Consider the following 72,089-nt stretch of genomic DNA (forward strand, 5'->3'; position numbering starts at 1 on the left):
CCGAAGTTGTTTTCTCAGGTTCTCTTTCACGAAACCTCAGGTCTACACGATGGCAAAGAGAGATCAAATCTTCTAAAGAGGAGGGTAGTTCTTGTGAAGTCAGTGCGTTTTTAATTTTATCGGAAAGCCCCTGCCAGAAGGCGGCGATCAGTGCCTCAGTGTTCCACTGAAGTTCAGAGGCTAAGATCCTAAATTGAATGACGTACTGAGCCACAGTGCGAGATCCTTGGCGAAGACGGAGAATGCTGGATGCAGCGGAAATAACACGACCTGGTTCATCGAATACACTTCGGAACGTGGAAATAAATTCGGCACTATCCTGTAACAATGGATCGTTTCTTTCCCACAGAGGGGAAGCCCATGCGAGAGCTTGTCCAGAAAACAATGAAATAAGATAGGCCACTCTGGAACGATGGGTAGAAAAATTTTGAGGTTGGAGCTCAAAATGAACTGAGCATTGAGTAAGAAAACCCCTACAAGTTTTGGGGTCTCCATCGTATTTTGACGGAGTAGGCAGGTGAAGCGTGGAAGCCGTAAACACCTGGGATGGCACTGGGGAAACGGAGGAAGGCACAGGAGCATCAACAGTAGTTGTGGCATCTTGCACGGACGTTCTTTGGGAAGCTAACACCTGGTAACACCGCAGTAAATGCCGTTGGCGAACTTCCTGTTGCTCAATACGGGTAACCAGATGCCGCAGCATCTCTTTGGCTGTAGGTTCCGTATCTGGGTCTGTCATGGCCTGATCTTACTGTCACGGGCACTAGGAGTCTTTACCCAGGGATCACCAGGTGATAGGCTTACCAGAGCAGTATAGGTGGTAATATGGTACTCTGGTAGCAGGGTGATCATGGAACAGGAAATAGCAGATGATGAGATGCTCAGGAAAGTCTATGACTAGCAGCACTGGCAATATGGAGGTAGTAATACACGAGGAACTGTATGGACAAAGGACACGTGAAGGTAGTCAGTGGTCTGCGGTAGCAAGTTGTACCACTGCTATAGTGAGGAGGAATGTCCAACAGAAACGAGGAGGTGATGAGAGTCAGCGGTCTGCGGATAGCAAGTTGTACCGCTGTCTGAGTGAAGGAATGGAATCCAAGTGGAGGTATCCGGGGAGTCAGTGGTCTGCGTTAGCAAGTTGTACCACTGCTATGTGAGAGGATACTGGAACGGGTGAAACTGGAAACAGGGGTCAGTGGTCTGCCACTAGCAAGTTGTACCACTGAATATATATGTGAGGAGGTGCACGGGGAGAGACTGCAACACAATATATACACGGGCACCTTGACTTTGATCCACAGTAATATGCACAATATAAATGTATAAATGACTGAACAACACTGCCAATATAGAAAGTCTCTTGAAGTAATCCAGCATGAGATAACACAGTCAATGATGGCAATAGACTCAGTAGATAGTACACTCCAGAGGAGAACCCACACAGTCCAGCAAGGTATGCAATACACAGCACAGTCAATGGGAAGTATGCATACCGTGGTTCAGGAGAAGGCAGTCAGACAGAAGTGCAGAGATACCTGAACGGCAGGAGGCCGGCAGGATGCAAAGTCCCTGGATGGGTGAAGCGGTGGTCTAGCAGGTGCAGCGCACAGGTAGGTAGACCAGCAGGGAACCCAGGAAGGCGTGGAGAGCGGATCAGCAGCAGATGGATGCGTAGCGCTGAGAAACAACAGCAGCGGGTCTCTGCGGGAACACGGAGGTAGCCAATAGCAACCAGCAGGTGCAGTAACGATGGGACACCAGAGCAGAGTTGAACTGAAACAGTTGATCACGGAGAGTAGCGGGTAGGAATCAGCTAGCAGTCACGATGATGAAACACAGACGAGTTGCAGGTTGAAGACTGTAGTGCACGGAGGCAGCGGATAGGAATCAGCTAGCAGTCACGATGATGAAACACAGACGAGTTGCAGGTTGAAGCCTGTAGTGCACGGAGGCAGCGGATAGGAATCAGCGGGCAGTCACAATCATGAACAGGTGAGTGGATGTGAATGAAAGACTGTAGTGCACGGAGGCAGCGGATAGGCATCAGCTAACAGTCCCAATGATACAAGGTGGAGTTGAAGTGCTTAGAAGACTGTAGTGCACGGAGGCAGCGGATAGGAATCAGCTCACAGTCACGATGATGCAGTAGATGGTAGAAGTGGTATGGGAACCACAGTAGGAGAAGTGGTTTGGAAACCACAGAGGTAGAAGTGGTTTGGAAACCACAGGAATCAGCTGGGCTGAATAAACGAGGAAACACAGGAACACCTTCAGAGACTCATGGGGAATGAGACTCCAAGATCAGGCCACGTGGTGTTGACCACAGGTGCTTAATATAGGGAGGTTGCCTGATCTGCCAATTAAGTTAAAGGAACATACACTGGAGGAATAGAAAGGGCTGCGCATGCGCAGTCCCTCAGGATGGAGGACGACCACGGTTCCTAAATGTCCGGGAAGAAGCACTCACAGTCCGGTGAGTGACAGAAGATTTGTGAGCTTTTAGGCTATGGCAACTGCTCGTGGCTATTACAAAAATTAAATATAAATAGGAAAAGTGTTAAATAAAGGTGAGTGGAGTAGTGAAGGGGCAATGTGGAAAGAGGTGTGTGTTGCAGGAAGGGTGAATGATGATATTGTCCTAAAGATAATGCCATGAAAGGAAAGTAAAAAAAGCAAAATGGCAAACATTGGGATTTAAGTATAAAAGGCCAAAAATTGAGGGAAGTTAAAGAATTACATAATTGCAATGTCCTGTGCAATTATAGAAGACAGGCAGACCTAGGCTGCATCAGATAAAGATTATTTCTGGATGTCTACAGATGGTGTTCAATGTTTGTTCAAATGTGTTGTTTAACTTTATTTTCTAAACGCTCAGTGTAGATAACACACATCTAACCACCAATACGTCTGTGCTCAATCGGTCAGCCTATCAGAGAATACAAAAACCAACAGCTACTTCTCTTATTAAAAAACATCAATCAGGAGATGTGAAAATCTCTTATACCAAGTGATTTATACCACAAAAAATTAATCTTATACCATATAAAACAATTTACTATAAATAGAATTAATATAACACATTATATAGCAATATTTGCTCTTAAACATGTGGAAGAAGATTACAACATCTAAAATTGTTGAATTAATCACTTTAATTCTCATATTGGGAACAAAGCTGACTGTGAGTAAAAGAACAGCCGGGTAACCAGCAAACAAAGTACGTGTACATTGATATACGAGGAAATAGAGGATGCTGTAGCCGACTGGGAAACTAACCGCCGACACAGTCTGCCAGGTTCTACCTCTAATTCTCTTCCTATGAGGGGGATTGTATGTGTTTAAGTTCCAACAGTTGCTAGTTCCATTTGAAAATGGAGATGTCAAGCAGATCCTAATATTAACTTTATTGCTTTATAACTCTTGCTCACCTGACTGTGTGTTTAATATAGATTGGAGCCATTAACTTTTTAACACATATGTGAAATCATTTTCCTACAAGTGCACTGTAGGATATGACAGCAGACTATGAGTAAAAATCACATTGTGTACTTATTAATTGAATTGGACTTTTTATTTCATTGTATATTATATTTTTCATATTATTTAACTTTTTTTGAATTATGTAATTATGTGATATAATATGTTAAAGTAATTTTATTTTTAATAAATAATTTAATAAGGTACTAGTTTAAAGCCCGTCAAAATGACGGACAAAAATAAGAGTAAGATCATGTTGGACCCTTTTTTGGTCGGAGACGCAAAATGCTTAGCGTGGTGAAATTAACAAATACTGTGCATAGGACCACAGTTATGAGCATTAATATTTGTTTAATTAAAGTTACCGACATCAAGAATAGCGTGGCATCTTGTTCGCTGACTTTGTTGGTGTTGACATGATATTACTTCTGTCCTGTTCACTATTCGATTGTTTTCTCTGGGGCAATTTGCTGAGAGTCATATTTGCATGGCGATAACGATCACATTTGCGTTCTCTTTGATCATAAGTCATAGTTTGTCATCGGGCATTATCCCACTCCGCCCTTCGTCTTTTTGCTTCTTCTTGCTGTGCAGTTACTCTCACAGACATTTTCTTTTTAAGTGACTTCCCAGTTACACTTTGTTGCTTAAATAAATTAGTATATGCCTATTAATTTAACACTAAGTGCAAATAACATGAATGGATAGAAAATTGAGCAAAGGTCGTTATAAATGGTAACTGACACAAAAAAGTAAACCAACCAAAAAATGCCCAAGAAAAGAGAAAAATCTAGTCAGTTGGAATAGTTAAGTACACCAAAGAGTCATTTGCAAACATTTCACAAAATTTGTTTGTGTGTTTTGTGTGCATATTTATAATGCTGCTCCTCAATAATATTTATATATTGAGGAGCATCGTTAGTCTTTTATATATATCGATTAGATTAATTTGTGTTGGTATAAATCAATTGGTATAAGAGACTTGTGCTTCTCATGATTGCTGTTTTGTCTGTAAGTTACCTAGAGATTGATACACAACATTCCCACAGAGGAGCAGCAATTACTATTACCATGATTATTGATTTGTGGTTATTTTGAAGGTTATAGAATTGTTTTATTGATGTTGCCTTATTGGATTCATGGAAATTCTATATTGATTTCCATTTTGGGAATTCACAGAAGCCATTGGATAGGAATAAAAAAGTTTGTTTTTAATTTGTCTTATTAAGGTAGATATTGCCATAACCCTGTCACAAATTAGGCATCATGTTAATTTAAGTATTTTATTGGGGGGGGGGGGGGGGTGATTAAAATAGAAACTGTTTGGTCATTAATGACTATATTATCAACAGGTTACATTTATTGGGTTTTTTTTCCTGTGCATTCTTCTGGGACTTTATTCCACATATGTATTGGACATAACCTGTCTTGTATTGTCTGTTAGAGCAGAACGCACTTAGACCCATATTCACCAACAGACATATTTTGGCATTCTCTCCTTGTTGAATATGAACATGCCTATGCCCAATGTACGTGTGTTTTTATTTTGTTTTGTTTTTTGTAAAAATAAAAAGCACAATACATTCATTTTGCGCAGCTTAATGAATCAGGCTCAGTAACGTTTACAGCTCAATTTAAAAAAAAAAATCCTTTTTTATTAATTAAAATATTATTTAAATAGTGTTACTCTAAACATATGAGTATATGTGATATCTGACTCACATTGAAGTAAATATAAAAAGCTTCTTTAATCTGGCAACATCACATAGAAATGATTAAAGGGCCACTGATACCAGACACCAGAATTATAATGACGGCTCAAAGCCACTCCATCATGTATTCCATTAGTAAAAACGTGTTTCAGATCTAGACCATTCTCGACCAAGTTTATCATTATATATATCAATGACCTTTATTTAAACAGCACAAAGTGCAATCTAAGCACTATTAAGGTTCAAATGGCCCCAATTCCACATTATACAAATATTTGCACAATGTTTTACATAATATAAAAAAAAAATCTTTAAAATAGTAAAAGGAAAACTAGTTTGTATAAATAATTAAAATATTTTTTTTAAAAAAGAAGAAATTGACAAATTTATCTTCATTTTGAAAAATGTAATGATAAACTCAGGCCTGTACTGATAAAGAGTTGAGAGTTGTAATTTGAAAAATGTTTATGGAATAGATTTTAATGTTAACCTATATAAAATTCTTGCATTGGTGTCCATTGGAAGAGTGAGTTCAGAGGGCCACTCTTCTCAGCTACTCACATAGCACAGTTCCATATTGGAGGATGAAGACTAAGGGGCAGCACGGTGGCTCAGTGGTTAGCACTTCTGCCTCATAGCACTGGGGTCATGAGTTCAATTCCTGACCATGGCCTTATCTGTGTGGAGTTTGTATGTTCTCTCTGTGTTTGCGTGGGTTTCCTCTAGGTGCTCAGGTTTCTCCCACACGCCAAAAACATACTAGGAGGTTAATTGGCTGCTATTAAATTGACCCTAGTCTGTCTGTGTGTGTGTTAGGGAATTTACACTGTAAGCTCCAATGGGGCAGGGACTGATATGACTGTGTTCTGTGTACAGCGCTCCGGACTAGTGGTGCTATATAAATAGATGATGATGATGACTGTGCAGAGTTATTGGTGTGGACATAGTCTCCTTCCCCCCATATTGATGAAGCTGTAAGACATAGTGGAGCAGGGGGAAGCCTAATCTTCTGGGAATGCTCTGGAAACAACTCCAGACTGCTTAAGTTTCTCAGTGAGGGTATTTCAGTACATTACATGTATCGCTGTATCGCTGTGCTGACATCTTGGGGTGCTCCCAATAGATTATGATAGTTGTGTCCCTCTATGGCTGGAGGAAATGTTATACATTGCCTACCTTAATGACAATTTGGCCCCATCAACAACATGAAGCCATTTTTTGAATATTTTCCATGGCCACTTTAAGTGCCCAATGCTCCCCTGTGCATCAGTGTGCCTAATTTAACAGATCAGTGTAGTACTGAGATTTCCATTTGAGACGCAAAATTAATAATATGACATAAAGTGGCGGAGAGGGTGCATTTCGTTACAGCTTGTCCATGCAAACAGCTATTTCCACTCCTAGCATATTGCACCAGCCCAGAGCTGGCAGCCTATAGTTTTCCCCCAATACTTATGCTTTTTATTTCTAGGAGCACCCCGAGCAATGTAATAAAAATCAACACAAGCACAAAAGTGACATAAAGTATCACATTTCAAGACATTCCTGATGTACCTTTAATCTCATGACTAATTTAAGCCATAAAAGGCTAAACAGAGATATTTTAGGAAAAAAAACATTTTGCATTGAGAGGTGGTAATAGACTTTGATGGGATGCTCACACTTTTGCACGGTGTATCTCTTGATATGTTTGTTCAGTGGTTGGGCAAATGTAGGTGACTCAATTAATAAGTAGAACAAAATTGTCCAAGTTAAAATTGACATTATTAATTATTAATGACATTATTTATGGAGAAAAGGAACACTTTGCATGAATGTGACCTATATGGAAAACCCTGATCTTTTCAGTACCAGGCATAAATAGTTGACTTTTTTTTCTGTTTAGTTTGATAGGTATGGTATGGTGCCATAGACCTCCCAAATGTCAGACTTTGGAAAGGACAGTGCCTCTCTTTGGACCCATATAATAAATGTCAATTTCTAATGTGTAGATGTATATGGAAAAATCCATAATTAGCATCTTATTGGTTTCTGAATTCACTATACAATTATCCACCCTTTGTTTGCATGTGTTGGAGTTTTGTGGTATAGTAGCTATGTGTGCAAAGTGTGTCTGGTATGGGATGGTAGGTTAATTTGTACACAAAAGACTACTGACGAGCATGCACCTATAAACATTGAAGTATATGACAAAGTGTTATGCCACAAAGAAGCATGTGATACACAGAACATCACACAATAATGGGTAATGACTAGAGGATAACAGATAGCGTAATAAAGGATCGTTTCTGCATAATGTAGAAGTAATTCCTTCTGTAGTTTATATGGTGACGAGGCCAAGCTATCTGCAGCATTCTACTTTAGTCAAATACAAAATAATTTGGATAATGCCAACATTATCCATGTTTGTGTGTGCATATCATATATTCTAAAATACATGTTTTTCATACTAAAGAAATGAAGCAAGATTCTAAAAACAGGGTAGTAGGACAGTTATTTAGGAGCATAAGTTTTTATTTTGTCTCCATCGCCATTCTTTTGATAAGCCCTCAGCTAGAAAGACAGGTTGTTCTAATGTTTCTCACATTTGCTCGGATTCAAATACCTGATGACAGTTTGATTAAGGATGAAGCAGATGGCTCTTGACATCTATCATGGCATCAGTTACAGTCCAACTTCGAAAAGCTTGTTCACCCTTTTTTATCTGTCCCATAGAAGATACTCCAGCAGGCTGTTAAATTTTATTGATGTCTAAGGTATTCATTTTTAAAAATGTAGAACTCCTATGTATGATGGCTTTCACAAAACAGTCCAAGTTAACAGCACTGTGAATCTGTAATTTGGATGGAATATTTCCCCATAATCCAGTCTTCTGTATAGCAGTATTAGCTTGTTCTTGATGGATTTATGAAATGGATTTAATGGACTGAGATCATTTCAAGTTATATATATTTGTTTTTTTTGTTTGTCCTAAAACTGTGAGAAGCCTATCCAAACTCCAGTTTTTTTAATATATTTTTAAGCCAGATACAAGTTGTTACTTTTTCATCAAAATTATATATTATGTCATACTATTATACAGAATAATAGCAGCATAAAGTTGACTACTAACTCACAGTAAATCAAAATAAATCTACAAATAAAATAAGAAATTAAGATTAAATTCATCACAACAAAAGCATCTATTAAAGCATTACAGAAAAGGTAATTACAAAAAATATTAATGTCGCACCCATCATTAAAACCTTTCAGCATTAGGTTCTCCATGTTGTAGATCCAGAAGGTTTCCTTTAAGCTATGAAGGTTAAGATGATCTCCCTAATTACAATATGTCCTAAGCACACTACTTCAATTTCATAAGTAGAAAGATTAAAAGTTTGTGTTTGGAGAGATGCACTTCAACTCTCACGAGTAGTAGGAAATGTTAAGCACTGTACCATATTCAAGGTTATAAAACATAACTTTTATTGTCCAGATAAATAAAATGAAATAGCGAAATATAAAAGGGTGAATAATGTGTATAAAGTGTAAGTGATATAAAATGCTCTGGAAGCACTTTCTATCCAGAAAAAAATATATAATAAATAGGTAGAAATTCCCATATGATATTGGGTTCTATATACCGTATACATTCCTACAAATCCCCATATTCTCCAGTTATAGTCCTCTCAAAACAGTAACACAGTATAACTACCCTATATATCATAGGAGATAACGGGTCTAATAGTGATTGAGACCAATCAAGGATTGTAGGAGGTCAGAATCTGTGACACAATCTATCCAAATATAGTAACAGGTAAGTATCTTTTTATGGATTCTAAACATAACAAATGAACAGTGTCTGTGATGTATAACATATACAAAAAGTATACTGGAACTGTCTATTGTTCACACCTCTTCCTGAAATAAAAGAAGAAATAACTTCTGAATGACGGGTTGCCGTGAACGGGACCGGAACTACCGTCACAGACAAGGTCATGAATCCATAAAAGGATAACCATGCTTCCCAACTCAAAATTTCATAAGGTAACTGAGTTCACAGCATCTGCTTCTGTTTGAAAAATCTCCTTAACAACCTAATGAACGCAGCATGATGATTGCTGTTAATATTTAGAAAGTTACGGGGAGTGCATTGCTAGCTACCTGTTAGAGCTCCACTAATTTTGGGTATAAGGTGCCGATTCTAAGTGCCAAAAGATTCCACTCTGATAATCACTGGATAAAGTGCTAGCAGTGACAAGGCCAATGCGCGTTTCGCTATGTTTTTCAAGGCAAACTGACTGATACATCTGACAGGTTTTTTATACTCACCCGGGCACACGCCCTCTACATGACATGGCGATATTCCACCAATGATACAGAGTCCACTTCTACATAATGTAGTAATTTGATTGACACGTGGTTAAGCCTATTTAACCATAACTCAAAATAAGAACCGCCTATCATAAGGCGCGATTGATCCGACTCAATTTCATTCATACAGACCGATATCTAGTGGAATCCTATTATTAAATGACTACAACTATGTGTTTATATTGTAGGTTAAAATATGCTTTGTAACAGACGCGAGATTGATTCATTCATTTGTATGTATCACATAACATGAGATGGTCATTATATACAGTGTTATATAATATTAAATTATCTTATGTCTAGTAACTAAAAAATATATAGAGCGCTAGTGGTTTAACGGAATAAAATTATATAAAAGGCATGGTTACTTTTATAATACTTGAACAATCTCTTACAATGATCTCTCCCACAGATCCGATCATGGATTTTGGAATTTCTACCTATTTATTATATTTTTTTTTGGATAGAAAGTGCTCCAGCGCATTTTATATCACTTACACTTTATACACATTATTCACCTTTTTATATTTTGCTATTTCATTTAATTTTTGTGGACAATAAAAGTTAAGTTTTATAACCTTGAATATGGTACAGTGCTTAACATTTCCTACTACTCTTGAGAGTTGAAGTGCAAATTTTTAATATTTCTACTTATAGTCACCGTATTTTGTTGTCATTAGATAGCACCCCTCATATCTCTATCAAGAGGAGACTTTATGAGAGTTTTATAGAGGGAGACTCCCAGTAATCTGTGCGAATTGTAGGTCTGTATAGTGTACCTTAGTAAAGTGCCTATATAATTCATATGTTATACTTTTGGTCTCCATATTTTGTAAATGTTTTTAGATTCTGCATTTCAAAGCTCCAGAGGTCCTGACCATATATATAGCGATCCACATGTACTGCGTAATGGATATGCATCAACATTTGTGTTGCAATTAATGTCACCAATTACCTTGAAACTTCGTCCATCAGCAATTGTCCTAGCATAGTAACACTATTAATACATAATTGATCAATACTACATGCAGTGCAGATACTCCACTGACTAACCACTGTCTGTCTATCTGGAGGGTGCTATTCTGGTTTTTAGATTTTTATTTTGCCCAAGTATATACAAAACTAAGTTCCCTCAGTAAAATACATAAACAAATTTAGGGACAAGGTTTATTATTTGCCAGTGTTTTTTTCTATAATGGACTCAATTATCCAATAACTTTAGTGGCACTTACATATAAGAAAATTTTTGACCATCTCTTTATTCATATTCAAAATTACATTTCTAGGAACAAAATGCATTTTTGACTCATTACTGGTTCTAGCTTCAGTATTATATAGTAAACATTGTCTATCAATACCAGTCATCTCTAATTTGATAGAATTTTAAAATTTGGATTATACCCAACATCCTGAAATCTTTTAAAGGGGAATTATGCTTGGTCATACAAAAGAATAGTTTTTCAATCCTTATCTATATAATGTATAGAACAAGAGTCTACCATTCTTAGAGAAGACTATAATTCATCTATTAATAAACATAATAAAAATAAGATTTATAATTCTACTAACTTCTATCGCACTACTAACTTCTATCCCGCAGAGGGCATATATTGACACCTTTAGCATTCAGTATTAGATGATATAAATAAGTTAACCCCATCCAAAATAAAGTTAAAAGGTTATCTCCACATTTCGAATCCAAAGCTTTAATATAGTAAGAAATCATTTGTATGTCACTATTAAGGAAGCAGACAATACTCAGTGTTTTAAGATGTCAAGTCATAAAGATTATTATTCAACATAAAAAGCACTCTACTGATGAATATAATATAATATAATATTATAATATATATATTATTACCTGCAGTTGCGCTCAAAGGCTCAATGTCAATTTCTGTACATGTGCAGTGCTGAATCAAGTAAATATATATAAATATATATATATATATATATATATATATATATATATATATATATATATATATATATACATAACCACACACACAGAAACACACACATTTATGCACTGTGTATAAACAAAAAAGACATTGCACATTGCATCCGCTGCACTCTCCATGCACTAAACTGGGGTGCGAGAGGGGGTTGTCCACGTTGTGTAAATAAAGAAAGATGAATGCTATGCACTAATCAGATACACAATTAATGCTGTTCTAACTACTTTTCTATATTAAAAAGAGGGAATCTTAATTCCACATATTGCAATATATGTTAAACTGACCAACTCACACTAAAGTCTTCCCCTTCTGACCAGTGCTAACATGATCAAATGCTATGTTATTTTATCTGGGTAGCAGCTTACATGCACACAACTTTTAAAGGCAAGCATTAGCAGAAATCACCTGACACAAGTTGGAATTAATTAATGTAAAGAATTAAGGATGCGATGAACTTTAGCATGAGTTGGTCAGCTTAACATATATTGCAATATGCGGAAATAACATTCCCCCTTTTTCATATAAAAAAGTAATCAGAACAGCAATAATGGTGAGTGTATCGAGAGAGAGAGGGAGAGGGAGAGAGGGAGAGGGAGAGAGGGAGAGAGAGAGAGAGAGAGAGAGAGAGAGAGAGAGAGAGGGGGAGAGAGGGGAGAGAGGGGGAGAGGGAGAGGTAGAGAGGAACCAGAGAGAGACCGTATATCCCACACAAAATTTAAAGGGCTCTTGCTTTCAGATGTATATTCATTGTCAGGTAACTTATCTAGATTTTATTCAGACACTTTTAGGGCCTGATTCAAGTCCAAACGCAGCTTGAACATAGTTTATGTGGCTGAAAAGAAAACGCAACTTGTACTCATATAAATAAAGCATATCTTAAGATCAGCACCTATTTATATAGAACCACTAATTCCACAGCGTTGTACAGAAAACTCACCCACATCAGTCCCTTCTCCATTGGAGCTTACAGTCTAAATTCCCTAACATGCACACACACCAAGAGAGACTAAGGTCAATTTAATAGCAGCCAATTAACATACTTATATGTTTTTGGAGTGTGGGAGGAAACTGGAGCACCCAGATGAAGCCCATACAAACACGGGGAGAACATACAAACTCTGCACAGCTAAGGCCATAGTTAGGAATCAAACTCATGACCCCAGTGCTGTGAGGGAGAAGTGCTAGCCACTAAGCCGTGCATATATGTTGGAAATTTGCTCTGTATAGCCAGTGCTTGCTCACGCAGTCTCACACAATAGACTGAAGTATACGCTCAAATGTTTGTAATAATTTCACAGCAGAATACACAGAAAAAAAAAAAACTCACAATATAATAAAACGAATCATTAGTTTATATTTTATTTTATTTTCATTAATGATTTTATATTAAATAGCTAAATCATGATTGCTACAATGCATACATTGCATACAATATGATTTGAAAATAAATCTCACATGCATAGAGTTGTTCGGTGTTAGTTACTGAGATACATGTGTGTAATTTTAAATCAAAGACTATGCAGTGTTGGTCCTCACTTTCACCCAGCATTTACACCTGCCCTATGGAAGGTGTAAAAGAAACGACTGAAAACAAGCGTACTTATGAACAAACATCATCTGAATTGGCCTCAACTACATTAACATGTCCTTTCTGTACATGGTCTGTGTTAGGGCACCTGTACCAACCTTCATTCCGCCTCTCAAGTACTAAGGAGTCGTAAGTGTCAGATGTGCACGTAAATGAATTACCTGCAGTTGCGCTCAAAGGCTCAATGTCAATTTCTGTACATGTGCAGTGCTGAATCAAGTAAATTGACATGTCTGGATTTGAATCAGGCCCTTAGTGTTTAAATTAAATCTGGCTCCTGTCCTTATCCAACATACCCATTTCTTCTTATAAAAAAATCGCTCCTTAAACACCTGAACAATGCAGCAAAGTCCCTGATCCTGTTCCACTGGAAATTTAGCTCACCACCTACTGTTTCTGAATGGTTCAAATGCTTTAATTTCTATATGTCCATATAAGAGCTGTCCCTATAGGGTCAGTAACCAGACTTCCGAATCCACTGCCACTTGGTTAATTTGGCTGGTATTTAAAGAAATTGCAGACTACCGCACAAGGGGCCTGATTCATTAAGGATCTTAACTTGAGAAACTTCTTATTTCAGTCTACTGGACAAAACCATGTTACAATGCAAGGGGTGCAAATTAGCATTCTGTTTTGCACATAAGTTAAATACTGACTGTTTTTTTCATGTAGCACACACATACTTGATAGCTTATTTGTACACTCAAATTTAAAGTTGATATTTGTGTGCTACATGAAAAAACATGGTTTTGTCCAGGAGACTGAAATAAGAAGTTTCTCAAGTTAAGATCCTTAATGAATCAGGCCCAAGATTATTATCCTCTCTCACAGGACAGTAACAGCGATTATCCTGAGATATTGTTCTATTTTTCATCAGCTTATATTACAACTATTATTCCCTCCTATCATCCCCACTCCCCTTCATTTATTCCCACTCTCCCCTTGTCTGCAGTCACCCTACCAATGTATATATATGTTTTTATGTACAAGCAAAAATTCGCTAAGTTGCTAAAATGCTTTGCTGGTTCTTTTAGAACTGTTATCAATGACTATTGTTGATTATTCTGCAACCTATAAATAAAGAATGTGTAAAATTGTTCTTCAATAATTCCACAGATGTTATCAAAATATTTAAAGGAGTAGAGTGGAATGAAAATGTACTACTGATCATATTATTCAAAGGGGGACAGATATAATTTCATGTTACAAGTGCTGAATTTATCTTACAAAGAAATTACATTAAATACGATTCTGTGCTCTACCAGCAGCATATTAGGTTGGTGATGGGCAGTACTGCTAACCCAAGCCTGGCTATTTACTTGTGGCCTTGGAGAATGAAGTCCTTTGTGTGAGCCCATTTTCTAAATCACTATATCTCTAGCTTAAATAAATTGATATGTATTTATTATAAGCAAAGGAAATATGAATGAACAGGATTTATTTATAACATATTTAAATAATATTGTATACGGCTTAATCTTTAGATGTGCAGTAGGAATATAGAATGTATTATTGCCCTGGATCAGTCAGTGCATTATGAGAAACTGTACTAAAGTTCAGGATTATTATTAAAAGATTTGAGGATAATTCATACTGGGCAGATATTGATAGACAATACTTACTGAATAATATTGAAGATAGAACCATTAATGATTCTTCTAAGAAATAAAGTTTTATATCTAAAATCTTGTTGAATGAATTATGAATTATAGAAATTATATTGGCACACTGGTTGTTAAGCTTAAAAGTAAGAAATGTGAACACACAAATATCATAAAGCCACAATGCAACCAAATCTGCATGCAGACTTAAGTGTATGTACTTTTTATGGACATGCAAGGTAAGTAAAATACGCATATATTGAACTCCGTGCCTATACATGGACAAGTCTAAATGCTCGACCCATTGGCCAGATGGCAGGATCGGACAAACCTCCTAATGGATCAGATTGTTTAACAATTATGCATTGTGTATAGGCACCTTTTCTATTAATTTGATCAATATCTATAAAAGTTACTGTCATCTGATATCTAATCTCCCAAGTCTATCTTTTCCAAATTTACCTTTTGAAAATTCTTTTTCAAGAAGTTTTTTATTAGTACAGATCTAGTCAAGAGGTTTGTAGTTTGGGATAGCTTCAACTTTAGAAATGTTAAAACTTTTTGTTATGTAAATTTGTACAATGTCCTTTTCCCATTCATTGTAATGTCTGAGCCATAAACAAAGATTAAAGTTAAAGTTTAACTAAAAAGTATCTTGAGTAATGTTTAATAACACTGGTTAAACTAACGTATCTTCTTATTTTAATACCAATTGTTTTTTTTTATTTAGAGAAATGTGTTTTGGATTTTAATTAAATGAAATCAAACATTTGTTATGAGCATCGATAATAATATATCTTCAAAATGATCATTCTAAAATATCATCTGCCTCTCTTAGGTGCTAATATGGCCCGTTTTAAATTTAATTTTAATTTACACAATTCACTTGAAAGAATAACCGTCTTTATTTTACATAAGTCATTTTCAATATTTGTTCCCAAATAATTTTAACATCCATCCTGTTTCCTCTCTGTGTAGTGTAGCATCTAACTCTTCATTTTGCCTATGCAGCATATACCCTGGCTTAATCTTTCACTGTAGATGATAAAGCAATTAATTTTTTGAACACGCAACACAAACGTCTCCATGCCAACTTTGGAATTACAGAAACAGATTTTAAAATGTGTTCTTATTGCCATATTTACTGAAAGTCTTGGATCAGCTTATAGTGTTTATGGCCCTGTCATTATGATGCTGCCAGGACTGCAGGTGGAATCATTTAACAGCAAGTCTAGTACTTCAAATATTGATCTTCTTATTGCCAAACAGCTCTGCAGTATTGCATAAAGCAGTACTCTGCAGGTCATAGCAATAATAAAGATGTAAATAACTGGAACGTGGTATTATTTGTTTTGTCTTTTTCGTTAATGTATTTTGTTCTGTTTTTTTCCTAGTACAGTCAAATTCGCTAGATAACACGATGATACTAAATTGGTTGGTTACATTATATCTTGTCAAAAACAATAGCGTAACAATTCTCCAGTTAATAAAGGAAAAGAAGATGCTATTAAATGATTATGAACACTGCTTTCCTACAGAGGAACATAATAAAGATCACCCTTGTACAAATGTACTGTGGAGTCAGAATGAAGATAATGGATTGTATTTTACAAGGGAGCTCTTGTTTTGTGTTGTAGTTAGCTGTTGAAATGGAATTCACTATTGTTATTGTGGGTTCTGAAAAGAATTGCTGCAGTGAGAGGAAGCAGCAGCAACAACAGACTCAAATATTGATGTATTGTAAAACTACCGGTAGATTTTATATCTATTCCCTGAGCAATCCATCCGCATGATATAATTTTTTAACCAAATTACAGTATAGACTCCCCTATATAATTATATTATATACCACATCTAACCTGTGATTATATATTAGTATACTATTTGTAGACAGGATTTATTATCAGATAATAATTTCATATTTGCTATTATGCACAAAATTCCTTAATTTTCTGGGTTTGTGCCATACTGTACATAGCCATTTAAATTTTGTCCAAATGTCCTGGTTCAAGAGTCTTTTTGCACATTTCAATGTGCTATAACATTGTGCAGGGTTATCTAACTGGTCATTTAAATCATATCTATATATATAAGAAATACATAGGCTACATGATTTGATTGAAATTAGTTCAGGTGCAGGCTGCATTATTGCACCATGTCAACTGGAAGCAATTCTTGCACCTATTTACAATGCACACATACAGCATTTCTATTTCATGTATCACTTTTTAAATGATAACCATAAGTGCTCATTTATACCTATCTGCTGCTAATGCACGATGCACTTGCTAAATAATACTTGAAAACTACATTACAAATGAAATGAATGGTTTCCTATGGGCTCATTCACCCCATTGCATTCTAAAATTTTAAGTCCACATTTAAAGTTTTAGAATGTGCTACAACATATTTCTCATGCATTAACATTCACCATCAGTACAATAGATTGCCTTGGTAAAAGCGCAATACATTAGCAACATATTTGAACATATTAGAACAAAATCACTGAAACATGTCAAGAGCACGTATTAGTTTGCAGTCATTTTAACCCATTTTACCTTAAGTATGGCGAGCAAGCCCTAAATGTGGCCTTTAATAATGACTTACTTACTGTGTAGATGAAAAGGTAAATAGTTAAATACCTGTATATAAATTCATATAAAATAGCTATGTCATATTTATAGAAATATAAATTAACATATTTAACTGTACCAATTAAATAAATACAGATGGATAACTGCAACAGTTTTGTAACAAATTTTTCAATATAGCAACAAAACTACTTCCTGGGTACAATATAGTAGGTGATGCAGGGTCATAAGAAAGTGGGGATAAGGTCACTATACATACAATTCCAAAGTTAGTTTTTAAAGAGCAAGTGATGTCACAATTACCATAATTACAATATTTGTTTTTTTTTAAAAATGAAATGTTCGATTATTAGATGTTTAGATAAATTATTGATTTTTTTCCTGACAATTATTGTAATTTAGTTTTATTTTACAATCATTCAATCTTCTATTTCATCTCTCACACGAAGGGAGCATGTATCAATGTAAATTCGTAGATAGAGATAGGAAGAGCAGTGTGTTGAGATGAGCGCTCTACTTTGACATACCAATGTAATTCAAATACTTCAGACACAAAAAAATGAAACCAAACCATTAGGGATTGGCCATGTAATTTAATTAAAAATACTGTTTATGAATTAAAGAAATGATGCAATTGTCTCCCTTAACCACTCAAATCAAGAGATCTACATAGACGCAGAAAAAAAAAAAAGTTGATGTGATAGAGTCACATTAAATTTAACAATGAGCTAAGGCACTAACCTCATCGGATCATATAATTTAATGTCATCAGCAGGGCGAGTGAAGCAGTATCACCCAACATCCAACTGCTTCAGTCTCTTAGGGCAGGTGGCTTTGCATAATAAAATGATTTTGTGAGAGTCCATATACTGGCTGATCATAAGTTAGTGAGCGCTTGCAACTCATTCATAGTGAATTGTTTTTAAAACCAGTGGTCGAACTACTGATACTGTAGGTGGTGCAGCCACTATGAGGACTGGTGGTGGGGGAGTCTGGAAAAAACAGCCTTCCCCCCATTCATCAGTCCCCACTCTCTTTTCTTGAGCATGCACAGGGGCTGGCACACACACACACATACACACACACACACACACACACACAATAAAAGCTCTCTCATTTCATCCTCCCCCCCACTACCTGTCCCCTGGATCCCATCCCCTCCCACCTTCTTCGCTCCCTTTCCCCCACCATCTGCTCCCACCTCGCTCACCTCTTTAATCTCTCCCTCTCCACTGGCATCTTCCCCTCCTCCTTCAAACATGCTCTCGTATCCCCCATTCTTAAGAAACCTAATCTCGACCCCACTTCTCTCTCGAACTATCGCCCCATATCTCTTCTCCCTTTTGCCTCCAAAATTCTCGAGAGGCTCGTCTGCAGCCGTCTCACCTCCTACCTTTCTGAATACTCCCTCCTTGATCCTCTCCAGTCTGGTTTCCGCCCCCTCCACTCCACTGAAACTGCCCTGGCTAAAGTCACCAATGACCTCCTCTCTGCTAAAGCCAGGGGCCACTTCTCCCTTCTCATCCTCCTTGACCTCTCTGCAGCCTTTGACACCGTTGACCAACCCCTCCTCCTTCACACCCTCCAGTCTTTCGGCCTCTCCGGCCCAGTCCTGTCCTGGTTCACCTCTTACCTTACTCACCGTTCCTTCTCTGTCACCACCTCTGGGTCTCTATCCCCCCCATCCACCCTTCCAGTCGGGGTCCCTCAGGGCTCTGTTCTGGGACCCTTACTCTTCTCTCTATACACCTCCTCCCTGGGTGAACTCATCAGCTCCTTTGGCTTCAGCTACCACCTTTACGCTGACGACACTCAACTATACCTCTCCTCTCCTGATCTCTCTCCCTCCCTCCTCTCTAGGGTGTCCGCTTGCCTCTCTGCCATCTCCTCCTGGATGTCCTCTCGATTCCTCAAACTTAACCTTGCCAAAACTGAGCTCATAGTTTTTCCTCCCTTTCATACCCCATCCCCTTCTGAACTCTCCATCACTGTCGACAACACCTCTATCTCCCCTGTCCCCCAACTTCGCTGCCTTGGTGTCATCCTCGACTCCTCTCTCTCCTTTGGCCCCCACATCCTCTCTATTGCTAAATCCTGCCGCTTCCAGCTGCGCAACATCGCTCGCATCCGGCCCTTCCTCTCCCAAGATGCCACCAAATGCCTTATCCACTCTCTGATCATCTCCCGCCTGGACTACTGCAACCTCCTCCTCACTGGCCTCCCCCACTCTCATCTCGATCCCCTTCGTTCCGTCCTTAACGCTGCAGCTAGGCTTATTTTCCTCTCTCGCCACTCCTCTTTTGTCTCCCCCCTCTACTTAGCCCTTTACTGGCTCCCATTCCCCTTCAGAATCCTCTTTAAGCTCCTCACACTCACCTACAAGGCCCTCGCCAACTCCACTGCGCCCTACATCTCCACCCTCCTCTCTATTCATGCTCCATCCCGCCCTCTCCATTCTGCCTTTGACCGTCGCCTCTCTTTCCCCCTTATAACCTCCTCCCACGCGCGTATCCAAGACTTCGCCCGCGCTGCCCCCCTCCACTGGAACAAGCTCCCTCCCTCCATCAGAACTTCCCCTAATCTGTCCAGTTTCAAACGGGCCCTAAAAACCACCTTTTTCTTAAAGCCTTTCTGTCTCCCACTTAACTTCCTACCTTATCTTCTGCCTCCATCCCTCTACTCTCCCTCTCTCCCCTGCGTCTCTCTGTCTATCCACCCCTCCCCTTAGATTGTACGCTCCTCTGAGCAGGGCCATCTCTCCTCCTGTTTCTACCACTTCTAACTCTGCTCTCCAGCTACTTAGCCCTCCTCCTCGAGGGTCCTCCTCCCCACGTCCACTCTCGCTCCATCCTCCCCCCTGGGGGTCTCCCTGTCTTCCGCGCCCTCCTTCTTGGGCCCCGTCATTTGCGGATCCTCCCTCCCCCTTCCCCGCCCTCTCTAGCTGTGCATTGAGCTTACTGAGTTGCTGTGTTTACTGTACTGTGCTGTCTCCCATTGTATTGTGATTTTGTTTGTCTCTGTACGTCGCTGCGGATGCCTTGTGGCGCCTTATAAATAAATATTAATAATAATAATAATATTTGGGACATGACTGGACATACATTCATTCAATTTCAGAAGAGCAGAGAAAGGCTTGAGTAGGGCTGAAATCCCATTTGGCGATTCGCTGCTCTGCATGGCCCTAACACATGCTCATAAGAGCAGAGTGAGGGTCTCAGATGAGTGGGCTAGCAAACCTGGGCACTCTCCTAAATAATTCCTATGTTCTACCCTGGTTTAAACAAATAATTCCTTTATACATATTGTTGACCATGCAGCAATTTGTCTGACCCTATGCTACTGTGCTTCAAACTCAAGTCAATTAATTATTTTAATACTCCCAGTAGAGCTGCCTTACGTTCCATAATAGCAATTTTCACTTAGTACTTTATGCTTTCACAGTTAAACCACTAGCTCATCATATTAGATAAACCTGTTGATGGGCAAACACTGTCTCACAGGTGTATGCTAACAGGGCAGTAGTAGAAGACTTTTAAGAAAAATTGCTATAAGATATTTGTTTTGGATGAAGAACGATTGCGACAGAGCTGTAACTATAAATGCTAGTACTGGGGCAAGAAAAATAGGTGATGCCCCTCAAACCCTCAAATGTAACCAAATTAATGTAAATTGTTAATTCCCTGCACCCCTCTTCATGTTTGCACCCTCTCGCACAGTTTGAACCCTGCATTGCGGTCCTTGCAATTGGCCAATTTCAGTAAACAGGTGCTGAATTATTTTTAGTTTATTCTTCAAAGCGCAGGTATTATTCATACATTTTATTAATGAAATTAGGGATCAGAAACTAAAGGAATGTGCCCTCATAAAATAGGAAGGATAACAAAGTGAAAAGGATTTATCGCCCAATAACTTTCTGCTCTCACAAATTCATGTTTTCAAAAGACACAAACCTGCCAATCATTACTTGCTACTGTCTCTTAAAAATTATCAAAACTCAAAAGCCTTGTCTTGTGGATTTTGAAGGAATGTCTACAAACTTTCAGTAAACTGTCTGATCTCCAAGGTTACACAGAACATCTTGCAGAAAAACAACAACAGCAGCATTAGGTAAACCAAATCTCTTGTAATAAACCAAATATTTCACAGTTCATTAAATCTGAGCTATTGAAAAGAACTAGCTGTTCTCATGTGCGTGACCTGAAAAATAGATATCTGTTGCCTTCACCACAAGGGATTAGAGATGTTTGGAGTGATACAGATGCTTCTAGGCAGGGTATCTGTTAACCAATATTTTTCATCCCAGGACTAGAGATCGTGTTTTCAAGCTGCCTGATCAAAGCAGTTAGAATTCTAATACATTTATGTATAAGCCTTTTATCCTTAAAAAAAAGTAACTCAAGGTTGATAGAAAATTCTGGATAAATGAACATTTCACCAGGATTTAACTCTTATCAGTTAAGGAAATAAATAAACGAATATAACTAAATATACAATGTTTTATAGATATGTTTTTCTCCTGTGTTATAAAATTATATCCATTATTGTAAATGAGGGTGAGGTTTGAACCATGTACTGCAAGTTATTTAATGCCCATGTTAACATTCAAAAATAAAGCTGCATACCTTCCTTGCCATTAAATACAAGATGTTGTAAACTAATGAACTTAGCCGATTATAGAGTAAAGGGAAAAAATTGAATTGTTGTCTAATATTGTGTATCTCCTTTGTTGTAAGATTCAATCATGTGTCATAAGTTACGTAGTACCTGTGGTGTCCTTGCTGTCCTGCTAAATAGGCCGATTCTAGGTAAATTTTCAGGCCACACCTGACCCTTTTTCACTCTCTGCTCCACTCTAACAAACTGTACGGTTGGGTACACACTACAGAAAATGTCTCCCAATGCGATATAGTTAATAATTTTAGCAACTAATGAAAAAATCAGCATGTGGATTCATGTGTACACACTAAACACATTTACAAGATTTACCTTCAGATCTGTGATCTTCATCTGTCATAACCATCCACTGAAAAGATCGTGACTCTACACGCCAAAGAGAACTTTGGACACTGCTGGTCATGAGTGTATACACACTGCAGGATTGGAAAAACATCGTTCCATCGTTGAACAAGATTTTTAGTCCAGTTTAGAAATCAAATCAAACAATACGATATGCCTTTGAACGACAATAGATCATCGTTGGAACATATACACTAATGTGATATCGGACAGTACAATAAAAAGTGCAAAGGACAAGGTATTCTAATGATCTTGGAGATAACATTTTGGAAAGCACTGATACTTAAGTGGTGTCTGCAGATCCTTTTTAGCCCTGTAGACGTACCTAATCTGTACACAAACTCTGAGGTGGCGGTGGTGTCTCCACCACCACTTCCAATGGAACCATCTAAGCACATCAAAATGTCAACATTCAGAAATGTAAGGAAAAAATCAAAATGTGCAAATGTGACATCATTAAATAAAGACATCTCCAGGATCTCCTTACTGTCGTGACTTGTTTAAGACATAAATGATGCTCCTATAAACAGTATTATAGGCAGGGGAAAGAAAAATGTTTTTTGTTTGTATCAAACGATGGCACAAAAATGCTGTACTCTGAAATTATGTTTTTATTTCTGTACATTTCTTTTAAAGATGAACATAAAAATTGTTAAGAGACATCATATCATCTTTACCTATGTATGCACAGGCGATAAAATGAGGCATTCAATATGCATTCCTAAAGTCTGCTAAACATTTTTTAATGTAATTTACCTGTAAACACACATTTTTTTGACAAATGTTTTTTTTAGCATCAATTGCAATGTTGGCTATAATGTTCACAAATGTATATATCAAGGAACAAAGTACAGTGTGGTTTTACACCATTCTGTGGGGGGGGGGGGGGATTGAATCCCCCCGCCAAATAGCTCCATGCTAAATGTATTACCGTTAATACGGTAATTTTAACACTGATTTCTGCTCACAGCTAAGGGAGCCGTGAGTATAAAGCTGGCATTAAAATTACCGTATTAATGGTAATTATGTGCACTATTACCGTAATAACGTAATAGTGCGCAGGCCGCATTACTTTTTACAGTGACGAGGCCAATTGAATTCCCCACTGTGTGCACAAGGCTTAAGAGTTTCTTCATCCATCCATAGACCTAAAGAGAAGAAGTCTGCTGAGCATAGGGAATTACAGTTCACTCTCATATATATTCATACCTTTTAGGAATAAATGAGGAAACGTATTTCAGACTTTTTGGTCTTTTAACATCATTGATACATCACCATTTCTGCATTGGGAAATCCTTTCTGATGTCCTCATTGAGGACTCCTGACTAGGTGTTTGATTTAACCCAAACTGACTATCTACGGGTAACATCATATGAATAATGTTGAATGCTGCATTATTAAAAGAAAAATGCAGTGTTTTACAGCTGAGTAGTGAGAATGTTCACACCGGGGATGGAATTACTGTCAGCCCAGACACTCCAGGACATACTGTAGGCTGTGAGAAGGAGAGCAGAATTAATTCTAAACAGAGTAAGTCACGGATTTGCCTTATTTGCCTTCTCACTTGAGCCAAGTATTTAAAAGTCAAGTCATTTCCTGTAGGTCAGTCTGGTAAAGGGTGCATTACAACATTAGGGAGTTTCTCAAAAAGAGTTATATAAGGTAGAGATGAGCGGGCTCGGATTATCGTAATCCGAGCCCACCCGAACAGTACGGATTCTCGCGAGACTCGGATAGTATAAATTTCCCGCTTGCCGCCACCATCTTCAGTCGGGCTAAGAACAGGGAAGAGGGAGGTTGGTTTTTTTAGTGGTGCTGTGTCCTGTCACTCTGTCCTGCTGAATCCAGTGGTTACTTTGTCCTGTGCTCTGTCCTGCTGATCAGTCCAGTGGTGCTTTGTCCTTTGCTCTGTCCTGCTGAGTCCAGTGGTGCTTTGTCCAGTGCTCTGTCCTGCTGAGTCCAGTGGTGCTGTGTCCTGTGCTCTGTCCTGCTAATTCCATTGTAATTAAAAACTTCTTAAAAAATTATTAAAAAATTTAAAAAAAATTATAAAAAAATTATACAAAAATAATTTAACAAAATTATAAAAAAAGTTAAAAAAAAATTCTACTGCAATATATAAATACGTCCACTGTTCCTGCAGTCCAGAAATATATTACTGCAATATTTAACTACGTTCACTGTTTCTGCAGTCCAGAAATATTAGTACTGCAATATATAAATACGTTCACTGTTCCTGCAGTCCAGAAATATTAGTACTGCAATATATAAATACGTTCACTGTTCCTGCAGTCCAGAAATATTAGTACTGCAATATATAAATACGTTCACTGTTCCTGCAGTCCAGAAATATTAATACTGCAATATATAAACACGTTCACTGTTCCTGCAGCCCAGAAATATTAATACTGCAATATATAAATACGTTCACTGTTCCTGCAGTCCAGAAATATTAGTACCAGAGATTAAACTACGTTCACTGTTCCTGCAGTCTAGAAATATTAGTACCAGAGATTAAACTACGTTCACTGTTCCTGCAGTCCAGAAATATTAGTACCAGAGATTAAACTACGTTCACTGTTCCTGATTGGTTTGTTAAAATGCGAATGTCCTATTTCAACAACATCAGGGTAGGTAAGAGGGCCCAAGGACAATTCCATCTTGCACCTCTAGCAAACTCTTGTAAACTGCCATCCTGTCTGCCACTGCAGTGCCACTCCTAGATAGACCACGTGTTTGTGCCGCCCACTTGTGTCGCTTAGCTTAGACATCCAGCTACCTCGGTGCAACCTTTTGGACTAAAAACAATATTGTGAGGTGTGAGGTATTCAGAATAGACTGGAAATTAGTGGAAATGAATGTTATTGAGGTTAATAATAGTGTAGGAGTGAAAAAAAAACAAAAATATGGATTTTAGCACTTTTTATGCTTATTTAAAAAAAAATCAGAACCCAAAACCAAAAATCAGAACCAAAACCTTTAGTGGGTTGTTTTGGCAAAACCAATCAGAACTCAAAACCTCAAGCTAATCAGAACCCAAAACACGAAAAGTGGCCGGTGCACACCCCTAATATAAGGCAATATATGCCAAAGTCCTCTGGGTGTGATCCTCATACTGTGTAACTATAGTTTTATACCCATCAAATCACACATTACTTTAAACACTTTATCTGTGAGATATGTACCTTGGTCTAAGGGTATTACTTGTTGTAATCCGTGCTGTATACAAATTTCTGAACTATCTTTTTTCAGTTATGTTCCATATCTGCTCCTTTCTTCAAAAACATACCTTCTGACTTTCTACGACATCAGAATAACCACATAGCTAATGCTCATGCATTTTCAAAGTGAATAGCCCATAAAGTCTAAAGTCTCTTTCCAAAACACAGTAATTATTACTCAGCAGAGTCTACAACACTAGTGTCTACTTATGTTGGCTGTGGCTGTGGCCATGGGCCATATTTCCACCCGCCAAGAAAACTAAATCCACGCAAACCAATATATATTACAACTTTCTTACCATTGGGAGTTGAATAAAATCAGTCTGAATTACCTGAAAGGGTCCCTCTGTCACTGGGAGGTGTGCTGGTTCTGTGGGAACAGTGTGTTCAGGATTTGCCTGTAAACAGGTTAAACAGCTGTAAACAAGAGCATACCTATAGGTCTTAATCAACTGAGCCATAGCACTCTTTGATAAGTGTGTTAAACTGAGACTAAGCTGTGCCAAAATAGGATATAAACTTTTTGGTGCCAAAGGCTAACCATCATTTACTGTGCAACAAAACTGTGTTGTCTCCGTTTACATACTTCCTGCTGCTAGCTGGAGCCCTCCTGTGGAGAACAAACGTTTTGCATAGAGATTAACATTTACACATCAGAGATTACATTAACAGTCATTAATTTGCATTTTTGTTCTTTTAACGCTTTTCCTGCTGCTGACTTTCTGCTTTGTCAGTTCTGTCATTACCTTTGGACACCACATTCATGTTTGTGCTTGGCATTTCATATTTCATGATGTCTATTGCTTTTGGTAGCATTAGTGCATTCAATAGTTCTTGTACCACCTTAGCATGTGCAATGGGTGTGCCATTTGATGTGAGGAAGTTCCTCATTTTCAACCCAAAATCATAGGGTACACCAAATGCTTTGTTCCTGGTAGATAGATGTTGTGGAACAGTATTAGAGGGTAAAAGTCCATTTGCAGACAGGACACACAAAGACTAGTACACATGCCTTAGCCGAGGAAAGGGAGTGTTACCTATTTATTTACAGAAGAAAACAAAGTCTTACCTTGTGGCATCCGCCAGTATTGCCATCAGTAGCAAGTTTCTCCCTGCCAGCTCCCAGACACCCAGAAGATGTTACTTGATGCCCACATCCGCAACCAAAACTATTATTGCTGTTAAAAGGAAGTAGTCAGAGGATCTGATATTTTTAATAGTCAGTGTGCTGAATGTACCCCTCCCTTTTTGGTGTGAAAATGTCAGCGTGTTACAAGGGGGAGAGCAGCAGTAGCAGTGGGGGGATGGTGCTGCAAAATCTCTCCTTAACCAATATCATACACTGTAAAATACATCTTGGGAAAAACTATGTTTTGTTTATCTGACAGTGCAGTCTCAGCGGCTGCATTGCTAATAGTTGCATTTTTTCGAGTATGCTTCAACAATTCAGGAGTAATTAAAATGTCTCAATGGTCAGCGGTGTAGGAACACATTGAAGCGGATTTGATTATTTTTTTTTTGCTGGGACTCAGAGTTCCAAAATTGTAGGCTGTAAGATATCAGTATTTTTTTTTTCCTCTTTTAGTGGGGGGGGGGGGGTGGGTGTCTTAGCTTTTATTTTATGATGGATTACTACAACCTTTGTTATCGGCTTTTACATTTTATATATGTATAGGTAGGAAGATTTTTACCTTGTAAACTTGTATGAGTATAATTTTACCACTTTTCTGAAGGGATTATTGTTAGTAATTTAACTTGGGATACAGTGACGGGATTCCAGCTAGGTCATTTAGTTCTATCGCAGGTGTGTATAAGTGATTTCATTTTTGGTGATACACTGCGTGGGTATGTTGCTGTATCCCAATCACGGAATACTGTAGTTCCAAGCCGCTATATATTGCATATACAACTTGATAGTGTATTATTGTCTGTTTTTAATTTATACATTATTAGATAAAGGGAGTCAAGACAAGGGAGCTTAACTTTACAGGCGTGTGCAATTTGTTTAAGCCAAACTTGGATCGCTGGATTCATCAATAGTTCAGCATTTTTTAATCACAATGTAACCGATTTAACTGTGTTAACTTGTCTCTCAAAGGTGGTTCAATCTTGATTCTGTATGTTGATAACCTTATTTGTTCACCTAATTTTGAAACTTCTTTTACAGATACTCAAGAACTGCCCACATACTGTGTACAGAATAGTCACAAGGTCTCTAAAGACAAAAGCAGTTATGATTGGGAAAAAAAGTTAAATACATTGGTCACTGTCTATCACCAGGTTCACAGATAGCAGCCCATATGTGTCCTTCAAACATAATTTTGCAGTCATTAATCCTGCAACACTCCTGCCCATCCCTAGGGATAATGAGAGTTTTCACTCTCAGATGACGGAGGTAGGGAGAATACATCATGATTGTTTACAAATTGTTGAACAAAATGTTTCTCCAAGGCCAGATCCTGTTGACAGCCCGCTTGATAACACTGATCTAATCTGTATGTTGGTAGACTTGCAACAGATCTGAGCAAGGTTTTTTACAGTCAGGATATGCAGTAGTCACTGGCAATGAGGTAATGGAAGCTAAGGCATTATCAATCAGCACAGATGGCAGAACTTATAGCACTCACTAGAGCCTGCCAACTTGCTAAAAATGAAACTGTTTCCCCATCATCTCCACCAAAACTCTTCTAGCTGTTAAAATGAAGTGGTCAGAGGATCTGATTATTTTTTAATAGAGTAAAGTTTATTAAGTTATGTTTAGCCAGTATGTCACACAAGATGGTTTATGTCCAGTATTTTCTTTTAAATCGTTTTATTCACAACATGGAATACAGAGTGGAAACAATGGAAACATAAGTGAAGGTCATAGATATAATAAATATAAGACTTCTATTGAGAACCTTTTAGCCATGTAAACATCAAACCAACAAATTCTTATATCAAGATGGAAACCAATCACAGTAGAAAAATAAGAAAATGGCAGGTTTAAAATATTTTCCTGTTGTTGGGTATTTTTCATTGTTTTTTAACAGGAGAGAAGGATATGGGGGAATCTAACTTTTTTAACGGCCTGCCGGGTGAGAAAATGGAATTCAGGGAAATGGGGAGGGGTAGTTGTGTCAGCACACACACCTTTAAGAGACAAGAATACATGCAGCATTTTAAGAGGTACAGGGTTCTTGTATGATAAGGGGAATATGCTTTCAATTTTCTATTCTAGGTTTACTGTTTACTTAAGTCTATTAACAATAGCTAGAAATAATATTACAATTATTACTTAAGGACTTAAGTGTTTTACAGCCAAATCTTCTGATTTGCCTTGTATAAGGATGGGATTGTCATACATTAGCTTAGTTAAGGGGCTCTCTTAATAATGGGGTACTTAGTATAAATTAATACATTTTAGTTGGTACATGACACATTTTTATCATCGCAGGGACGTACGTGTTTAATTGAAATGTAGGTAAACCCTGGTTTACGCTTGGTTACTACTTGCTTGGGCTGCAAAATGCTGCTTTTGTCTATAAGTAAAATGTAGCATTCAGACATTTTTCCTCTGACATAACCATTTTTTCTTTGATAAGTCAGTAAAAAACAGCTTGATAAAAATATAAATATAACCTGTCTTGAGCTGTCTTTAGCATATTAACATACTTATATTCAGTTAGGTGCATCTCAAGGTGTATCCAACTTGGCACTGTAGCATTTGCACCAAGCATACATCAGGCATATGTCAGGCGTACCTACATGAAACTTTAGCTGTAACATACAGATGCAGCTAGTGTAAAATACTTTACAGCTGCACATATGCCACATTTCTCTATAAAGAAAGCCCACAGTAAATTCTCTATTCTCTCTTCCTTACTTTATTTTGTGTATGGATAGGGTAATGCTATATTAACAGCATGTATCATTTGTGTACTACAGCTGCTCCAAACCAACACTTGTAAATCTCAGTATGTTACTGCCCAATCAATAACTGACACTGAATTGAAACTGCCCCATTATTATCTAATACTGTAAACACAGTGGGCCTAATTCCTTAAAGCAAAAATGAGTACATTTTCTCCTGGACAAAACCATGTTACATTGCAAAGATTGCAAATTATTTTTTTTATTTTGCACATAAATGAAATACTGTCTCCTTTTTCATGTAGTGCACAAATACTTGATAGCTTATTTATACACTGAAATTTAAAGTTGATCTAGGACATGCCCTATCCCAACTATAAATCTTCCATCACATTTTAAATTGACATCCTCCTCCAATGCAACATGGTTTTGCCAGGGGGCAAAGTTACTAATTTGTCTTATTTTCCTTTCCTTATTGAATTAGGCACAGTGTAAACATCTATTTTTATTCTGTTCACTTTGTTAAATTAATATAATATCAGTGTAATAAAACTAGCATATTTAAATAGCAATAATAATTTATTTTAACAATAACATAAATATAACTTAACACAATTTAATTTAAAAAAATATGACCTGTGCAAAATAACTTTACATAAAATTTGAATACAATCCACAATTTGGCCCAGGGTAAACCAGATGACACTCATTTGATGATAAATGCCTTCCAGGTACATGCTGATGAATTTCTGATATTGTTTGGGATCCAGAGTATCTTCCATGTCTGCAGCAAAGAGAAAATAAAAGAAATGCAATATTTTTAGAATGATGGTATACTTTGTTTACAAAAAGTTCTTCACACACCGATTCAAAATTGTCTGTGTATTTAAATTCTTAAGCAACAATTTGGGCAATATAGAATTGGGCAATATGCATCTTGCAGAATGCCATTGCTTGGGAAGCACTTCCAGAAACAGTTTGCAGGTGATTTGGATTTTGACACAAATGCAGTAACTGGGTTGATTTTTTTTCTCAAAAGTCCAAAGCGTTTGCAATTATATTTAAGAAATTATAAAATGCTAGCTACTTTCTGTTTCTTGCCATTGTATCTTATTTATTTGTATCATGATTCCTTCAATGTATAGTGCTACATAATATGTTGTCACTTTATAAATAGAGATAAAATTAGAGATGCAAATCACAATATTATGCATTTGTGTTTTAAACTCTGGAATATTGTAATTTCATTTTGTTTTAAAAACATGCGATTATTAGTGCCCATTTGACTATGCATAGAAATGGTTACCTACCCTGATGATTCAAATAAGAGACAAGATTCTTGTTATATTTATTTGCATTCACCTTGTCGCTGTAGTTGTGCAGTCACAGTTGCCTTAAGGGTATATTTGCTAAATTGCAGGTTGAAAAAGTGGAGGTTTTGCCTATAGCAACAAATCAGATTCTTGCTGTTATTTTGTAGAATGTACTAAATAAATGTTAACTAGAATCTGATTGGTTGCTATAGGCAACATCTCCACTTTTTTTAACCAGCACTTTAGTAAATATACCCCTTAGGGTCAAAAGTGTGCTACTACATTTTATATGTTTTATAACAGCAGTGATGATCATTGATGTACATTTGTCAACGTTGTGTGTGTAAGTTATAACTAAACATGTAATATTATTTGTTTACTATATTCAGTATATTGCAGATTAACTTTCAAAATGTCAATGAAAACTTTTTATAATGACACACAATTTTACAATAGGTATGCAAATATGTGCACATTCTGATTTAATAATAACAAGAGTATTTATGAAATAAACAACCACATTTTACCAAAATCCTATACAGTTATATGTTTTCCTTTTATTTTCCTAAACTGAAAAAATTGCATTTTAGGACAAATAATTCTTTAAAACGTATTGCATTGGCAATCCTGGTTTTGCTAAATTATGTTTTTTTTATTCATGATATTAAACATACAGTCTTTGTCATTTTACACTAAGAAGTCACATGTGTATCTTCAAGGAATGTATTAAAACATGCAAAAAGGAAATTAGACTAACTAAATTTGAAAATGAAAAACAAGTTGCATAAGAATAGAAGACAAACCCTAAAAAAAAAAAATTAGGTATATAAATGGCAAAAGGATTAAAAAATACAATATTGGACTCTTAAGAAGTGAGATGGATGGATTGATTGATGTCAAAAAGGAAAAAGGATAGCTTTTAAATACTTTCTTTTCTTCAGTATATACTAGAGAGGAACAAATGGCAGGAATAATACATAAAAATGAAAATGCAACCATACCATTCATGAATACTTGGCTGATTATTGAAGAAGTCCAAATGCGGCTGAATAAAATTAAGAAAAATAATGCTCCAGGTCCAGACGGCATATACCCAAGTGTTCTTATGAAGCTATTGGCGAATAGCACATGTGGTGTCATTGTTTAAAAAGGGAATGAGATCACAACCAGGGAAATATAGACCTGTAAGGCTGAAATCCATAGTGGGGAAACTACTGGAAGGTATATATTAAGGGATAGTGTTCAGGCTTACTTGGTGCGCAATAAGATTATTAGTGGGAATCAACATGGTTTTGTGAGTGATAGGTTATGCCAAACTAATCTAATTAGTCATTAGGAAGTCATTGGGAATTTAGACCATGCTAGTGCAGTAGATGCAGTGATTTTGCAAAGGCTTTTTATACGGTGCCACACAAGAGGTTGGTTTAAGGAACGGAGTATAGGAAACAACATTTTTACTTGGGTCAAAAACTGGCTGGAGAAAAGGGAATAGAGAGTTGTGATAAATGGAACATTATCTAATTGGTCAAAAGATTTAAGTAGTGTACCTGAATGTTCTATGCTGGGAACACTCCTTTTTAATTTATTTATTAATGACCCTTGTGATTGTTGAGAGAGAGCAAAGTTTCCATTTTTGCAGATAACACAAAACTTTGTAATGTTATAAATTCAGGGCAAGATGCTGTTTCTCCACAGTGGGACTTGAATAACCTGGAGATTTGGGCAACCAAATGGAAGATGAAGTTTAACATAAATAAATGTAAGGTTATGTATTTAGAGATCTAAAACCAGCACGCAAATTATAAATGAAATGGCATAAATTTAGGGGAATCTATAAGGAAGAAGGATTTGGGAGTGCTCGTAGACTTGGCAATAGCCCCCAATGTCAAGCAGCAGCTGCAAGGGCCAATAAAGCATTGGCATGCATAAAAAAGGGCATATGTGCAAAGGAAGACAGTGAAATTTTGCCACTTTATAAATCATTGGTAAGAACTCATCTTGAATATGGAGTACAGTTCTGGACACCACACGATAAAAAAATACTTTTTGTAACTAGAAAGGGTTCAGAGAAGGGTGACAAATTTGATAAAGGGTATGGAGTCATTAAATTCTGAAAAAAGGTTAGCCAGTTTCGGCACGTTTACTTTAGAAACGAAGCGTCTAAGAGGGGATATGATTACTATGTACAAATATATGAAGGGTCAATACAAAAAACTTTCATGGGAACTTTTTACCCCACTGACTGTAAACAGAACATGCGGTCACCCCTTAAGGTTCAAAAAGAAGAAGCTTCACAACTTGCAAAGGAAGGAGTTCTTTACAGTAAGGGCAGTCAAGATATGTAATTCACTGCCAGGAAAGGGTCAATTGATATGTTTAAAAAAGGGTTAGACAAATGTTTATCAATAAAGGGAATCCAGGGTTACGACCATTAATTAAAATGACGGATAGTAGTGAATCCAGAGAGAAATAAGAGTGCAATATTAGATCAGGAAGGATTCCCCACCCCTTTCCCAATTTAAACAGATTGGCCATTCCAAAATAGGTTGAACTTGATAGACTGGTGTCTTTTTTCAACTTCATCAACTGTTACATTTTTTTGAGCAAATGTTTAAAAATAGTTTGATTCAGGAATTGTGCAACTCATCACTCATGACTGCTGCCTGTTCATGTCTCTCCACTGTAATCGATTGATAGGGCAACTAATTTCTAAGGTTGTGCAGATCTTACACTGAACAACTCTGCATGTCCCATGCTTCACACTACCCCCTGCTAAACAATTGCCAAATATCTGCATGAAAACCAGTTGAGATTGGCTTCACCCCATCCCGTGTTAAAAAAACTAATTAAAGCCTGCAATCATTGAGGTGAAAATATTAACAGTTTATATGGGGACTGAGATTGACCATTTCAAAATGAAAAAAAAGCAAGAAGAATGCCAATCCAGGCCATACCAGCCACCAAAAACATAGCAGCCAACCAGACTCTGGCAGCCTGGACCAGGTGCTAGAAGTCACCCAGACTCTAGCAGCCAACCAGGCCCTAACAGCCATTTAGATTTAAAAACAAGAAGAAAAGGATTACTAAAATCATAATCTTCCAAATAGAGTGTGTATATCAAGGTGAAATGGTCAACAGCCAAGGGCAAATGATGGGATGTAAATCCAGCTTAATTAACCAAATGTTGTGTGTGGATTAGTCACAAAGATCTGGAAATACTTGTATAAAAAGTCCAATTAAGACGTTGGTTGCTTAACCTTCGTCTGCTTCTCTGATCTCTGTGGTTTGTTAAGATTCAAATTAAGGGTTTTCTATCTTGTGACACCAGAAATGTAAAATACTTAATGGAATGTCATTGGAAATTGGAATACATAGGTATAATAGGTACAAGGAAAGTAAAGGTAAGAATTAGTGAACATCTACATGATATCCACAAGGGTTGTGATCTCAACATCTCCAAGCATCTTAGCACCACAAACAAAGGCGACCCCAGTGGCCTTAAATTTATTACCATTCAAAAAGTAAGGAGAAATTGGAGAAGAGGCAATTTTATCCAAAGAAAAAACAGACAGTAGTCTAGATGGATTTTTGACCTGAATACCATGGTCCTGAATGGTCTGCACATAGATTTTGAACCCCAATCTATAATTTAATAATCAAAACCTATCATCATCATGTCCCTATATCTTTCACTCCCCATCCAATGTAAATGTACTTTATTGTGTAATTTTGAGACAGTGACAGTAGTCAAAGTGGGCTGGTATATGGTGATAGGCCATAACAACCCTTCTTCTACAGCCTTAATTGTAAAACTGTCAAATTCCATTCACTTGCATCTTCCATAGCGCACTTCTAAATTTCCATATCGCCAATTCTAAATTTCCTCTTTGACCACTGGATATAGATGGTTATTTGCAATTGTATTATATTATTACATTACTATCTGTTATCCTGTTCAAAATTTAAATTTCTTAAATTATGTGAATTATAATCGACAAGAGTACAAACCACAGTTTGAGTAGCCACTGACCCACCATCACCAATATTATTGTTTAAAATATATTATAATTTTTATTCATCACAAGTGACTAATAATTTATATTTATCTCTCTTAATTGTAGAGCTTTATATATCATAAATAATTAGGTGATACTAATACTATTAGTGTATAATCTTGACACCTTTTTGTGGATAATGTTTTCTATAAAGTTTATAATTTTATATATATTTAGTTTACACCTAATTTGCCCCTTTCAGCAACCATACCTAATAGCAATATTAGGACCATTTCTACTTGTCCCTTTTAAGTGTTTATTGTTTAACTATTGTTCTTTGATTTGTAAATAAGCAATAAGCACAATCTGTACAACCAATTCATGATTTAATTGATAATTAATAAATTGATTTTTACGACATTTCAACTTAACTTACTCAAAACCAATCTCCTTAAGAGACATTATGACACATGCATGTTACAATATGGGTATTGCCCAATCAAAACTAGGCCCAGAAAATGGATGATCTTATTATACATATTTTACTGTTATAAGTTCAACATTCATCCAGAGATCAATCTTGTCTGTGATAAAACATGTTGATCAATTCAAGAGGTCTGTAAACAGAAGTCTTTTGCATTCCATTCTATTTTAAAAACATAAAAAATCTATTTCTTATTGTTGCGAAAGTTACTTTTTTAAAAAAATTACCATAATAATCCACTTTCTTTTATTCATCCATGGTTGGCCTCTCTGAGATGGGTCCCACAAAAAAAGCAGATCCCCCCCTAGGGGTACCCAGCCCCGTACTGAAAGCACTAGGGCTCTTCCCACACCCATGGGCTGTGGTGTGGGGTAATAAAAAATATTTTTTGTCAAAAACACCATTGTGGCCCCGGTGCCCTACAGGTCTGTGCGAGCCCAGGCTGACATTATCAGTTTGAGTATGTTGGCATTTGTGAAACCACAAGTGCCAGCATGCATGGCACCCAGGGCCTGTTGGTACCTGTAGTGCATCAAGACAAACTTTTAATATTCCACACACCTAATTTCTAAAATAATTTTATTGGGGAAAAAACATGTAAAATCTCAGTAATACTCACAAAATTCCTGGTTCTTAATATGTAATCCATTGCAATGGTTCATGGTTGTCCCCCAAAAAAGTACCTAATAAAATGATTTCAATGGTCCAAGGTTGTCTCAATAAAAAGTACAAATTAAAATAATTTCAATGACTGTAATTCCTCTGGGTCATTGCCCATTGAATATTGACATTGTCAATATTCAATGGGCAATCCTCTTGTTTGAGCTGTATTCTCTTCCATTTAGAATGTATGCTCTCTAATGAGCAGGGCCCTTCACACCCTTGGTTTTCATGTCTGCATTTATTTTGTCTACCTTGTATGTCCTTGTTTTATGTTTGTCCTGTTTTCCCTACTGTATGTATTGCGGAACACTGTGGTGCCTTACAAATCTATGATGATAATAATAATAATCATAGTAACAATACAGAATAAAAATCTTTTCTCCAGTTTTAGTTGCGAATGCATCATTTGCATTACTAGTCTGGCAGTAATATTACAATGTAAAGAAGTTTCAACTCCAGAAGATACCAAAGAGAATTTACAGCGTCTCATGTCCTGTGCTCATGCATTCCCTGACTTGCCCTGTTCTTGACACCCAGTGTTTACCCATTAATGTCATGCCTTTTCTGGCATGGTATTGCTGCTCTATTGTACCAGTCGAGTCTGGTGATACCCTGGACTTGAACTGTGACCTCTGGGTTGAAGCAATGCAGTCTCTACACAATGAGTCACAGACTCAATTGCAGTTTGCTGATTTGTCGATCTTGTTATATTTAAGAAAACATGGTTCTGGTAGGCTCTTAATGACCAGCTGTTGGCGATGGCCTATAAACATGTGATGCTCATTACCTCAACTGCAGGCTTAAATAAATAGCTTCCTGGGAGCAACTAATAAACCAGCAGGAGCTGGTTTATTAAACTTGTCTCTATGAACCAGTGTGTCACACGCCGGGCTCCCGCTGTGTCCCCCCGGAAGCCGGCGGGTGCACCCTCTGCTCTCCCGCTCTGTTCCCGCCAAGCCTGTCTTATCTGATTCCTCGTCGCTTCTGTCTGTCCAGCGCTGTCTCTCTCTCCTCGGCTCTCAGCCTTTTTCTTTCCTTCTGCTGCCCCCTATTGGCTGCCTAATTGAAACTACACTATATCTTGCCTTCTAATCTAAACTTTCGGCTGGCTCTTTCAGTCAGTTCCTGACTACTGTGCCGGGAGCAGCTCCTGTGCTATTTCATCATAGTGTTCCTGCTTCTCCGGGCTTCAATGCTGCAGATCATCTCGGCTAACCACTTCCAAGTGGCAACGCTACAGAACATTGCAGCTAAAACCACACCCAAGTGGCAACGCTGCAGATCATCTCTGCTTAATCACTCCCAAGTGACGACGCTGCAGAATATTTCCTCTAACCACTACCAAGTGGCAACGCTACAGAACATTGCGTCTAAAACCACTCCTAAGTGGTAATGCTGCAGATCATCTCTCCTAAACACTCCCAATTGACGATGCTGCAGAACATTTCCTCTAACCACTTCCAGGTGGCAACGCTGCAGAACATCCCTACAAACCACTCCCTAGTGGCAATACTGCAGACCATCCTTAGTATCACTCCCTAGTGGCATTTTTCGGTGCAACTCTAGTTCTCAGTAGCAATGGTTTCAGATCTCCAGTGCCTCTACACTTTCTATACCTCCCGTGGGTTACTACCTACCAAATACTACGCTCACTCTCTTGTGGTTCATTGGGAACTTCCCTAGGGGGCCGCGACCTGCAAGTGGAAGCCGCAAAGTCCATATTCCCTTGCGGCAATCACTGGCAAACACCTTTCACTTGTTAGACTCTGAGCCTCTAGCAGAAGTCACGCCAATCCTGGCTGAACTACCAGGATCCACCTGTCCCTTGTTGGTTCGTGACACGGTGTCTCTAAACTAATGCTCCAGCTACTCTTGAATTGTTTACCTGTGTTTTGACCTTTGGCTTGTACAATTACCCTTCTGGCTCTTGACTGTCTGGCTGTGGACACCTGACTACAATCTCTTGGTTATCTGGATTATTCAATGGGCCGAGTTCCACTCTCCACTATGAATAAAAAGGTTTAAATCTAAAAGGTACTAAGAATGTTTTTATTATCCTGCAAATTGGAATTCATTTGATTAAACTCTGTATGGTCAATAGGTCTTTCTGAACTTACACAGTATTAGTTGTGAATATGAATGTTGCAGTGGCAATTTAACTTGTTATTAAAGCCAAAAAAAAAACACCTACATCATTCAATGTTTAAAAATTCCAATGGAGATCTTCTTGCGTAAATTTGCCGAAACAGAAATGAAAAGTTAGAAATGCAAATAGAGTGGCTTGCTAAAGTATTCAACTCATAATTCATTACTTGTTAGCATATTTTTTTAAAAAAAGGAAAAATGCTGCTTGCATAAGTATTACACCTTGTACTGTGGAAGCTCCAAGTTTGCAAAGATTAAAGATATTACCTTAACAACTGACTTTCAATTAGCCTCTGCCTGTGGATCATTAAAAAAGGTCAGCTTTTATGGGTAAAAAAAAACCTAATTCAAATAACATTGGTGGTCGTACTGTGAATTTAGAGGAAAGCTGTGAAATTAAGATCAAATAACATGCTAAGAAAATTAAAGCTAGCGTTATTGACATACACATGATAGGAAAAGGCTACAAAATATTACTCAAGTGCTTGAATATCTGAGTGAACACTGTTGGATCAATTGGGAGGAAATGGAAAGTGAATAATGTCACCAAGGTACTGCCAAGACAAGACCATCCCTCAAAATTCAGCATTAGAGCAAGGAGGAGACTTGTGAAGGAAGCAACAGAGAAACCACCTATCAGTTTAAAGGAAATACAGAGTTCAGTGGCTGAGACTGAAGTGAAGGTGCACCAGTCAACCATGTCAAGTTTGCATACAACTGGCCTGTATGGAATGGTGCCTAGTATAGAGGCGATTACTGAATAATGCCACATAAAAGCATGCCTGAAATTTGGCAAAACAGTGACCCAGCTACAATGTAGGATAAGGCTTTGTGATCAGATGAGAAAAACATGTAGCTTTTTGGCACCAATTCAAAACACTATGTGTAGTGCAAATCTAACACTGTCCATCCCTCAGGAACCACCATCCCAACAGTGAAGTGAACATCATGTTGTTGGCATTCTTTTCCACAGCAGGAAATATGCATCTTATTAAAATTAGAGGGCTGATGGATGGTGCAAGATACAGGGAGATACTGCAGGACAACCTGCTTCAGTCTGCTAGTGTCCTGATTCCTAGCATGAACTCCAGAGAGATTGATAATATAATATAAGAGTAAAGTGTCTTTATTAGGCAGAGCTTCAGGCAGTGAATAGTGCAGCAAGTGATAATGGCAACACAATTCAATGCAGCAGATACAACAGCAGAATTGGAAATATTGCTGAATAAGTCAGGAAGGCACAATAGGTAAAACAGTTCATAGAGGCAGTACTGATGCTGGGGAATCAGAGAAGACTGAAGACACAGGATGTACCACAGTGTCAGGATACCCAGTAGACTCAAGAGGCACAAGATAATGCGTGAATCATAGATGGCAGGTGTGACTGGATCACTGATAAATAACTTTTGGTATAAATTTATTTAAAGGACATAGCGCAGGGCGCTTATTTATATAATTGCACGTCCACTTATTTTTGATATTGCGTGTATTGTGAGATAGGAAATCATAATTTCTGAGACCAGCTTAGAAACTTTGGTTTTACTGTTTTAACCTTTCAAAAGCAAATACCTTATTTCTTAAGTATACCTGATACAATAAGTATTTGTTTTGAAAGCTTTTTGCACATCTTGGTGCAAGGAAATGCATTCATGTCTAAGGTATATGTTTGATTTCTGATAAGCATTTGTAAGTCTGTTGTGTAATCTAATGGATATGTCCTCGTTAAGGCTAATTACGTCTATTCAATGTGAGTGACCAACACTTGAATGTACACCAGGGGGCTGTTACCTGAATGCAGGTCCTTTTAGACAGACAGGAACTCTAAACAAAGGAGACAGAACATCTGAAGGGGGGATGTGGAAGCTAAATTGTGTTAGATGCAAAATTAGATTACATCCTGAGATCTGAGGGAATATTCTAGACGGGTTGGAGCCAGCTAGATCCCAGAATCTGGCTTACCTCTGCTAGCAGTTATGTCAGAACTGTATAAAAGGTGAGCTGTGTGAGCATGTAATGTATTCTTCGGATTTTCATCTGACCTGATCACACTGGTACCTTCCACCAGTGTGAGAGGAAATAAACATCTTGCTTCAAGACCTGCTTGAAAGCACCTTCAATGGTGCTGTAATCCTGTGACCTGCAGATTAGACTCTGAATCTAATTCGTTCTCCGGCTGTTTGAGGTTTGGACCCAAGTTTTCCAGTACCACCGCTCTGCCTGCTACCTGCAGCTCTGGTCAATGTGATAGGCCAGGGGGGGATCAATCTACAGCAACCTGAATCTATAGTATCAGCCCAGGTACACCAGCAATGAGGAACGCTAGCAACTTCAGTTACCAAGAGGGAACGTGGTTCTGAGTGCCATAGAAGGAGCTCAGTGGTGGCAGCAAGCCGCTCCCACTGCGGCAGGAGGGGCGTATTTGGAATAACGAAAGGGGATGGTGGCAAAGTAAGCCCAGCCGGTTCCCAGCATCAACAGAAAGGGTGGCATTGGCGGTCACAGCAGGATTTCTGGTTTACTCAGGAGGCATGAGGTACTGGATAACCACAGATGGCAGGATACCTGGTTTACTCAGGAGGCAAGAGGTATCAGATGAACTATGGTAGACAGGACTCAAGGTCTTTCAGATCGTGACAGCTAGAAAACTAAAGCTTGGAAGAAAGTTCACCTTTCAGCAGGACAATGATCCCAAAGATAAGAGCAGAGAACAAGGAAGAGGGATGCCGGCGCCGCTGTCATGGGATGTGAGTATTAGTTTTTTTTGTTTGTTTCTTAAATAGCCTGCTCCCCCCACCAACGAAGGGGGTGGAGCCATCACTCCCCCCCACCCTCCCTCCACGGCAAAAAAAAGAAAAGAATGTAAGTTTTTTTAAAAAAAAAAAAAATCCGGCAGTGAGGGGTGAGCGCCCGGGCCGGGCCCCCTGGCATGTCCGGGCCCAGGTAATTAGTACCCGCTCCCCTCTCGGCGGCCCTGCTAGCAAGTACTAGATTGCAGGGGTTGAATATATATGCAAGCAACATTTTTCAATATTATTTATTTATTTATTTTTTAAATCTGCAGTCAAATAGTGAATTGTGAGTTTGGAGATATACTTTAAAAGCCTACTTGATCAGAACAAAAATACTGTCTGGGACAAATCTGTTTAAGCATCATTTGTAATAAAGACAAAAATGCTGACGTTTGATGAATACTTTTGCAATCTACTCTATATGGCCATGACTCTACATAGCTAATGAATACAGTAGTATCAATTGCAGATGTATACCCACAAACATCCAATCAGAAGCATCTTGTGTCTAGACCTATGCTTGTCCGCTTCTTCATAACTGTAAGATACTAAAACATCTACATATTCTAACATGTTTTGGTACACATGCTCAGAACAGAAATGCATATCTTACACACAAAAAAACACTTGAGTTCAAATCTACATAAGCAACTCTGCTTTTGTACCTATGAAATGAGTCCATCTGCAATGGAATTAATGCAAAATAGATGAGGATTGCCTAATATACGCAAAGATCACCGGAATAATATACTGTCCGCAATAAAATACTGTCGCTTACTGACCATCATCAGTATTTTAAATCTAAATGCTCATTTCATTAAAAAGAAAATTCAATTTTTTTTTCTCAAAAATATTGCCCCTTTGAAGAAAAACATTTTTGTCATACTGAGTAGGGAAAATATTTGTTATCAGATGAATGATATACATCCCTTGCAGTAATAACAGTTATTGTTTGTTTGTTTGTTTATTTTGTAGTCCTTGGCAGCAATTGATATGGTCTATATCTGAACACAAATGTCCTGTTACATGCCATGTTTTATTATCTTGGAAGTGTGAAGCTAGCCACATTACCACATCAGCTCACTAACAAAACAACTCACTGAAAGTATTCACCCTAATCTTTCATTCTTGAAATCATTAAAAGTTAAATAACACATTCACACACAACATGGTGCCTTGTTACACTTTCAAAACTCTAAATATTTAATATGTTTCTTATCAAGATGGTATTTCTTAAACATTTCTGGGATAGCATTTAAATCTAACATAATGCTTAATAGTACCCTTCAGAAAATCCAAAAGATCACAGAATATCTGCCTAGAGAAGTTGATTCTTTAAAATGTTATCTATGAAAACAGCTGTGAGGAGGCTCAAATGTTTAGAATATTACAATATTAGCTGGGAAGGAACAGAATGATATCTGAATACGCCTGCAAGGCTTGCATTGTGCATTAACAATGCTTGCCTTCAATAGATGTACTTGTGTAAAGGTACAACAGGAAAATTTATTGGAAGAGAGTGATAGGTAAAAGGAAAAAAAAAATTCACAATATAGAAAATTTAAATTGCAGTGTACATATTTTCTGAGCTGTGTTAACATATGTAAATTTCTAGAAGGCAGCTGTAGGAATTTACATAGGATGGCATAAAAATTGATGTTCTCTGGCTTGCTCATGCCGTTAATTATTTTAAAAACATAAAGACAAATACAGAGTCATCTATTAAATAAACAGGTGGAAAAGTATAGTAAAAATGTATAAGTTGTAGTATTGCACAGTTTCACCTTCATCTTCACTTGGTTGTCTGAAAATGTTTTTAGGCTCTGGGAATTATTTTAGTTTTATCATCTTTCTCAGGGCATCCATTCAAGTCATCAAAGCGCATTATCTAGCTGCTTTTGAATTGCTGTTTGTATCATAACCCCTACTCTATGCTTAAATAACTAACAGAGCGATTATGGTGTTTCAAGTTGCATCCTTCTATTCATATTACTAATTTGTCATATCCTTTTGGACTAGTGAAGGAAAGAAGATTTCCAGTTGATTTTTAAATGAGTTAACAATGGAAGCGGAGGTGTTTGTAATGTTCAACTATTATTATAATAGTGTCAAGACAGTATTATATCTTGTGTATTTGACACTTAATAACATTCTACTGTATACAAATAGCAATAAATTATAAATGTTGTATTATCCTAACACCATCAAGGTACATCTCTACGCTATTGTTGGGTGGGGAAGTATAAACACTTGGACGCCTGACGCTTTCCATATGTGCCTTTTTCTAGGTCTTTTTAGTGTGCAAGTCCATCCAACTCTAAATGAACCTGCAAAGTACCAGTTAGAGCAGATTTGAACTTTAAGGTGTTTACATGCTCTTGGGAGAAGTCTCCATGAACTAGAAAAATCTCCAGCGATTTACTGTGTATATGTGCAAATGTCATGTCCAAGTCCAACCTCCTACAACTTTCATGCCACCCAGTTGTGGAACTACTTACCTCACTATTGGTGCGGAAGGTGCAGTGCACCGGGGCCCATGGAGATAATGGGGCCTGCTACATGGCAAATGCAGAGGGTCGGGGGCCCCGGTTCCCTCCTCCTGGCCTTCCTGCACCGGGGCCCACAGCTCGCTAGTTTCACCTCTGAAAACACCCCTTATCTTTCTAAAACAATGGTCAGTTTAGCCTCATTTATGGCATAACAGTGAAGGGATAGGACAACATTGTTATTATTATTATTATTGCTGTCAAGTGAGCCTTACGTCAGTAGTAGGGAAACTGATGAAAACACTCTTAAAAAAAAGAATTGTATAATATCTCAAATCCAGCAAATTTGAAGGTTTGGGATTGGATTCTAAGATGGTTGAATGAATAAGATCTTAGTTGCAGGATAGAAAACAGAGAGTTATAGTAAATATAGTGCCTTCACAGGAGGGAAATGTTACCATTGGAGTACCAAAGAGATCTGTACTTGGACCAGTGCTTTTGAATACCTTTATTGGTGACATCGCAAATGGTATTGAAAGGAAAATATGCCTTTTTGCAGATTACAAAAAAGAGATGTGCAACAGGATGGGCACACATGGAGGGGGTAAACAAATGATTGCCGTTATAGTGCTATAGGTAGACTAGAGGAATGGTCAAGGGCATGACAACTACAGTTTAGTGCCAAAACATGCAAAATCATGCACTTGGGTCTCAAAAACCCAAAGGATAAATATAGTATTACTGGCACTATAATGGAAACTACTGAAGAGGAAAGGGATCTAGGAGTCACTATTTCAGCTGATTTAAAGGCAGTCAAGCAATATAAAAAAAGCAATGAGAAAGGCAAGTCAGATGCTTGGTTGCATAGGGAGAGGAATCAGTAGTAGAAAGCAAGAAGTAATAATGCCACTGTATAGGTCATTGGTACGGCCTCATCTAAAATACTGTGTTCAGTTCTGGAGGCCATGGGCCTAAGTCATTAAGGAACATATCTCTGTTTTTTGAGCGTATTGAACTGGGCATATCGATCTAGGCACGCGCATCTCTGCGCATGCCCAGAATGAGAACACTCAGTCGTCAAGCAAGTCCGCAAATGACAGTTACGAAGGTCTATGATTTCGGGGAGTGAATGGGGCATTGAAGGGGCGTATGCCCGTACTCAATGCACAATGTGGACGTGCCAAACTCAAGCGAATGCAGCCACGTCGGAATGAAGTTCTGTGTGTGTGAAAATTTCTTGTTTTTCTGCCGTGTTTCTTGCACCAGCTAAAGGGCTAGTCTAAGTCCTGGGTCAGTATCCTATGCATGCTATAACATGTGTCTGCAATCAGGATTAAAATGTATTTTATGTACATTAGACATTAAGGACAGCCTAACCCTAATGTTTTTCAACGGAAAAATAAATTCAAATTTATATACAATTTTTTTATATACAATTTCCATTTCTAATCATAAATGACTATATTATTGACAGGTAACATTAATTGATTTTTTTTCTGTGCGTTCTTTTGAGATTTCATATTCCACATACGTGTTGTACGTATCCTTCTGTGTCTGGTCTAGTACAGCAGAGTGAACCTACACTCATAGTCAACACCACACATATCTTAAGATCCGTTCTTTGCTGACTCTGGGAGTATGCAGAGTTGATTTATGAGTCGTTGAGAACAACTGCACAACGTGCTCAGTATGCGTTCTTTAATGACTCAGGCTCCATATCTCTGGAAGCACATAAATACATTAGAAACTTACAAAGAAGAGCAATTAAATGGTGCATGGCCATCAAAAATCCTAATATGTATAGTTTGGAGCAGAGAAAGGAAATGGGGGACATGATAGAAACTTTCACTATCAAGGGTTTTATCAAGATACAGGAGAGAAATATTCTTCAAAAGGAAGAGAAGTATTAGAACACGAGGACATGCACTGAAACTGGATTCAAGTAGGCTCATCGGAAATTTGAGGAAAAGTAATTTCACTCAAAGGGTATTGGATAAGTGGAATAGCCTCCCATCAGAGGTGGTAGAGGCTAATACAGTAGAGCAATTTAAACATGATTGGGATAGACATAAGGATATCCTTACAAAGAAATAAGGATCAAATAAGGTTTGAGGATACCATAGGTTAAAAAAATCGGAAGACTAGATGGGCCAAGTAGTTCTTATCTGCTGTCAAATTCTATGCTTCTATGTAACCTTGTGTATGTGCAGCTTTTTATTACACTGCTCAGAGAACATATGAAAATGGACTTCTCTGCTAAAAAGTGTAACATGGAGGCACCTAAGACGTCCCATTAAAAAATATATAATGAGACCCACAAACCACCAGCTTTGGTGTAAAACTCAAGTTTTTTGTGGCGTACAATAGCAAGAAACACCTCTGAAAATATACTCTCTCCACACCTTTGTCTCGCTTCACACTCTGCAAAGAGAAATCTAATTTATGTATTGCTGTGCAAAATGAGGTGCCTGCTCCATACTTCACCTAAAAATACCTTCACTCTGTGCAATCTACTAGCTTCTTCCTGTGCAAAAGATTGCTCTTGCACTGACTCCATGTTGCTCTGTGAACCCCTGTGCCTCGAGGCAAGTGTTATAGATTGGTCACTAGAATGCTTTCTGTGTTGTATATTTGACATTAGAATGCTCTATATATTAAAGGCAGTTACTAGAATTCTCTCTGTATTATTATATAAAATGACTCTGCAATAAATACTTGTCAGACAGGTATATCTTGTATTTGGTTAGGTCTAAGAATTCTGTTTTTCTGTATTAACCAAAAAAATCCCATCTTACACAAAATGAGAAAGCCCGAGGTCTGATTGCTGTGAACGTCAACATGCAGCATTTGTAGTCTTTCCACATTCTCCACTGGTACTTTTCCAATATTCCCTCTCCAATTACTATTGCTTAACTCTAACATAGAAACCAGTTGTGCCTCTCCAGTATAGGAGCAGTGCATTTACTTCCTATTGCATCATCACACTAGGCATACTGTAATTAGTGGTGATGATGTAACACTAGGGGGGAAACGAGAAGCTAATCAAGTAATTGTGGAGTGCCAGAAAAGAGTGTTGATGGTCCAACAATTAGGAACCATTAGCTTTGCAAACAAATTAATATGAATGTGCCCACCATACCAATGTGTTTATTATATATATATATATATATATATATATATATATATATATATATATATATATATATATATATATATATATATACACACACATATACATACACATACATACACGCACTCCCCTATCCCTGGTATCTTGTTTCCTCTATCTCCTGAAATCCTATGTGTATGAAGGGCGGTCGTTAGGTACCACCCCCTGATGACATGAGTGGCCGCATCATTGGGGCGTGGCCAGTGGTCGATGGGGCATGGCCAACGACTATTGGGGCGTGGCTAACAGGGATAAGCGCCAAGAGAGGGGAGCCATTTTCTACCCGGGACCTGGGAGGGAGTAGATAGTCCAAGGTCCCCAGCAAGTGGAAGGGGTGGGGGCACGGCGGTTGCCACGAGACACCATGAGTCACCAATGGACATCCTGGAAAGCCTACTAGGGGCAGGAAGCAGCCCAATAGCAGTAGAGTCCCACATCTTGAACCTGGGGACTTTGCCCCAACAGTAAGAGCCCAGAGAGGGCAAGTAAAGAGCCACAAAGTTAATGGCCCGACGAGGGCATTAAAGAATCCCAGATAAAGGGGCAGTTTCAGGGGGGGATCCACACCTTCAGGGGTTCCCCCAGGAGAGGCACCAGTGCAAGGGAGAGCATGAGAGGGTGAAAGTTACCCCTGGGTGACAGTGGACAAGAGGGGGAGAGTACCCCTCAACAAAGGACAGCAGAAGCCTTTGGATGTGAAGTGGCTTGAAAAGTGCCTGGAAGAGAGAGGCATGGATGATTTGCAGCCAGAGACTCTGGATATGGTTGAGTGAGTGGCAGCTGCCACGTAAGCAAATTTGTATGGCAGCAGGGGTTTGGGAGGGAGAGCCCCTGGAGCCCCGATGGGTGTCAGCAATCGGGGAGAGAGTTCATGGTCAGATGTCCTGTGAGACTGAGTTATGTGTCCCTAAGCAGGAGGGAGAGTGTCATGTGAAGTAGTACGGTTGCATCCTGCAGTCAAGGGATTACTGGGAGCCAGCGTGTGACTACAAGTATATGATGGAGAAGTCCCTCACAACTGGGATATGTAACAAGTATAAAATAATCTGGAAGTGTTCCCCCAAATAATTAAATGCAGCTTCAACAGAGGGATGAAGGGAGGTCCCTGTATAGTGGGGAATTACTCCATACAGTAGCAGCAGGAGCCCCCTTGGAACATATCGCCATAACTTGAGGGGGGGGCAGTGTGGCTAAAAGCTGGAGAAGAGAGTCCCTGATAGTGGGGATGGTGTGCACGAGCATAGTTCAAGAACTTCTGAACGATGCATACTGTCTGACTGTGAAGATTATTGGCTCTGCTGATGCTGTGTTATGACTGTTCCTACAACATAGGGTGCGTGAACTGTCAGAAATATTTTATTGCTGCAAAGTGTGTCCTGGAGGAGTTGAAGGGGTCATACAACCATTATCTGCAACTGTTATGCTCTTTTGTGCTGCAGGAGAAGGAGTTGAAATAAAGTTTTATTCTGTTTTGAACTAAGATGGCCTGGCACCCAATACTTCATTTTCACTGCACCAGACCACTGCACTAGAGTCTGCCCACATGTGACTGTGTTAAACATCTGTGTATTTGGGGGGGTTCCCGGGGTTGTATTTGCAACATGGTCTACAGAGCGACCCTCCACATGCTGTCCCCTCCATTGCAGGTGTACTCTTAGAAGCAGGGGCAGGTGGGCTAGGGGGCAGGTTGTCTGTGCTCCCCGAACTGGTCAAATAGTGGGCTACCTTTGACTGGGTCAGTGAGCATTTTAACCCTTTAAAATGTTCCTAATAGGCAGCGAGTTGGGTCTTGCCCCACAGGCTAAAATTCGCCAGCCCTCCCCTGTTTAGAGGGGGTTTCCAGTTGCTCAGAACCCCCCTTCCCCATACACACACACACACAATGCTCGAATTGCCACCTTCATTAATTGGAGATTTTCATTTAGTCCGTCTGCCTCATGGAGCCTCAAGGAAAGCAGCATTTTGTATTTACAAAAATGTGGAAAGACCCTCTTTTCTCTCTGTGTGAAGCAAGAAGCCATTCAGCCTATTACTTCAGCAGGCGGCCCTTACTAGTAACCCCACAGGAACACACAATACAGATCGTAGCTGCTCCACTGCACCACAGAAAAGAAGAGCTCAAATGAAATGTAATAGGAAGAAAGAACCAAAAGGGACACATGATCTATGAAGGAGTAGTGTCATAAAGAGTTGTAATTAGTCAACATGTAGGGGGAGAAATAAGGAGCCTATAAACAGAAAGAGGGTGGGGGAAGAAATTGAAGAAGGGATCCCTCTTTCTCCCCACCATGAACCACATGCAGAGAGGAACAAGCGGCTATTACACAGAGTAGATCCCGCCCACACCTCTACTCAGAGGAGCAGCTCATTGTCTTCACTTACACTTTTCCCCCAGCCCACACCTGTCTTCCCCCATGTTGGTGTGTCTAGTGTGTGCCTGTGTCACTTGCCTCCACCCTTCTCTGTGTCTGTGTCAATTATCTTTCCCTATCCCCATTTCCATTTTGTATTGTCTCTTTTTCTCCAACTTAGTATGTGTACTACTCTCTCCCTCTGTATCTCCATGTGTGCTCCCCTTTGTGGTGAATGTGTGCATAGCTCTCTCCCTGTGTCTATGCCTTTTCACTTCTTCCTATTTGTGTGCAGAGTCTGAGCGTAACTGAGCAGTGATGGGACTCCTTATTCCCCCACAACACGGACGACAGAATTACTGGGGAGAGATGAGTGGTCGTTATTATACTGTAAACAATATAAGAGGCAATGGGGCCTATTTATCAACAGGCAACTTATTCCAACGATAGGTGGAGCTGTAAACTATGCTAACTATACTGAGCTTTCAGTTCCAATTATGTGTAAAATATATACAAATTTACAATTAAATTGATTGAAAAACAACCTTAAAAATATTGCAAAACGTTCATGTACTAAAAAAATGTTTTATTCAAACAATAAAGCAGTTTCAAATTATATTAATCTGTTATCATCATCCTAAAATGGGATTCATTCCCTGGTTATCTTGTTTCCTGAAACCCTCACTTATTCTATTTAAAAATCAAATAAAAATCAGGAGTTGGGCTACCTTAAATGGGGTTATCCAGTTGTTTTGATATATGTATTCAATAACACTGATTATTACACATGTCTTGCATGTGAAAAACCAAAGTAATAAACACATAATTCCTCTTAACTAAACACTAAATCATAGCTCTTTGATACAGATATAGCATTTTAATTTTTTTGGGCCATTAAATGGGTGCTATAACAAAAGAACTGTACATTTTTAGGATATTTGTCACAAAACACGCTCCCAGCTTTCGTGACTTTGGGATGTTTGCTGTATGAAGTTACAAAAGATTCCAGCCCACAGTCTCTCTTTACCTATCACACAGGTTATAGACCTACTGAATCGCCCCCTCATTGCACTCTCACACCCCTCACACACTTCAGGTTTGCCATCAACTATTGAATAGGACCCTAATATACTGTCCCACACTGGCACACAAGGTTTCTGGCTACCCAAAAGCTAGCAAGGTCCACACCAGCAAACAAAGGGTTAACTCTTCACACCTCTAGACTGTTACACAGATGACAATGCAAGCACACTAGGCTTTCTAGTCAAATGTATCAACAAATCACACACTGGCATTCAATGGGTTAACTTGGTCGAGCTATATACTTCTTAACAGGTTAGAGTATCAAGGACACCACTTACTAAATTTATAGATTTAATATACAAAAATACAGGGCATTCAAATATATAAAAAACAATTAATAGAAAATTTACATAACATACACAAGCAAAGCAGTTTAAAATAAAAGGGGTTTACATGCAGAGTATAACTTACATAAGTTGTATAATCTGTGCCATGCGAAATTGGCTAAGAAGATGGACAGCTTATCAATGTGGATTGATTTTTCCTAAAGACTGGCAATTTGCCCCTTCCCAACACAGATTTTTTTAAGCAAAATGAAATGGGACGGTCTTCACAGGGGCAGTGATAAATGCTAGCAGGGGGGCAGAGATGTTCCCTGGTTGTCACTATAGTTTGCTCACAAATATTCCCAAAGTTTTGACCTTTGGGTAACTCTTCACAGATATATCCCAGAAACCTAAATCCCTCTTCAATATACTGGTCATAATCTCCCACACATTTAAATACCAAGCATGTTGGAATTATGACAATGTGACAAACCTTTCACAAAGATATGTGATTATAGCTGTTCATGGATACCGCCAGTACCTGTCATTCACAACCCTGGTGTGATATCTGCTCAGTATGGAGTGGCACCCAGATTTCCCAAAATATGAACTATGAAGACATTTTCCTTTGAAGCTCATATTTCTGTATACCTGTATAGGCCTTCAAATGCTGCCTTTGGCTGCAAGGATGTCCAGCTGTGACCATCTCCACAAAGTCTATTCAGGTGTCTAAAAACTAACTTGTGTCAGGATATAGTTCACGGCAGGGTCCCTTTGAAGCTGCCAAAGGTGACACTGCTATCTTCTAACATGGGGATGTGCAGTGTGACAGACCCGGGTCTTATATTGAGAATATCCTGCCAACCCGGTCTGTCCTCAGTGGGCCAATTGAACAACCATGGCCCACTCTGTTATTAAATGCTGCCCGGTGGCCAGATCTGTTATTGCTGTAGTGTCCAGAGACGGAGGGGAGATGCAGCTCACAGGAAGTGTTAATCAGCTGTGGACCCTGTGACATCTAAAAGTAGTGGAACGGGTTAAAAAGAGTAGGGTCAAGACCTTATCTAAAATCAGGAGGGGGTCTCTCCCTGTTTGCTAACTATTGTTCTAGCAAGTCTGCAACACAGTCCGAATGGCACCATCACCGCAGCGGGGAGACCACTGATGTCATGCACTATTTCCACCCCTGTTATCACCCAAACTCTTCAAACCACCAAACACAAGAGGACAATGAGTGGGGGGTTGTGGAAGGGACAAAAAGGAGCTGTCTGGGGGAGGGGGGTTGTTGTTGTTGGAGAATCTTGAGACAGCGAGGACTTGGACTGTTTGAGAGTAACCGTATTCTCGCAGGGCCTTAAAGGAATGCTTGAGGCAGGAGCTTCTTGACAGAGATTGGACAGTGTACCTCTAGGACTGATTCTGTTACCACTCCATCGGGAGACACTCGCAGATTCTGGGGAATTGGTGAGCCTATATCGATAGGGAGACTAACACCCAGGGTCCCACCAAGCTGGTGGAGAGTTGGCCGAGCGGCTGGGATCAGCAAGCTACACAGACCCACCTTAAGGATCAGAAACCCTGGCCCACTTGGATTGTCAGCTGTGGATTTTATTACCAGGAGTTTGGGCCTGCTAGGACTCTGTGCTTGGAGGTAACCTGCTGGGGACTTTGTTGGGGAGTTTTTACTTGCACTGGTGATTTTCTGACACTTGATATATTTGGTGGGGGAACAAGTTTCTCCTTGGGGAGCACTGTTGTATTTTACTAAGTGTGTGCACTTTGTTTAATAAAAGGGATTATTATTTGTTTCCTGTCTCCTTACCTGTGAACCTAGAGGACGGGGTATCTAGTGAGCTTTGGTTATAACCCCGGTGTCCTCACACACAGACTCTCTGGCTTCACATTTTACTGTTTTGTAGCTCAACCTTTCAATGGATTCATTTGATATACCATATTTACACTATAGATATGATTTAGGCCTTTTTCTGCACAATTATGTGATGGGTTAACCCTTATAAATATCTGTAATTTCTCTATGTTCATGACAATATTTAAATAGGAACACAGGGCAAACTCTAAATTTTAAGCATTAATACCTTTCCAATACCCTTTAAATAACAGAGCTGTGCATTGTCCAGGCTCTCTCCAACAACCTTGCACAGTGCTGTTTACCTTCAAAATTCATCAGACTATCATGCTGTTCTGTTAATTGAAAGCATAGAATTCAGCCTTATAAAACACATTTTTGTTTTTGTTTGGAGTTCACGTTTAAAGTCAACAAGAAAGTCCATGACCATGTAATGACATTGAAAATGAACTTTAAACTTAAGTTTAAATGTATACTAAAGTTAAATGTTGGAATATCCTCCATTAATCAGAGATTGTGTTTATTTGGATTGGGTTTAGTCAATATCCTTGTGACAAGATGGACCGCCTATGCCACCCTGACTGTTGTTGCTGGGAACTTGCTGGGCTTACTTTGTCACCATCCCCTTTCGTTATTCAAAATACGCCCCTCCTGCCGCAGTGGGAGGGGCCTGCCACCACCACTGAGCTCCTTTTATGGCACTCAGAGCCTCGTTCCTTCTGGGTAACTGACGCTGCTAGCGTACCTAGTTGCTGGTGTACCTGGGCTGGTACTCCTGACCTCTTACTATGGATCAGGGTTGCTGTGGATGGCTATCCCACTGACTAGGCTGCATGGGTAGCAGGCAGAGCAGTGGTACTGGAGAGCTGGGTCCAACCTCAGAATAAGCTGGAGAATGAATTAGAGTTTGGGTCTAATCTGTAAGTCACAGGATTTTCGACATGGAAGATATTATCAAGCAGGTCTATAAAGCAGGTGATGTTTATTTGCTCAAATACTGGTTGAAGGTACCAGCGTTCAGGTCAGATAAAATCAGAAAGATACATTTCAGTGTACAAGTCAGTGCATTTTATACAGATTTAGACACAGGCTATTTTTAGAATCAGGATGTAACCCCGTTTACCAAAACATAGATTTACATGCATTGCAAAGCTAACACTATTTACACTTATCTGTCAAATTTTAGAAATGCTGTGATGTCCTGCATCTTTCTTTTAGACGCAGGAAATGTAGCAGCACGTTTTTAAATTAAACCTTCCCGTCTCCAAGTGAAATCTCACACATCAAAAGTAGAGATGAGCGGGCTCGGATATCTGAAATCCGAGCCCACCCGAACATTGCCGATCCGAGTCGGATCCGAGACAGATCCGGGTATTGGCGCCAAATTCAAATATGAAACTGAGGCTCTGACTCATAATCCCGTTGTCGGATCTCGCGATACTCGGATCCTATAAATTCCCCGCTAGTCGCCGCCATCTTCACTCGGGCATTGATCAGGGTAGAGGGAGGGTGTGTTAGGTGGTCCTCTGTCCTGGTAGATCTCGTGCTGTGCTGTTTAGTTCTGTGCTGTGCTGTTTAGTGCTGTTTAGTGCTGTGCTGTGCTGTGCTCTGCAGTATCAGTCCAGTGGTGCTGTGTGCTGTGCTCTGTCCTTCTGAGGTCAGTGGTGCTGCTGGGTCCAGTGCTGTGTCCTGTTCAGTCCAGTGGTGCTGTGTCCTGTGCTCTGTGCTTCTAAGGGCATAGTTATTTCCCCAATATTCCCCTGTGTTTAAAAAATTAAAAAAAAGTTATTTAAAAAAATACCAAAAACTAATTTAATTTTTTTTAATTACCACAAAATTTGCACAACCAATCCTGCAGTATAAGCCCATTGGTACTGCAATATTACCAAGTTCACACATTCAGCAGTTAAAGTCCAGTGGTACTGCAATATTACAAAGTTTACACATTCTGCAGTATCAGTCCAGTGGTGCTGTGTGCTGTGCTCTGTCCTTCTGAGGTCAGTGGTGCTGCTGGGTCCTGTGCCGTGTCCTGTTCAGTCCAGTGGTGCTGTGTCCTATGCTCTGTGCTTCTAAGGGCATAGTTATTTCCCCATTATTCCCAAGTTTTTAAAAAATTTAAAAAAAAGTAAAAAAAATACAATTAAAAATTAAAAAAAATAAATATATAATTATAACCAAATTTGCAAAACCAATCCAGCAGTATAAGTCCATTGGTACTGCAATATTACAAAGTTCACACATTCTGCAGTATCAGTCCAGTGGTGCTGTGTCCTGTGCTCTGTCCTGCTGAGTTCCGTAGTGCTGCTGGGTCCTGTGCCGTGTCCTGTTCAGTCCAGTGGTGCTGTGTCCTGTGCTCTGTGCTTCTAAGGGCATAGTTATTTCCCCATTATTCCCAAGTTTTTAAAAAATAAAAAAAAAGTAAAAAAAAATAAAAAAATTTAAAAAAAAAAAAAATATATAATAATTATTATAACCAAATTTGCAAAACCAATACAGCAGTATTGTCCATTGGTACTGCAATATTACCAAGTTCACACATTCTGCAGTATCTTGTGCTACATATAATGGAGACCAAAAATTTGGAGGATAAAGTAGGGAAAGATCAAGACCCACTTCCTCCTAATGCTGAAGCTGCTGCCACTAGTCATGACATAGACGATGAAATGCCATCAACGTCGTCTTCCAAGCCCGATGCCCAATCTCGTAGTACCGGGCATGTAAAATCCAAAAAGCCCAAGTTAAGAAAAAGTAGCAAAAAGAGAAACTTAAAATCATCTGAGGAGAAACGTAAAGTTGCCAATATGCCATTTACGACACGGAGTGGCAAGGAACGGCTTAGGCCCTGGCCCGTGTTCATGACTAGTGGTTCAGCTTCACCCACGGATCTTAGCCCTCCTCCTCCTCCCCCCCCCTACAAAAAATTGAAGAGAGTTATGCTGTCAGCAACAAAACAGCAAACAACTCTGCCTTCTAAAGAGAAATTATCACAAATCCACAAGGCGAGTCCAAGGGTGTTGGTGGTTGTCAAGCCTGACCTTCCCATCACTGTACGGGAAGAGGTGGCTCGGGAGGAGGCTATTGATGATGTAGCTGGCGCTGTGGAGGAACATGATGATGAGGATGGTGATGTGGTTATTGTAAATGAGGCACCAGGGGGGGAAACAGCTGATGTCCATGGGATGAAAAAGCCTATCGTCATGCCTGGTCAGAAGACCAAAAAATGCACCTCTTCGGTCTGGAGTTATTTTTATCCAAATCCAGACAACCAATGTATGGCCATATGTAGCTTATGTAAAGCTCAAATAAGCAGGGGTAAGGATCTTGCCCACCTAGGAACATCCTCCCTTATACGTCACCTGAATAACCTTCATAGTTCAGTGGTTAGTTCAGGAACTGGGGCTAGGACCCTCATCGGTACAGGGACACCTAAATCCCGTGGTCCAGTTGGATACACACCAGCAACACCCTCCTCGTCAACTTCCTCCACAATCTCCATCAGATTCAGTCCTGCAGCCCAAGTCAGCAGCCAGACTGAGTCCTCCTCAATACGGGATTCATCCGAGGAATCCTGCAGCGGTACGCCTACTACTGCCACTGCTGCTGTTGCTGCTGTTAGTCGGTCATCTTCCCAGAGGGGAAGTCGTAAGACCGCTAAGTCTTTCACAAAACAATTGACCGTCCAACAGTCGTTTGCCATGACCACAAAATACGATAGTAGTCACCCTATTGCAAAGCGTATAACTGCGGCTGTAACTGCAATGTTGGTGTTAGACGTGCGCCCGGTGTCCGCCATCAGTGGAGTGGGATTTAGAGGGTTGATGGAGGTATTGTGTCCCCGGTACCAAATCCCCTCGAGATTCCACTTCACTAGGCAGGCGATACCAAAAATGTACAGAGAAGTACGATCAAGTGTCCTCAGTGCTCTAAAAAATGCGGTTGTACCCACTGTTCACTTAACCACGGACATGTGGACAAGTGGTTCTGGGCAAACGAAGGACTATATGACTGTGACAGCCCACTGGGTAGATGCATCCCCTTCCGCAGCAACAGCAACAGCTGCATCAGTAGCAGCAACTACAAAATGGCGGCTCGTGCAAAGCCAGGCAACATTGTGCATTACAGGCTTTAATAAGAGGCACAATGCTGACAACATATTAGAGAAAATGAGGGAAATTATCTCCCAGTGGCTTACCCCACTTAGACTCTCATGGGGATTTGTGGTGTCAGACAATGCCAGTAACATTGTGCGGGCATTAAATATGGGCAATTTCCAGCACGTCCCATGTTTTGCCCACACCATTAATTTGGTGGTGCAGCATTACCTCAAGAGTGACAGGGGTGTGCAGGAGATGCTTGCGGTGGCGCGCAAAATTGCTGGACACTTTCGGCATTCAGCCAGTGCCTACCGCAGACTAGAGGCACATCAAAAAAGCATGAACCTGCCCTGCCATCACCTCAAACAAGAGGTTGTGACGCGCTGGAACTCCACCCTCTATATGCTGCAGAGGATGGAGGAGCAGCAAAAGGCCATTCAGGCCTACACAGCCACCTACGACATAGGCAAAGGAGTGGGGATGCGCCTCAGTCAAGCGCAGTGGAGACTGATTTCCGTGTTGTGCAAGGTTCTGCAGCCATTTGAACTTGCCACACGAGAAGTCAGTTCCGACACTGCCAGCTTGAGTCAGGTCATTCCTCTGATCAGGCTGTTGCAGAAGCAGCTGGAGAAAGTGAGGGAGGAGCTGGTAAGCCATTGCGATTACACCAAGCATGTAGCTCTTGTGGATGAAGCCCTTCGTACGCTTTGCCAGGATCCGAGGGTGGTCACTCTTTTAAAGTCAGAGGAATACATTCTGGCCACCGTGCTCGATCCTCGGTTTAAAGCGTATGTTGTGTCTCTGTTTCCGGCGGACACAAGTCTACAGCGGTGCAAAGACCTGCTGGTCAGGAGATTGTCCTCTGAAGAGGACCGTGACATGCCAACAGCTCCACCCTCATTTTCTTCCACATCTATGGCTGCGAGGAAAAAGCTCAGTTTTCCCAAAAGAGGCACTGGCGGGGATGCTGATAACATCTGGTCCGGACTGAAGGACCTGCCAACCATTGCAGACATGTCTACTGTCGCTGCATTGGATGCTGTCACAATAGAAAAAATTGTGGATGATTACTTTGCTGGCACCATCCAAGTAGACATGTCAGACAGTCCATATTGTTACTGGCAGGAAAAAAAGGCAGTTTGGAAGCCCCTGTACAAACTGGCTCTATTTTACCTGAGTTGTCCCCCCTCCAGTGTGTACTCGGAAAGAGTTTTTAGTGCAGCGGGGAACCTGGTCAGTGAGCGGCGAAGGAGGTTGCTTCCTCAGAACGTTGAAAAAATGATGTTTATAAAAATGAATAATCAATTCCTCAATGAAGTACAGCACTGCCCTCCAGACAGTACAGAGGGACCTGTGGTTGTGGAGTCCAGCGGGGACGAATTGATAATGTGTGATGAGGAGGAAGTACACACTGTAGGGGGAGAGGAATCAGAGGTTGAGGATGAGGACGACATCTTGCCTCAGTAGAGCCTTTTTAGTCTGTACAGGGAGAGATGAATAGCTTTTTTGGTGTGGGGGCCCAAACAAACCAATCATTTCAGCCAAAGTTGTTTGGTAGGCCCTGTCGCTGAAATGATTGGTTTGTTAAAGTGTGCATGTCCTATTTCAACAACATAAGGGTGGGTGTGAGGGCCCAAGGACAATTCCATCTTGGACCTTTTTTTTTTGCATTATATGACCAATCAACAGTCGTTTGCCATGTTCAAAAAGTAAAACCAAATTTAAAAAAATACAAGAAATTAAACCAAAAGTAAAATGCCGTGTCATAATTTAAAACAAGAGGTATTGACGTGCTCTAAAACTACTGTATTGTTGTTTATATTTTATAAACACTACACTTGAAAGCTTGAGTCTTTCAATAAAAAAGTAACTGTCCATTGCACGAATATTTGCAACAGGGACAATTTTAGGGTTAAGAAAGTCAACTAATAACACTTCGACGCTGTCTGTCTTTATAAACACTACACTTGGAAGTTGGAGGAGGTATTGTGGCCCCGGCACCAAATTTACTACCGGGGCCACTCCACTGTGCAGTCCATATTTAGGTGTATCAGATATTAAACAACGGTGACAGTTGATGCCCAATTTTTTAATTATATTGTGGCCTCGGTACCAAATTGTGTACCGGGGCCACCACACTACGCAGTCCAGATACTTGTTTGGTGGAATTCAGACCAGTTGAGGGTTTTATTATTATTATATTGTGTGGACCACTCTATCTATACCACACTACAACTCTATATACCACTCTATTTCATACTTTAATTCTATTTCATACTTTAATTCTATTTAATACTTTAATTCTATTTCATACTTTAATTCTATTTCATACTTTAATTCTATTACTAATTACCATAAAGAGGAACAAAATAAACCAATTTTACCAAAAGTATAATATGACTTAGACTTACAAACACTACACTTGAAAGATCGTGCCTTTAAATGAAAAAGTCAGTCTTCATTGCACGACTATGTGCAACAGGGACAGTTTTTTGGGTTTACAAAGTCAAACAATAACACTTCGACCCTGTCTGTCTGGGATCTCAATGACGAATTGTCTGTACCATGTTTGGAGGAGGTATTGTGGCCCCGGTATCAAATTGGGTACCGGGGCCACCCCACTATGCAGTCCAGATACTTGTTTGGTGGAATTCAGACCAGTTGAGGGTTTTATTATTATTATATTGTGTGGACCACTCTATCTATACCACACTACAACTCTATATACCACTCTATTTCATACTTTAATTCTATTTCATACTTTAATTCTATTTAATACTTTAATTCTATTTCATACTTTAATTCTATTTCATACTTTAATTCTATTACTAATTACCATAAAGAGGAACAAAATAAACCAATTTTACCAAAAGTATAATATGACTTAGACTTACAAACACTACACTTGAAAGATCGTGCCTTTAAATGAAAAAGTCAGTCTTCATTGCACGACTATGTGCAACAGGGACAGTTTTTTGGGTTTACAAAGTCAAACAATAACACTTCGACCCTGTCTGTCTGGGATCTCAATGACGAATTGACTGTACCATGTTTGGAGGAGGTATTGTGGCCCCGGTATCAAATTGGGTATCGGGGCCACCCCACTATGCAGTCCAGATACTTGTTTGGTGGAATTCTGACACGTGGAGGGTTTTTTAATTATATTGTGGCCTCGGTACCAAATTGTGTACCGGGGCCACCACACTACGCAGTCAAGATAGATAGATGCGTATCATAGATAAAGTACATTCAGTGGTGTGGGGCAAATTGAAAAATATTCAAAATGCACTGACATTATCAAAAACAAGAGGTTGTCACACGCTAAAACTCCAACATGTATATGATGGAGAGGATGGAGGAGCAGCCGTATGTGTAGTGTAATGCAGACCTGTTGAAGGTTTTTTATATATTTTATTGTGGTGCCCAGTGCCCACTCCTCTACGCAGTCCAGGTACATTTATTGGTGCGATTCATAAAAGTTCAGGGTTTTTAAGATATTGTGGTGACCCACTCCTCTACGCAGTCCAGGTACATTTATTGGTGCGATTCATAAAAGTTCTGGGTTTTTAAGATATTGTGGTGACCCACTCCTCTACGCAGTCCAGGTACATTTATTGGTGCGAATCATAAAAGTTCAGGGTTTTTAATATATATTGTGGTGACCCACTCCTCTACGCAGTCCAGGTACATTTATTGGTGCGATTCATAAAAGTTCAGGGTTTTTAAGATATTGTGGTGACCCACTCCTCTACGCAGTCCAGGTACATTTATTGGTGCGATTCATAAAAGTTCAGGGTTTTTAAGATATTGTGGTGACCCACTCCTCTACGCAGTCCAGGTACAGTTATTGGTGCGAATCATAAAAGTTCAGGGTTTTTAATATATATTGTGGTGACCCACTCCTCTACGCAGTCCAGGTACATTTATTGGTGCGATTCATAAAAGTTCTGGGTTTTTAAGATATTGTGGTGACCCACTCCTCTACGCAGTCCAGGTACATTTATTGGTGCGAATCATAAAAGTTCAGGGTTTTTAATATATATTGTGGTGACCCACTCCTCTACGCAGTCCAGGTACATTTATTGGTGCGATTCATAAAAGTTCAGGGTTTTTAAGATATTGTGGTGACCCACTCCTCTACGCAGTCCAGGTACATTTATTGGTGCGATTCATAAAAGTTCTGGGTTTTTAAGATATTGTGGTGACCCACTCCTCTACGCAGTCCAGGTACATTTATTGGTGCGAATCATAAAAGTTCAGGGTTTTTAATATATATTGTGGTGACCCACTCCTCTACGCAGTCCAGGTACATTTATTGGTGCGATTCATAAAAGTTCAGGGTTTTTAAGATATTGTGGTGACCCACTCCTCTACGCAGTCCAGGTACATTTATTGGTGCGAATCATAAAAGTTCAGGGTTTTTAATATATTGTGGTGACCCACTCCTCTACGCAGTCCAGGTACATTTATTGGTGCGAATCATAAAAGTTCAGGGTTTTTAATATATATTGTGGTGACCCACTCCTCTACGCAGTCCAGAAAGATACCTTGTTGCAACGTTTTGGACTAATAACTATATTGTGAGGTGTTCAGAATACACTGTAAATTAGTGGAAATGCTTGTTATTGAATGTTATTGAGGTTAATAATAGCCTAGGAGTGAAAATAAGCCCAAAAACTTGATTTTTAAACTTTTTATGTTTTTTTGCAAAAAAATCCGAATCCAAAACCTTAAATCCGAACCGAGACCTTTCGTCAAGTGTTTTGCGAGACAAATCCGAACCTCAAAAAAAACGAAAATCCGGATCCAAAACACAAAACACGAGACCTCAAAAGTCGCCGGTGCACATCCCTAATCAAAAGGCCTGATTAGCATTAGACCTTTTGTTCCAACAGTTGCAGAATACACATTTCCAAAGAGCCATTTCCCCACATCACAATACACAGCATACTTTCTAAACAAATGCTCATCGTATTAGAAATATACATCAGACATAATGCATTTTCTCTAGGAAGGCTAAACAGAAAAAACAAATTTTCTACCCTGGTCTCAGAAATAACAATTTCCTATCTCAAAATATTAAAAATAAGTGCATTGGTAATTTATATAAATAAGCGCCCTGCATTATTTCCTTTAAATAAATTTATATCAAAAGTTATTTATCAGTGATCCAGTCACAATCCTATTTATGTTGGCGAAAGTGATCATTACCAGAAAATGGATGGCTCTGGTGGGTCCTATTCTAAAGGACTGGATTGATCCTGCAATTGATACTGTAAGACACAAATGGTTTATGTATATTAGTCATAACTTGACTAATAAATATGAGAAAATTTGGTATCGTGGAGGATTTCTCCTTATGTTATGGAGGGACTGCGTGAGATGGATAGTACCATGCCCTGTACAGATGCCTAGCCACTACTATTTTAATGTTCAGACATTATAGATATATATGCTTATTTTGAAATGATAAAGACCCCTTTTTGTGACTAAGGACACTTCACACACACACAAAAAAATATTAAAATGTTTCCTATATTTTTAGATTGCATGTTTAACCACCAATAGTTTCTGATTTACACCATGCTTAAATATTGTACATTTGATTTTATGACACTGTTACTACCCCTGTGTGGGTTTAGCTTTAGTTTAATGCTGTTAAGGTTTATTTTAATAGCGTAAAATTTTCAATAAAACATTTGCTTAAATGTAAGAAATGAAAACAAACTTTAGATGTATACATATTCAAAAAACAATATGAGCATGACTGAATACTATCTGTGAATAATATGTATTTAGTTGTAGATATTAGTTAACCAAGTCTCCAATAAGCCCATTGTGTCTCCAGTCTGATTGCCCTATAAACTAATGAGATAATAGTGAGGGTATAACAGGACAAAAACAAACTCATAATTAGAGTTAATTGGCACTGACAAATGACAATGGTGCAGTTGAAGCTTAAGTCTGGCATCATGCTGTCACAATGAAATCTTAATTAATGGAAAAAAAACATAGGAGGCACCGTCTGGTATGAATACCATTTTTCCCAAGCACTGGCACTGCCATTGACAGAGGTCATTAATGTTTCTTTGAACATTAAATATCCAGTTTCTGGGAGGACTTTAGCTCATCACTTATTTTCCGGTAATGATTCTGGAATGTATTTGCATTTGACAAATGAAAGAATTTGCTTGGCTTATATTGAGTAAACTAACTGATGTTGTTTGCATTTTATTCAAAGCAATGAACTAACAAAACATTTACTTCATTAGCATTTCAATATATTACATCATTTTAGGAGGGTAAGCACAGGTGAAAATTGTAGCAGGCATGAAGGAAAAGAATCGTCTTGTAGGATATTTATAGGGATATGGTGCAGCGAGAACTGTGTGCAACATTAGACAGAGGAGAGGGACATAGTGTGCACGTCAGCTGGAGTGGGAAGCAGCTTTCAAGTGGGGAAGGGGCGCTGCACCTGAGCAGGAGGAAGAGGGATGCTGCCTAGGGTGTTTCTAGGGCTTGCACCAGAACTAAACACACATACATAATATATAAATGAATATATATATATATATATATATATATATATATATATATATATATATATATATATATATATATATATATATATATATATGTGTGTGTGTGTGTGTGCATTCACGTGTTTAATATCTGTTTGGCTGCTAATATCATTAATCTGTCTTTTTATTTCCCCTATACCTAGTGCATAGATATATTTCCTTAGTAACTCCCCTTTCCTTGGTACTTACCTTGTGTTAAAAAATGTAGTTGGTCTGTTAAGTGTTACACAGATATCACCATTGCATTTTTCTTATTTGTATTGTAATATTATTTGTGTTCTTTCATGTCATCCATGACAATAAGCATATACACTCTGGAAGTTAAAAGTAAATCATAAAGACTGCCAATAAATTCTCCTATTCTTCAGACACAACCATGGATCAACAAGGAATAGTTACTCCCAAATTGTTTTGTTTAGATACAGGTACCCAAATAAGTCCACATAGAAAAGTATACAAAAGTATAAGTAGTATGAATAAATACTTGATATAAAACTGATGAAAGAATAAGACAAAAGGTGGATAATATTAAAAATGCAATAAAACCAGGAATAATGTGACTTGGGGAATGAATAAATTATGTGGAAAAGAAATATATGCTACATCATTATGAAAAAAATTGATAGACAAGAGACAGAAAATTATAGTGGCACTACCCCAAGAATGTTAACAGAATGAATGAGACAGTGGGCCTGATTATTCAAGGCACGTATCTGCACTTTTTGAGCATATCCTTCGCTAAGTCAATCTGCGCATGCCCAGGATTGGACCATATGCCAGTGAAAGTAACAAAGTTCAATTCATCTTAGAACACAAACCACACTTACTACAGACTACTTGACAACCAGCCCAAGGCTGGTGCTGACCAGCGTGGGGCTGGTTGTCATTATGACAGGGAGACCCCATCCCCTACTATAGTACCACCAGCCCTGGCTGGCTAAGCATAGTGCTGGTTATAGTAAAAGAAGGGGGTCCCCACACCTTGTGCCCCTAAATTTTGCTACTAGGGCTACTGATTGGGGGTATGCTGTTTTTTTTTATTTTTAGCTTTACACTGAATTGTTCTGGCTGGTCCTGCGGCTGTACTGCCGCCGCATCCGCCTGCCGCCGCTGGCATGGAGCTGACAGGTACGTATTCTGCAGTGTCTGATGAAGTGTAGAGTAAAGAAGAGCAGATCTACAACCATATTCATCACCAAATGTATCTTCAGATCTGTCCCTTGTTGAATTTGGAAGCACGCAGAGCCAATTTATGGGCCTTTTAAAAGAAGCGCAGATTGTGCTCAGTATATGTGCACTGATTAATCAGGCCCAGTGAGTGAAATTAGTGACAGTAAGTAAAGCTATAAAGAAATAAAACAAAAGAAAACAGATGAAAGAGGACTCGTCTTAGATGGCAATTGTAGCCAGGTACGTAGCACAAAATGATTCCACTTTATGGTGTAGCAAGTATAAAATATTCATATCATAATTAACATGAAATCAGCTAAAGGGATCAATGGGAGCCATTGCTTTTTAGAGAAATATTAAATGTAGATATGTTACTCTTTGTCACTAACTGAGTTGAATTAAAAGTTAAAATTAAAATGTATTTTAAATGATCACCATAAAAGTGTTTCGATGAGGAATATAAATCATCCCTTTTATAAAGCAATAGCGGTATATAAAACAGGTGCTGATTCCACTGTTTGAGTCATCCATTGATTAGGATACACATGGTATCAAATTACAATCCGCGTCCCACACCAAAAAAAATCAATATAAATACTTAAAAACCAATATTTGAAATAAAATGTTAGCTTAAATGGACAGCCTCATTAAGTCAAAAGTGTTACAAACAAACTAAAGAAAAGTGAATAGTCACCCTAATGAATAATAAAATTTTTATTAGAAAATCCAGCTGAAGATTCCAAGTAAAATGGTAAATTCTATAAAAAGTGAGTAAGCATGGTTCTCAATGTGTCTACAAAATGCAAGCAATGTATATATATATAACAGTAAATTGTCAAATATAACTCAATTAACCACTTGTAAAAATACAACCATGACATAAAAATTAAGTTGATATGTTCCCAATCAATGATCAGTAATTGCAATGGGCAATTTGAGCCAGAAAGCATGAGGGAAATGTCAGTTTATGAGAAGTAACTCATATTGCGAGTGGACAGCTATATCAAAAAAACACTTTCGCATCGTGTTTTATCAGGGGATAGTTTTCTCTATATCTCAAGAGACACAAGTGGTGCAAACACACACAATTGGTGCAGGTAAATACTCATGAAGACAGCTAGAGTATACTCATAGTGATCTTCAAGCTACATTTTCCTGTAACCAGTTAAAAAAAGAATGTGATTAAGAGACTGCAAATAAAAGAAATCTACCAAATGTGTTTTATCCCTAAGATGACCCAGTTCCCATTCATGTAATCTGAGGTATGTACTGCTACACCTGCTGCATCTACTCTGCACCTGTTCTACGGTTGTCAAACCTGCATGTGAAGTGCCACCTGTTTGCTAATTTTAATCCATAGCATCCTTAGGTGGGAGAGTGTGAGCGACAGACAGCAGGGTAATTCAACTTTGCCACAAGGTAGCAGGCAAGTCTAACATACTAACGCCCCCCGAACAGGCAAACAGGGGTTACACATGTTTAAAGAACATAGTTTAATACAAGGGCAACATGATGAGAGGGATTGTTGTATGATATAATATAGATCTTCATAAAAGCACACTTTTTTGGAAATAAATTGAAGTACTTAAAACAAACAAAACAAAAAAACAACAACAGGGAAGTGAGGCCCTGCCCCAAAATACTATAACCTAAAAATGAGATAGTATTTATATAGCAGCAAAGGGCAAGTGCTGCTGTATTTCGGAATTCTAGTTCTCAAGTGAAATTGTTTAACTAATCAATGAATTATATTACAAATTTGGTAGCAGAATAGAAATCTGTCTTTACTCAGCAGTTTACCTGCAGGTGAAGGTTTGCACGTCTTACCTCCAATTGTCTGCCACATCCTCACTCTCTTAGAACTGAAGACATGATAGCTCCCATAGCCAGCTAGACAGCTAATTTGTTTAACATTGTAGGATGCCACAAAGGCTTGAAATAATGACAACACTGTGAAATGCTCCTGTGATATTGTACACTATAAAAAAATACCCTACCTGCTACTGGTAACCCACTGATGCTAGGACAATTCCAGTGATACCACATATCAAATGATGTAGTGTTTGCCATGCTTTATTAACCAGTGCTTGTACCTGGAGCCAGGAGGGACAATGAAGTGCACTTCATTTAACCCAATGTGATCAATTGTAAGTGAAAAGAGCAGGCAGCAGTCAATTAAATGCAGCCATGTCACAATTGCTCCAGATAGTAAGTGTAAGTGGGTATAAGGCAGGCCTGTCCAACCTGCGGCCCTCCAGATGTTGTGAAACTACAAGCCCCAGCATGCTTTGCCAGTAGACAACCAGCTGATATCTGGAAGGGCATGCTGGGACTTGTAGTTTCACAACACCTGGAGGGCCGCAGGTTGGACAGGCCTGGTATAAGGCATTTGGAACCAATAGGTTATATTACCATACAAATTTACATGCTTTTAGTAATGATGAAAAATACAAGTAAAAGCATGATTTTTGACACTAGTGGGAAATTGACTTAAAAAGGGACTTGCCTTAATTGCAGTATTGCTTTAGCATGAGCAATGTGTAGCTACAAGGTCAAAATGCCAGTGACAGCCAGGGAGATACAGCAATAGATCAGCACATTGCAATGTGTTGCTGACATACATGTTACGTGGGACCCTGGATCCCAACTCTACAACTGTGATAATTCTACCACTGGATTCTTCTTTTTTGATCATATCTTAAAAAGTTAGTATCAGTGGAAATCTCCACCAAGCCCTATTTGAATTCACATCAAAAATAAAAACACCTGGAAAATGCTAAACTTTCCTAATTTCTAGCTTAATGTTAACATAAGTAGAAGGTCTTTCACAATCAATAGAGGCTTAAACACCAGAACTGATGGATTTAAGTATATTATTTGTTTTGCATTTTCAAAGTTATAAATAGATACCACAAATGTTGATTTTTTAATATTTGTGTACAGCAATAAAGTCATTTTCTTGACCTCCAAATGGTTTAAACACATTGATTTGCAGTATTTGCAAATTAATATATTTATTACATATCAATAACACGGAATTAGCATGTAGCACTGGACTTCTGCTACCAGTTAAAAACCAGAAAATTGCATATATATTTGTATGGGGTCAACATTTACTGAATACTATGTTAATAAACTAAGGGGTAAGTGTACTAAAGGAATGCTTTATTTCATTTTTGATACTACCACACACCGGGTGTTTCACAGAATCTGGCAGTTCTCAGTGGGCCATTTGAAACACCTCCATCAACACCTGATGAGATACCACAAATCTCTGTGGCCTAGCTCCATGCTACCAACCATCCACTCTGATCAGCCCCTGCTGACCATCGAATAAAACTGAGCCCTGGCTCAGCTAAAGTCCATCGCTGGCTCAAGATCCCTCCAGGCTGTATCCTACAGCTGTGGATGGCATCCCTCCCTCCATTGCTGTATTTTAAGCTGTTTCCACTACCTAATAGTTTTGGATGAGATTGGTGCTCCCTAGTGGCTCTGGAGAGCCCCAGTGGCTGACTCAAAGGAAGCCAACTCCCCATTGGTTTTGGGTTCAGTGTCACAGCCTGTAGACATCACCTCTCAAAGGGTCTTGAGGAGGAAAGTTTCACCTGTATCTGGGTCCTACCGCTACAGGATTCAGTGGTCCTGGTCAGCGCAGCCTTCTAAGTGGCTGTCACCAGACACCAGTACATCATCAAAATGCAAGGGACCTGATTGTACTTTACATTTTACTCTGTTTATAATATATATATATATATATATTACCGTATATATATAAATTTCTTGCTCTGGACTGCCTCTCCACCTCGGTTCCCCCACCCTTTACCATTCAGTTCTCAATCCTCCTACCTTCACATTATAATGGTCAGCTCCATCAATCTATCTCTGTCTGCTTGATAATTGTACACATTGTTGCATAGCACAGACTATTATTTTATCTGTCTAGTCCTATTTCATTTCAAGTCAACTTTATTCATATATATTACCTTATATTCATCTGTATTTCCATTTTCCTCCACTCACACTACACTGACTGTTTCCATGCCTCCCCACATTGCCCCATCATCCTCTCCTCCCTCTTGCCTCCCCTTTTCCCTTCTTCCTCATCCTCCCTAACCAATATTCTTACCTGCTTCAACCCACCCTCCTGCAACTTTGACTGTTTAGCCTCTGCTGACTGCCTGAGCCACTAAGCTTAATGCCTCCTTTGCTCTTGTTATCTCTGGTCCTCCTCCCTCTAGAATGTAAGCTCTCACTGGTAGGGCTTATGTCTCATGGCTTACCACTATCTGTTATGCTTGTTTTTACCTAGTATGTCTAATGCTGAATTGTTTCTGTATGTGATTTGTTCTGTTAATTGCCCTCATGCATTTATTATTATGCTCAATTGTTATTATGCTTACTGTTTTCATGTATGTCATATCTACAGGACTATGTGAGGTGCTACACAATCTGTGGCGTCATACAAATAAACTATGATAAGGATCTGAAAAAATATATATTGTCACCAACATGGCTAGCGCAGCTTTCCACCATCCTGTGAAAACATTTGTCTTTATAAGGGATTTTTTTGGACCATTTGAGCTTTTTTTATGGTAGGAAAGGAGTGCAGGCTTTTTAGACAAGTGGCGGATCACGGGCATCACGGTGCCTCCCACATGATCTTCCATATTAAGGTGAACTAGTTAGAGGCAGGCAATGCCATCAGCACACTTGGTAAAATTCTGATCACACTGTTCATCTAAAGGAACCCTGCTCTATCTTTGCCCATAAGTAGGATACTGTAAGCAGCATCTACTGTATGACTAGCATGTTTCGATATAAAATAGTGTTTATGTGTGAAATGCTCACAAAAAATTACTGTTATAAAAACAGAACATAATACCAATAAAGGCTTGGTTCCTTTAAAAATATCTTCTACAACTAAGTTACTTAGAGAATGCAAAAGTGATTATCTATCTATCTATATCTTTCTATCTCATTGTCATTTTGGTAACGGACTTGTTTAATTTTTTGTCCCTATTAAGTTTGTTTTTCTTACACCTAAATATGCTCACCTTTTTCTAAACAAGAGTGCAGGAAGAAAAAAAACTTATTTTCAAAGTTAATCTTTCACAATAAATCCAATTTAAAATAACAAGACATGTGAAGGCTGCCATACTTCTTCTTTTAATGGATATCATCAATCAATGTCATTACAAAATACTCCCGCACTGTACTTGAGAAACAAAATCCAGATACAAGTTCAGGAATAACTTACTGTTCACAATAAGGAACATTGGTAACGTTGCTTCATTTTAGTTCACATTCTTAATGTAATTGTCCAAATATTTTATTATGTATCATTAAACACGTTCATAATGTAACACATGGACATGTCAGAATGTTCTATTTTCACAAAGATGATTTAGCTATTTTTCTTTTATGCTTGTAGGAAACAAGTAATATATTGATGCTGCCCTTCTGAGCTCAGCATGTGCTTACAAATACTAGACAGAAATGTACCAAGTGGCAATTTGTCAAGTTGTTAAACAATACATTTTTTTTCCTGTATTTTCTATTTCAAGTTAACAATCTATTATTTAACACACACTATGTCTGTAATCTGCTTGTTTATGTATTATATATATTTGTAACTGCTTTGGATTGGGAACTCTTATTTTTCATGAGCACATTTTTCTTCTTCTGAGCATGTGCGAGGCTGGCACATGAGCAGTGAAACCCCATATGGGGTAAACAGAGGGGTATCTTAGAAGGAATGGAGTGTTCCGCCCCTGCATTACATGCTGCTTTCATTGGCAGCTCCTGCCTCCTGGACTTTGCACTTGTATTTAATGTATTATCTGCAGGGCCTCTGTTCACCAGATGTGCCGCTATTGTGCCTTCCCTTTCATCATCAGGGGTTAACTTGTTGCACCAATTATCCCTTGCACCTGGGTTTCTCTCTACTAATACATGTCACTCCCAGCATACCTTGCTGGTCACTGTTGTTGTTGCTGTGCTGTTCCCTGTTGTGCTCCTAATTCACCAGTTCCCTGGGAGTTCTTCATATTACCTTCATCAGCCATGTTCCTGATATTTGCTTTCTGCATCTCCCTGCAATCCTTATTCCTACACCATCTGGTTTGTATCTTCCAGCAAAAAAAATTGTGTGTTTCGCCATATACCGGGCTCCTTAGCTGTGATTTCTGCATTGAAGTGTGACAGCATGAGGCACTTGTGAATTTCTATGTTGCATTTACTTGACTGATGGTCATGAGTACAAAATTGTTAATTCCGCTGAGTGTATGCGATGGGTACATATAAAGTACTGAATATAGATAATGATGCATGTTTTGTACACTTAACACACTTTGAAGACACCTTGAAGCTTATTTACAATTTCTGCTTGATCTAATTATAAATAAGCATATGAATCATATGTTTTTCATCAGTAGCGATGCATATATGCTGGCAAATGTTCTAATGTTCTTCCTTTATATTAAAGTATATTGGGGAAAGAAACTTATCAGTTTGTATAAACCATCTGTTTTTAGCGCCATTGTTTATTAAAAAAAAAAAAAGATGTGGTATAACAAAACTAAAGCAAGATACTGCAGTAGAGTGCAAAAAAAAAAAATATGAATGCACCAATTTTCAAATTTGCCACCTTAATTTTGTGATATGAAATTACCTCAACATCAGAGAATTACTGATTTAGATAAGAGATTCTGGGGACTAATATTTTGTTTACTTACATGACATGTTTTATTACTTTATCGACAGAACCGTTGTTGATCTACAAGAGTCTTGCAAAACAGTCTTGCTTCATACTTCTAAAGGCTTTCTCAAATATACTACTAAATGCACTAGTCACTGCCAAATATTGCCTCATTTAACCTCAACCACTTAATAGATTTAGCTCTCACTACTTCTTCTTCTCCAGGACCTCTCTGCTGCATTCAACACTTTTGACAACTCTCTTCTCATACAAGCGCTACATTCATTTGGTCTTCAGGACACAGTCTTACTCTGGTCTTCATCCTACTTATTAAATTGCACATTCACATCAGTCCCTGCCCCATTGGAGCTTACAGTCTAAATTCCCTAATATAGACACACACAGACACAGACACAGACAGACAGAGAGGGAGAGACTAGGTTCAATTTTGATAGCAGCCAATTAACCTACCAGTATGTTTTTGGAGTGTGGGAAGAAACCGGAGGAAACCCACACAAACACAGGGAGAACATACAAACAGACAGATAAGGCCATGGTCGGGAATCAAACTCATGACCCCAGTGCTGTGAGGCAGAAGTGCTAACCACTAGGCCACTATGCTGCCCATTATTCTCTACTTATTCTTTCACTTGGACTACCACATGCTATTCTCTATGTATACCAGCTCTCCTTTGGCTCTCAGTATCATCTCTATGCAGATGAAGACCAAATGTGTCTAGCACCTTCCAATCTCTCACCATCTGTGCTGACCCATGTTACTGAATATCTTCTGACATTTCATTTTGGATGTCTTCACACCATCTCAGACCCAATCTTTGAAAAACTGGGCTAATAATATTCCCAATAACTGAGAGAAACTATATACTGTACACCCACAGTTCTGTTGATGGCAAAGCAATAAACCCAACCCCACAAGCCGTCAAGGTGTTATCCTTGACAAACAACTACCCTTTGTTCCTTACATATAATCTGTATCCAAACCAAGTTACATACATCTTAGAACATATCCAGGATATGCAAATATCTCCCATAATGGCTATTGCAATTGCCTCCTTTCTGGTTTTCCCCTATCTAGACTGTCACCTCTACAATCTAACTTGAATGCAGTAACTTCTCATAAAATATTCTTTTACTGCTGCTCCATTCTGCCAGTCCCTACACTGTGTGTCTGTATTTTATGCCAGTAAAATATAAAAGACTTCTACTAACATACAAGGCCATAAACAACACTGCACCAACATACATATCTTCACTTGTTTCAAAATATTTCCCGACTCAACCCCTCTGCTTAAGATCTGCATCTCACACTCATCAAAGCCCCTACTCCCTGTTACAGGACTTTTTTTCAGGAGGCATCTCTTGCACAGCAAGACTTTCCTCTAATCTCCAAACCTTCCTGTAACTATTCAGGCCAATATATCAAAACCCAAACTACCCATCGAACCTCCCTAGGCTAATCTACCTGATTACCACCCACCTAACACAGTTTACACAGAACTTAAATGCAGCATCTCTTTCTATGCTCAAACATCCTTTTGCCCCTCAG

Source organism: Mixophyes fleayi, chromosome 10, assembly GCF_038048845.1.
Source record: "Mixophyes fleayi isolate aMixFle1 chromosome 10, aMixFle1.hap1, whole genome shotgun sequence".
In the NCBI taxonomy this organism is placed as follows: Eukaryota; Metazoa; Chordata; class Amphibia; order Anura; family Limnodynastidae; genus Mixophyes; species Mixophyes fleayi.